Source organism: Cyclopterus lumpus, chromosome 3, assembly GCF_009769545.1.
Source record: "Cyclopterus lumpus isolate fCycLum1 chromosome 3, fCycLum1.pri, whole genome shotgun sequence".
In the NCBI taxonomy this organism is placed as follows: domain Eukaryota; kingdom Metazoa; phylum Chordata; class Actinopteri; order Perciformes; family Cyclopteridae; genus Cyclopterus; species Cyclopterus lumpus.
Genome location: NC_046968.1, coordinates 26,569,136 through 26,641,224, shown reverse-complemented (window position 1 = coordinate 26,641,224; position 72,089 = coordinate 26,569,136). Strand labels below are relative to the sequence as shown.

The window sequence follows — 72,089 nt, the reverse complement described above, 5'->3', positions numbered from 1 at the left end:
GATCCCAGCCGCCGAGGCCGCGATGCTTTATGAGATTCGGGGAGACGGAGGGAACACTGATGAATATTAATCAGTCATAGTGGGATTGTATTACATGTTGTTATGATTGCACGCACACACACACACACACACACACCAACAAAAAAAATCTAATGGGAGCTGAGTGAGAGCCTATAAATATACTCTAAGTAAGTAATTACAGTTTAGGAAACTATGGAGAGGATGCAGCAGAATAAATAATTAGAGGTGAATGAAACTGAACGCAGATGGGTCCGTTGTGGGCATGAGGGGGGGGGGGGGGGGGTCGATCACTGAAGGGGGGGGGGGGGGGGGGTCGGTCACTGAAGGGTTCGATTGGTAAGAAAAGGATCATATAACCAGATATTAACCCAGTTGAGTGACCAATGGGAGATTTTGGAGCGATGTGTTGTCAAGCACCTCCCAACACCTTCGTCATCAAACACCGTACACATCTTTTTCTCGAGGAAAACTATTTTTCCCCCTTTAAAAATGCTCCCGAAAATAGTGAGAAATATATCATCAATATGCCCAAAAAGGTATAAGAAAACCTGAAAATCCAAGGGATCAACAAAGTTCAGAAAGACCACTCAAAATCACAAGTGTCAACCTAACTGGGAACCAGTAGCGGATTAGAATTGACCATTTACTTCTATCCATCCATGATTTTTGTCTCAACTCCCTCATCTACAATACATCCCCCCTTTTTCTTTTCTTTTTTTTTTACGGCTGAAAGCTATAATCCATAATGCATGTATTCACTGGATAATGAATAACTTCTGAGTTTTTGCAGAGTTTCATATACAACCGAGATGAAAAAGTGTGTGTGGGAGGATCAAAAAATAAGGTCCTAAAAGGTATTTCTGACTGAATCAAAGTCAGGCTCTTTACCTCAGAAGTGACGCTCAACCAAAACGTGTCGTTGTGCGTCTGTTGTCGTCGTTAAAGTTCCTTTGTGCACACGCTATACGTGGCAAAAAATATTTAAAAAAAGGGTCATAAACCGGTGGACATGGAGATCTTACGTCCCCTTTTTTTATTCAGCTATCAAACCTGATGTGAAACATTTCAGTGCTTTTTACGCGTCTGTGAAAGTACAAAACTTTCCAACTTTTATGCATAAACCCCCCAAAAAAAACAAAAGCCAATTTCACAAAGATTAAATATAATCCCGTTGTGAGAAACAAAATCTGTGGAAATCGAAAATTCTTTTCATTTCAAAACTTCAGAACAATCTTTTTTTTTCCAACGCTGCACTAATATTAATCAGCAGTATTACATAACTGTAAAGTTTTTTTTTTCTCACAGTCCCCCCCCCCCCACCAAATACTGGAGATACATTTGATGTGTTTTTTTTCTGTTGTCAGCGTTTTTATATTCGCGCTTTGATGAAATGTGAATTTTTTATTCCTCGAGAATCTCCTGAGCGGAATAATTAAAAAGGGGGAGGGGTGCAAAACACAGCCGACGTTGCTGTAAACGAAAGCCTCGGCAGATTTGCACGATCGAATCAATGTCGACCGCACGCTGCTTTCGACACACGTGCTTTTCTCTTTCTCGCAAAAGGACAATATATATATATATATATATAGAAAAAATATGATATTTCTCATGAAGCCCGCACGCCGATGCTCCAATGCCAAAAGATTGTCAGCCCGCAAATGACAAGGGCGGTAAATCAACACGTGGAGTTTGAAGCATTTTTTTTTTTTGACAGCTTTGACAGTTTCTATTACTTGTGTTTTCTATATGAAAAAAAAAAAAAAGGCAAAGTTGGAAAAACGGTTCATTTTTTTTCTCCATAAGTCATAAACAAATCCAAATAAAATATGCTCGCTTGGAAGTTTTTGTTTGATTAACGGAGTCTTGGTGTTTGTTAATAACCTTTTTTTTTAAATTATAGTAATTTTTTTTTTTGAAAGATGGATGGATTGGGATGCCTCTCCGTCGACCAATTTTCTTCCTCTCTTCTAAATGCAAATGCGATCCGGGGTGGATTTTAAGGCGCGTGGTCGTTCTTAACCGACGTAGATTAGCAAGGAAGCGCGCAACGCCCATCACGTTTCGTCGTCTTCGTTAGGACCTCGAGATGTGATGAGATACGAGAGCGAATTTTTAAACATGTAAAAATCGTCTTTTATGCTTCGTTCGGTCTTTTTGGGGAAAAAGGGAGGAAAGGTTTTCCTCTCGCTGAGTTATTTAGACATCCCGTGCTTTAAAGTCTGTCAAACAAATTGAAGGACCCAGATGGGTAAAAGCTATGTAAAAAAAAAAAGTGTTTAACAAATTATTGGCAGAGATGGCTTTGGTTGATTCTTTTCATCCCTCCGTTTTGGTCGGCTGCCATTTTCTATCAAAATAGATTTGGCCTCTATATTTCTTTCTCTTCTGTGAGGCATCTCTTACCCCCCTCCACCATCTTCCTTCTTCCTTATCTCCCTCCATCAGCCTATTGGGATCGTTGGATCGGCTGCTGTTGTAGCGTACGTTCCCCCGACTGCTTTCTGGGACAAACTTCAAGAAGCCGGGCCGTAAAAAAAAAAAAAAAAAAAAAAAAAAAAAAAAAAAGATGGAAGGAAAAATATGGTAGAGAGAGAGAGAGAGGATCCTCTAGCATTACGAAAGCCTCTTCAATTATTCAAATGGCCGCTGTCCCTCTGCACTTGTTCTCTCTGCTTCTCGGTTTGAATATTAAAATGGCGGCCCCCAAAGAGAGACTGATATCCAGAAGATGAAGCCCACGCAGAGAGCAAAGGCTGAGTGCGCTCGACTCCCCGCGGCAGTCGATGAACGGTCGACTATCTACACAACGTGACTTTGACTGGGGGGGGGGGGGAGTATGTCACGTTTGGCCTAAATTCCATCTAAAGACCCGGCTGAAGGGGACGGCGTTACTCGCATCGAGTAGATGGCGCTATACCTGCATCCCGACAGACAGGAAATGCGCCCCAACGATCTCAGGAGTGACGAAGCGACGGTGGGTCGGAGCTTTTATTTTTTGGGGGCGCTCGGCCTGGTCCCCAATGTTTTTTTTTTCAAGATTTTGTGACATTTTTTGGTGAAATTTGACAGACGTGAGAGATTAGGTTCAACACGATGATTGGACGTCACCTGTCTTCAGTGAGTCGTTTGGATTAAAGCAACTTCAAAGTGAAAAAAATGTCCTTTAATGAGAATGAATTAAACCCAAATAATCAGCGGTATTCAGTCATTCATTCATGTTCATTTACTTCTCTTTAAAATGTACTTTGAACTATTTTTGGCGTTTTCACAGCCAGTACAACACAGACACACACACACACACAGACATCCCATAAAATCTTCATGAATACATTTATGCAACAGTGTCAAAGGCAGTTTCTTCAGTGCTGCTGTGGTAGCCATACAACAATGTAAAAACACTCATATTTTATATATAATCACCTGTTTTGGGAGAGAAAAAAAAATCTGAATCTGTGAAGGGTAACCTTTAAAAAGAAACGTAGCGCACTAAAACGTACAATTTGCCACGGAGCTCCGGTGGAACAAAATAATAAAAAGTGACATTCTCAAGTAAAGTACAAGTACCTTAAAGTTGTACGTGGGTAACACGTATTCAGCGATGTTCCACCGGTGAAAGCGATTCGATGCTTCCTGTCAAAGCTGTCACTCAAATACAGTGAACAATGGACAGTAAAATGGATTAAAATGGGACGATGCAACCGAAAAATAATCATACTACCGCCGGGCCGCCAGTTTCGTTGCAGCCTGGCGAAGACTCTCCCGAGTCCGTGGAGCTCTACTGGACGGATGAAGACCATTCGTCAAGACCTCATCTGATGTTTTGACGACGGTGGTTTGGAAGCGCTGTCTACAGCTGGACAGACATGGATTTATCTCTGCCAGATCGGCTGTGGTTTGACATGCGGTCTGACAGGTGGGAGGGTGAATTACCTGATGAATTGCCCGAATGATCCAACGATCTGGATCTCGGACGATCGGTTGGATTTCTGGACGAGTCGGATACCTTTTTGGAGTTGGATGTCTCGGCGGTTTGAGCGGTTCCACGTTTTTTTAATTCCCCACGTGTGGCTGCTGTTGTCCCGATATGCAACGCTAAACGATTAAATAATGTCCATCGTTTGTAGTTATTTGTGCTTTTTGCTTAACCTACTGATCCTGGCGCGTGGGAGTCGATCCGGAGGAAACTGAAGCTATATCGTGATATGTATCGTCACAGCGATATGAACTGACCCAGAGATTTAGGCCACCGATCTACGCCTTCGTATTTGCCTCTCACTTTTTTTTGTTCATAGTAGAATTGCACAAAGTAATTCCAACTTTGTTGAGGACACAGTCGCCCCGTTTTGAATTAATCTATTATCGGTTTTGGGGCTTTTTTGTTCAGTGTGAGCATCGATTGATCCGTACAGTGAAGAAAATATATATATGTATCTCAAGTTCCGGCGGTGCAGAAAGGCAGAGTAGAAACGCGTTGTTGAGTTAACACAACGTACATTAAAAACACCAAAGTGTCTGCTCAGCTTAACACAAATTTCCCACAGGTGTGCCTGTGCAGCCCACAGCATACGATCCACATCCTTTTTCATGCCCATCAGACCGTTCGGCCGTCCCCCCCTCGTCGCCCGTTTTTCGAAGCATTTGCATTTTTCACCTTCCTCCGCTCATTTATCGACGCCACCTGTCTAAGAGAGCGGGAGATAGAAGAAACATCACAGCCTACTGTATAACTTTACATTTGTTAATTTATTCGTGCATGTGGCTTGATTGAAACTCCCCCTCGGGGCCTTTTTTTATTTAGTATTCTTCTTGTATTTCATTTTGTTAGTATTCAGTGATCACAGTGAGCGGCGTAGGAGGGTGAACCTTAATGGACCGTGTTTCCTCTCATTACAGCAGTTCCAGATTACTGAAGTGGCATTTCTGTGTATGCACATTACACTAAAGCACCCCCCCCCCCTCATTGTGGATTAAAAGGAGAAATATAAATAACTCAGCTGGTAAAATGACTGCGGAGGCTATAAACGTCTCCACTCTGAAGTGAAGGGGGCCAGTTTAGGAGGCACCCAGGGGGGCCCAAACAGGAGCACCTCCTTGAAGACAAAAAAAAACCTATCCTGGGAGATGTTTAAAATACGTGCAGCAGGAAAAAAAAAGAAATTGTTTAAAAATCAGTGCATAGTTTGCAGTCTATAGGCGCATTATAACCGTGTCTACTACTCCACTTGTATCTTTTTTCTTTTACGTCTTATGAGGGCTGAACGTTATCTTAAAGCAGTTAAAATTGAACCATCAATTTTTTTATTCTTTGCCATAAATGTGAAACACGGCTTCCATATTAACCTTTTTATCCTTTTGTATCCAAAGCTTCATTATTATTATTTTTTTTTAAAGGCCTTTGTGACTTCAAATTAATTCAGTGCATAAAAGAAATGATCAGCTAAGATAAGTGGAATATATATACATCAGCGTATCGAGACTTAGCGGCTAACGTCTGTTTGTCGATTCCTTTCACGGCGCCTACGTACTTCAAATTAAAGTCATTGTCCGCGAGGAGTAATTCAGAGAGGGGAAATGTTTCCCCCGTAGACATTCATATGTAAATGCAGCAATATCTGCAGAGACAGTCGAGACGTTTAAGTCTTTCTGGTGGCTGCTTAACCAAGAGCCACAGGGCCTGGTATGCAAAAATGTCCGTGACACGGAAAAAAAAAAAAATTTGTGAAAGAAAGCAGAAAACAAATGTTGTGGCCCCTTCTCCGAAGGTTCAGATTATTTTTGGGGTGTGCGGAAGAAAAACAACGGAGAGTTATGCAAAGCTGCCTCCGCTGCCGTGCCAAGCCGACACGGATACCTTGGCACGACGTCGAATACGCTCCCCCCGACCGGTCGTTTCTTTTTCTTTCTTTTTTTTCTACCCAGGGTGCATTATATTTTTTTGGGGGGGGATTAATCGCACCGGGTTTCGCCCCCGTTGAATTTGAACGACCTTCCAAAAGAGGGAGTGTTACCGAGTCCTCGCCGCGTCACAATGAGGCGTATTAGCATAAACATGGAGACGAGAGAGAGGCTCCTAAAATGGGGCTGTAGGGGTGTCGCATCTTTTATTTATTTTAAAAATGTTTGCTTGCTAACTTTCTCGACAGCCTCTACAGAACAGGGCGGGGGGGAGCCCAAATGCATGAGGATGTTGATTAAGGCGAATGCTTTGGGCATTTATGGGGGGGGGGGGGTTGTCCAGAGGGTCCGCAGTTAAGGGGAAATTTAGTGTGGCCTGTCGTAAATGCCGAGGCACGTTACGACAAAGCGAATCAGAGTTATGGTGCTTCCTCGCGGCGGGGGAGGGGGGGGGGGGGGGGGGGGGGGGGGGGGGGGGGGTATGAACCGAATCAGCTCGCATGGCGTCATATGTGACGTGAGCCTGATGCACACTGAAAGACCCCCCCCCCCCTCAAGGGTTAAAAAAAACGACTAGAAACGAAAAAGAAAAGAGGAGAAATGCATTTGAATTTAAAAAAAGTACACGCACATACACATTTTTGGTTTATAGAACGCCAAAGTCATAAGTTTAAGGAGGAGGTTGTTCCCTTTCATTTATCACAGTGAAGACGGACGGACCGGCAGGTTAAGATAGTGGGTGCTGCCGCAGTGGCAGTTCAATGTCTTTCTTAATCAGTATAGACAGTGGGGTGTCACGACGGAGCGACGCGGTGACCTTCCATTTTGTGAGAATTGCCTCTTCCAACGCCCCCGAAGCCAATTCTCCCCGCCACGCTGATGCCTCTCAGGTGCTCCACGCACTGGATATTTGAATCGTACCTTTCAGTCACAATTTTTCTTCTTCTGAATGTACAAAAATCGATTTTTAAAGAAAGCCCCCCAAAAGAAAATTGAATTGTCTTGGACTTGTGGGCTGTCTTTAGTTGATCCGGCGATAAAAAAAACGAAAACAGATTTCACCCCCCAGAACGAGATATGATTACGAGGGGAGGGGGAGGGGGGGTATTAATCCATACACAGAATCCTGATGTTTATGGTCCTTTTGTGCCACGAGCCAACCGGAGCCAAATTTAAACTCACCTGCACACAAATATATACGTGGCAATCAGAGAGACACGAGTCCCCATGGAACCAACTAATGTGACCGCCCCCATTCACCAGCCAAACTAATTTAATTATTAGAGGTTACGTCTCCCGAGTTACTCCATTCCTTCTCAATCAGTATTTCTCTGCGTCGGCAATAGGTGAGGTTTTCTGGAATGACTAAAGACCACCTGGAGGCCTCTTTAAGAATCAATACCAACCTCATGGTCGGCGTTATCTCCTAAGGAGGGGGGGGGGGGGGGGGGGGGGGGGAGAGTGTGTGTGTGTGTGGGGGGGGGGGGGTTGAGATTGATTGTCGTTAAGCACTTTACAGGATGGAAAGAGGATGAGGACGGATCATAAACCGCCCCCACACACCTCCTACCCATCCCTCTCAGCTGCAACCGAGTGCAGCCGATCGATAGGAGCAGGATCAGCGGAAAAAATAAATAAATAGTAAAACGGGAAAAGAATAAATATCTAAATAAACAGAGAAGCAATAGTGAAAAAAAAAAAAAAAAGAGAGAGAGAGAGAGAAAATTAAGAGAAAACGAGGAAAACGTTATTATTCCGAAGCGGTGTGTGAGCAAACAAAACCAGATTTATAATGTTAATCCCTGTAAGATGCGCGTGTGGTGTTTTAATTAGTTGGTGTAATCGGGGGCGGAGTCTGTCACTCCTGGTGGGAAAAAAATGGCCGATCAAATAAAATAACCCTGGACCCCACGAGCTCCAAATTAATAAAAGGCAGCGTGGAAGTGCTCACCGAGGAGGAAGCAAATGGATTGTTGGAAAGCACGCGATGGATTCAGGTATCATACTAGAGGGAGGTGGAGGAGAGGGAGTAAAAGGATAAGCAGTCAGGCTGTTATTACTGAGTAATAACTATGTAACAACTATGTATTGTCATAGCATTTTCGCAGGTATTTGCTAAAATACCCAAAAACCTACACGACATAACGTGACCTAAACCTCCTCTTTTACGTCACAGCACATGACTCATAATTTAAATCTGATACTTATATATATATATATATATATATTGAATAAACGACACGGAAAAAATGCGAAATACTTGACGCCGAATATTCGCCGTCGTGATGTTAATGCTCGACAGGTGGCCCCTTATGAAGCAAGGGATCCTGGGTATTTTTTCCCATCTGAGTTCTATACATAGGAAGTTGAACTATTTTCTGCTTCCTGCACCACGAAGCAGAAAGTATTCATGACCTGAACAGTTTGAAGGGAATATATTAACGTGCTGATTAATCACAAGAAAGAAGAAGAAAAAAAGAACGCCCCCGGTGTGTAAACCCCTTTAGTCGTGGCTGTGTATCAGTAATTAATTTACATACATATTTTATCTCCCCACCACTCATATATATATTCATACACTTAGGCATGAAGTCACATTGAGCCAGTGGTTCCTCTCAACCTTTCTGACCCACACTTAGTGCTCCTTGGCAACCATTTCTACCAAAGAATAAGCTCTCCGTCAGCTTCAGTCAAAAATAGAAACCCTTCCTACGTCTGCGATGGAGAATAAAAAAGATCTGACTTCCAGGGGGGGGGGGGGGTCCTGACTTGGGACGCAGACTAATGTGGTGCATTCGAAAGCGCTGATGAGGTTTGTGCGTTTTTCTTGTTGTTGTTGTTGTTCATGCTCTGTTTCCCTGTAGCGGCGTGGCGCCGCGGATGACACACAGTCTCAGTGCACCGGCGTTTTATCTGCTTCGCGGACGAATAAACCCACAGATTCAACAGCGTTTTTTATTTATTTTATATATATATACATCATCTTGGTGATGATGCCTCTAATGTAGAACTTTGGATTGTTGCCCTTTTTTCTTTTTTTTTTTTTCAGAGTGACCATCAAGCCAAGCGGACAAGTCGGAGCCGGTGATGCACCGAGATTCGACGACTGTCCTCACCAGAAGAAGAAAAAAAAACATGATAGCGTCGGTTTGTTTTGTTCCAACTCCGATAACAATCCATCCAGATACCCCCTTTTTGCCCTTTTCCTGAAAAGCAGTCGTGAGAGTAATGTCCTCTCTCTCTCTCTCTCTCTCTCTCTCTCTCTCTCTCTCTCTCTCTCTCAGGCCCCGAAACCCTCCCGATCCGTGACGGAGCGATTCTTCTGGGTTTTTTGTAGTCACACTCCCAGCTGAGAGGTGAGGTATCAATACGGCTGGCAAAGGAAACAGAGAGTAAATATCAGGAGGAGAAAAAAAAAAAGAAGCTTTTTTTTTTTTTACGATCACCAGGGGGAGTGTAAGAAAATATACATGAGAAATGGACTGTATAACAACAATGCAAATGGTAATGCTGAAATGTAAAGAATGCAAAGAATGGAATGAATAATTAGGAATGTGTGTTTGCGCCGACAGTATAAATAGATGTTCTGTTAATGACGTAATAAACCAGAGTATTGTGCATTGTTGAGTCCGTGTTGCACAGTTGAATGTATAAAAGTATAAAAGGGTGTAGTCGCTCAAATGGGTAAATTTTGTTATTGTTAGGTACAATAAAAAAAAAAAGTAGATATTTGGGCTCCGGGGGCGTTGATTCACGTGTTTTCCATCGAAGGCCTGCTTTGAAAATAAAATTACACGTTATTTTTGGGGGGGGTAATTCAAATGTTGAAATGCTTTCGTCACAAAGTGTTCTTTTCAGTCGGTGCTCGGTGTCTCCACAGGTTGTCCCCCCCCCCCCCCCCCCCCCGTCCCCCCCCCACGGAACGAGGCTGTTCTTGATTGTAGCACAGTTTGTTCCTCAAGAACCTCACCACGGTTCCCCATGCGAACGGGGGGGGGGGGGGGGGGGGGGGGTGAGGGGGGGGGGAGAACGTCTTTCCCAAGACTCCCACGATTAACATGCAATCGTCAAAGTTTGCAAATAGCTGTAAGGAGCGTGTGAAACTACTAAACGGTTGTTTTCTTTATTAGAAACATTAAGTAAAGCACATATTTTATGTAATTGTGTCGTGTTGCGCTCAACTAGTGACTCATCCATATTCATACACGGCACAATCAAACATCGCTCTACATCTTTAATATCTCTCTCTCACAAAGAAGTACCGGTGAAATCTGCTCTTTTTCAGGAAAGATTAGGAGGAACCCAAACATAATAAATATGAAACGGGCTTTGACAGGTGCGTGCACGTCGTCTCCGGAGCGTTAAAATAACGTTGTAATTTTCCCCCTGAAAGATAAAAAGCGAACAAGGTGACTTAGCGTTAAAAAAAAAAAAAAAGTGAAAAGCTTCTGCATCTCATGGCTTCTTAATAGAGGTAAATCATAACAGCTGTCATCTGTAAAAAAAAAAAAAGAATAAAAAAAAAAAGAATATATATAATTAAGCTTGTTGGAAAAGCGGAGAATGATTCATGACATATTTTTTGCATTAAATTCAGTTTGAGTTTGACATTGCTGAAGACATTAAAGTAAAGTAGCTCTAATAACTATAAAGCAGCAAAATGAAGGCTGACTTTTTGCAGATCCAAAACATTTCTGACAGTCTTTGGCCTTAAAACCTGACTGAATTAAAACAGCAGTGCGCTGAGTCGAGGCTATAAAACTCCCAAAGATGATTTTTTATGACAGATTACAGTCAAATAATCGGAACGCAGATCTCTCACTCTGACTCACTATTTGAAACTTTTTTTTCTTTTTTGTAATACCGGCAGCAACATTTGAATATGCCGTCACATGTTTAGTTTTGAGAATGGAGGCGGGACGCGACCCGTCCGGGCCAAGCGCTCGCTGGTAACGTCGTGGGAGTAAATGGAGTCACGCTCTGTGGAAAGAGGACGGCTTGTGTGCCCGCTCCCCTCATCAATCATATTTGTTTGTGTGTGTGTGTGTGTGTGTGTGTGTGTGTGTGTGTGTGTGTGTGTGTGTGTGTGTGTGTGTGTGTCCGTCTATCTATGTGGGCAAGGAGAGACAGAGGCTGCTCTCCAGACCGGGGGCCCAGGAGATGGGGCTGAGGGGAGGGATGGCAGATGACGGATGAGGTGCCGTCATGGCTTCCTAAGAGCTCAGTGAGATCGGTCTTTCTGGCGGCACGTCTAAATTATTACCTCTGCTTCAGCCGCCGCTTGTAGACGCTCAGCCCTTTCTCGTGTTATTCCAGCGAGGCTTTTTTTTTTTTGAGAGCTCGTGAATTTTTGTAATTTTTTTTATTATTATTCGCCCCTCCGTGGGAAGAATCTTCTGCATACATCTCGCTGTTTAAATTAGCAAGTGCCTGCTGGTTTCCAGTGGCGATATTACTCCATCTTGAGCGTGTAATATGTGGTATCTGGTACCAGCCGCAGGAGCTTCTCACAGACCTCCTTTTTCACCCCCCCCCCCCGCCACGTTTCACAAAATCAAGGACCACTTGGCAAGTTTGCAAGGCAATATGGACTTAGTGCGTGAAGAATGAATACGCGAAATGGGAATTAGCTCTCTCTACGTGTGTCTACGTATTCCTGGCGCGGCTCGACTCGATTATACAATCTTCGAAAAAAAGAAGAAAAAAAAACCCTTGTGACGAATCCTGCGGCAAATTCGTTAAATCAAGGGGTTAAAAAAAAAGAAAGAAAAAACGCACTCTAGATCTCGGACCGGCGAGACCCCCCCCCTCACCTCCTCCCTGTCCCGCTGTGGTTCAGACCGTGGCCCGAGAAAGCAGAAAGGTGTCATGGAGGCTCTCACCAGACAACACGTCTGCCAGACACTGTGGGCACCGAGTGCTCCGGCGTGCCAGAAAAAAAAGTAGGGCAAAACAATGCCGTCCAAAATACAACAAAGTGGACATTTTCTTTTGAGCAGGAAATTACACACACACACACACACACACACATATAAAGTGTCTGGAGGATTTGCATATATTTTTGCAAAAACCCAAAACGGCAACAAGGAGCCATTGTCGCAGCAATCTCTCAAGTCCCGTGGCGCATTGTTTTTATTTTTTCATTTTTTTTGTGCAAGCCGCAGACAATCTGGCGTCGCACTGCACAAACTGCAGCTGTAGTCTGTATGCGACGGTGTTTTTGATCGGGCATGTTACCTTTCAGGGTACACGGCACTCAAAGATGGAGAGGATTTGATGTATCGGTAAGAGATGAGGCATATATCTGCCTCGGTTTTCCATTTTTTATTAAAGGTGTGATTCAGAGATGTCCATCACCTCTGCTCCGCCTGCTTGTCTTTTGTCATCTCCATTGTGAAAATGTTACTTTAGCATTTCCATTAATTACCCACATGTAGGTTCAGACAGGCTAATTAAGACGCCGCGCTCGAAACGTCTCGAGCTCACGGAACACTTTTTTCTTTTTTTCTTTTTTATGCAGCGTTTTGTCAGCGAGCATAATTTTCTCTATTCATTATTAAAAGGAAGGCTCCTTCATTGAAGGATCCATAATTACGATTTGATTGAAATCAGTCGTCGTTGTTGTGGTTTGAGGCCTCCACTCCTGTTCTCCTCCGTCGTTATCAAACTCAGGGAGAGGTTGACGTCGCCAGACTATAGTCTATCTTGATTATCACTTCATCATGAAGTGTTGTTACACTCGCAGATGAGAAAAGATCCGTAATGAGGTTGCAGACTGTTTATATTATTGATTAATATAAATATATATATACATAGATGTAGATACACCATCTGTATATATATATATATATACAGATGGTGTATCTACATGTACACGTACTCAAATAATCTCGTTAATTCGAACCAGACGTACCCGTCCGACTTCAAAAGGGGGAAGCGTCGATCACAGAAAACATGATTTTCTAATAGCACAAAGGCAAATAAACTCAAAGGAAGAGCCTCTTTTTTTCTCCGCTGACGAGCAGGAGATGATCATGAACGTATTTGAGGAATTCCAGACCATAATCATGGATCTAACACCGCCACCGCTGCAAAGGGCTAGACAAGAAGCACGGCAACATGTGAGACAAGTTAAATGCGTAACGCTGCGTTCACATGAATATTTACATCGCTTTACTCGCCCGACTATTTGTGGTTCATTCATGCGCTTCATTCACTTCACTGGCGCTGGAGAGGGGGCGTGGCTTATCTCCGTGGAAACAGTTATAACTTCCGCCATCCACCATGGAAGAAATAACCACTATTTCTGCTTTATACTTGTTGTGTAAATCCCACAAACGTCGGAAACATCAAACGCCCTCGTGTTTGGGTTCATAACATTAATATCATATATATATATTTATACATAACATCACCCGTAGGCTCACACAGCTCGGTGACTTTCACCGACTACGTAGGAATAACTGGAAAATCTTCTTTATTCGCATTGCATGAAATCTACTCGCAACGCTTTTTGGTGTGAACGCAGCATAAGTGTTGGGAAAATGCATCGGCTAATTTTAAGTGCCTCATCACCAGAATCAATCCGATTATATTTCATTAAATGTGCCTGCTGGCAGTCGGCGTATTGGCATGCATCATCCAATGAGATCTAAAATAACTATCTCAACTCTTTCAGATCAAGTAGATAATATATATGTGTATGTACACATATGTGGAGATGACCATATAGAACTTTTATTGCATTTACTCGGACATGGCCAGGGAACGTAATGAACACATCCATAAGATTCTTAAGCGCTAAATAAACTTTACGAACAGCTCGGCATACAGCGGCTTAATTTAAAAGGTTAAAATCTTTGGATGTGTTGCTATGGTGATTTTGCCAAACTTGTTTCGTGGAACCGAAAAGCCTGACTTATCCGGAAAATTATCCCGCTAACTACGTTAGCCAGGTAGGAGAAATAGGGCCCTAGTCCGAGGCAGTGCTCAGGATGTAAATACACGTGGTTTATGCTGTTTTAAAGGCATTGCCAAAATTAATTTAATGTTTTTTAAATGGCATAGTTTTACTTAGTTAAGCAAGGTATGTTCTGCACATTTAATATAAAGTTACTTGTTTGTATTGTGTATTAATCCACTGTACAGTTGGTTGCTGACAGTTGCTGCGACACAACCTTTTGAAATATTGCAACACGATACCCACATTCTCATTTATCTTCTATACAGAGCTGGATAGATCCATAAATATATATATATATATTTTTTTTTTTTATATAACTGATTAGTTGGGTTTTGCTGGCCGGCATTTTATTTTCCAAATGTGAAGCACAATCCTATTGATTTCTAAGTTGTTTTCCATGGGTACAATCAGAGACCCGAGCACTACACGATGTTCCTGTGTTGCATGTCGAGATGCATTAGGCCTCGGACAAAAGATTCAAGATAAAGATAAAAGCGTGGACCGGACGAGCCGAGGAGCCGACGAGTAGGAACCTGACAACAGGTGTTTGTTTGTAATCTTTTACTCCTCTTCAGTTGTAGATCAATATCTATCAGTCCCACAATCTATTGAAAACAGAATAAAGGTGTCGCGATCCGGGGCCCGGCACGATGGACGAGACATTAATATTATAGATTAATGCCCAAAGTACATTTTCTAACATTACAATTCTCTAAAACTACTAATATCGTAAACGTGCACATATTCCTTTTTGATCCAACGTACATATTCGGTGTTGTAGTTTTCACAGAAACCACAATGATTGATGATCATTGGAGGCCGACGGGTCAATTTCATTAAGTAACTACTAATTAGCATGATTGGCCTTTCATGTAGCCAATTGTGGATGCACTGTAATTTCCCACCCACTATTGAATAAAGAAACCCTTAAATGTAGTAATTCTTTAAATTTAGGTTGTTATTATTAATGCGCAAACATCGTCTTTGGTTTCATGTGCTTATTTCTTTGTTATTGTACTTTAAAAAAAAAATGTTTTACTCGTATACTACTCTACATTGGTAAACTTGTTTCATAAAGTAACAAATGCTCTAAATTCAAAGAGATTCAACTGAAATGGACTTGTTTTACATATGTATTTTAACACATTTAAACATTTCCGGTTTCCCCTCGATTTAATGGACATTTATTAGCCGTGAAACACTGTCATTTTTTAATATTTGTGACGATAAAACCTGCTTGAACTTTATAGTTTATAACATGTAGTTGTGTTGAAGTGGTTGCTGTAATAAACCCGTCTGGAAACCTTGCTGCCAGCGCTTTGACTATTTCCTCCCCATGTTTTTTTACACCTCGCGGTGTTGCGTTACAGTGTATTTTTCTTTTGACTCGCAGTCGTAGCCGTGATGGGGCTTCCACAAGCATCAATTAGCAACAACAGGGCACCGACATAGAGCGCCAACCATTTGTAGGGCACCGACATAGAGCGCCAACCATTTGTAGGGCACCTCCAACGGCTCCATTAAACAAGAATCCAAAGGAAGCAGCGGGGACAACCAGTAAAATGGAGGAAATAAAAACACTTTTCTTTTTAAAGGCGAAAGCTGTGGAACGGTTCTACGTGTGACGGCTAAGCCGGGCTAACATATTGCTGTCAGAACCGTGGTGGAGCTGTCAGCTCGCTCAAACCTTAAAAGTTCACCAGCTGGGCAGCACTCGCCAGCACTTTCTTTTCACTTCTTTGGCGTAAATGAACGTATCCGGAGGGAATAAGTGCTGCAAAAGTGACGTGAACGTCGGGGTCTCGGACCCTCAGATCGTGTGTCTGGTAGTTTTCTATATGTTTAGTCTCGTATCCTTTACATAAGTGATCGGAGGACTGTGTATAAATGGCAATAAAATGGCAATAAAGTTTTCTTTTGTGCCGCCGATGTAGCGACGTGAAGCAATTGGAACAAAGTCTGTTCAATTTCTGCCGTTCAATGTCAAGAAAGTTCCTCGGTAAGGAAATATTAGAGATAATGACTTTACGTTTATTTTTTATTAATATTTTTTACGGGTTGTTTTTCTTCTTGGCATTGTTGCCTGTTTTTCTTTCAGGGGATTTATTTATTTATTACAGTATTTTTCACTGCTTATCTCCTTTATTGTTTTTGGTAAGTCTCCGCGGTCCTGGAGACAAACGGGGGTCCTAGAGACAAACGGGGATCCTAGAAACAAACGGGGGTCCTGGAGACAAACGGGGGTCCTAGAGACAAACGGGGATCCTAGAAACAAACGGGGGTTCTGGAGACAAACGGGGGTTCTGGAGACAAACGGGGATTCTGGAGACAAACGGGGGTTCTGGAGACAAACGGGGATCCTAGAGACAAACGGGCGTCCTGGAGACAAACGGGGGTCCTGGAGACAAACGGGGATCCTAGAGACAAACGGAGGTCCTGGAGACAAACGGGGATCCTAGAGACAAACGGAGGTCCTGGAGACAAACGGGGGTCCTAGAGACAAACGGGGGTTCTGGAGACAAACGGGGGTTCTGGAGACAAACGGGGATCCTAGAGACAAACGGGCGTCCTGGAGACAAACGGGGGTCCTACAGACAAACGGAGGTCCTGGAGACAAACGGGGGTCCTGGAGACAAACGGGGTCCTAGAGACAAACAGGGGTCCTAGAGACAAACGGAGGTCCTGGAGACAAACGGGGGTCCTGGAGACAAACAGGGTCCTAGAGACAAACAGGGGTCCTAGAGACAAACGGAGGTCCTGGAGACAAACGGGGATCCTAGAGACAAACGGAGGTCCTGGAGACAAACGGGGGTCCTGGAGACAAACGGGGTCCTAGAGACAAACAGGGGTCCTAGAGACAAACGGGGGTCCTGGAGACAAACGGGGGTCCTAGAGACAAACGGAGGTCCTGGAGACAAACGGGGATCCTAGAAACAAACGGGGGTCCTACAGACAAACGGAGGTCCTGGAGACAAACGGGGGTCCTACAGACAAACGGGGGTCCTACAGACAAACGGGGATCCTACAGACAAACGGGGGTCCTACAGACAAACGGAGATCCTGGAGACAAACGGGGGTCCTACAGACAAACGGGGGTCCTGGAGACAAACGGGGGTCCTAGAGACAAACGGGGGTCCAAGAGACAAACGGAGGTCCTGGAGACAAACGGGGGTCCTAGAGACAAACGGAGGTCCTGGAGACAAACGGGGATCCTAGAAACAAACGGGGGTCCTACAGAGAAACGGAGGTCCTGGAGACAAACGAGGATCCTAGAAACAAACGGGGGTCCTACAGAGAAACGGAGGTCCTGGAGACAAACGGGGGTCCTACAGACAAACGGGGGTCCTACAGACAAACGGGGGTCCTGGAGACAAACGGGGGTCCTACAGACAAACGGGGGTCCTGGAGACAAACAGGGTCCCGGAGGGACATCAGATAGCAGCCGTTCCCTCCAATGCAGTCCGCCCTCTGTCCTTGAGACCGGCAGCTGCTCCAGAAGACGAGTCCAACGAGGGGCGGCGGTGTCGTTCGTGGACTTCAGGAGCTCCACAAGACGGGTGTCTGTTGGTGCAGAAGAGGGAACCTCTCGTTAAAATCCTTCTCCGCGAGTGCACGTCGGGGGGTGAACCATTTCACCTCCTGAGGTTTCGGGAGTAAACGGCTAACTTCAATGAAGATCATCTCACACCTGAGGAAACCGACAAGATGTTATTCGGATACAAACAAAAAGTTGCGCCTCGATATTTAAAATGCGTGTAAAACAGTATCATCTCGCATCTCGCTTGGCTCGCGGTTGGTTTAATCCAGATGTGGTGGTAACCAGATTAGAGGCAGTCGTGCCAGATCTCCGCCGGATGCATCCAATCACGTTATGTATGAAAGGCACTGCGGGAATACGGAATGATGCCACTGCGATGGATGGGGCGCGATGCGCGGCGGCTGCATAGGCGCTCGTCTCTCGTGGCTGCTTCTGGGATCGGAGGGGGGGGGGGGAGTGTGCCAAGAAAGGAGACTAAGTCCCTTGCAAATCCATTCACTGGGAATGGTTGTCATCCCTCCAATCCATTTAATTTGATTTGGCAAAAAAAAGAAAAAATTTGTTTGCATGACAGAACCTTGAGCTCCAGTTTGAGGGCAAGGAGGTTGGTGACACACACGACCAGGAGGCTAAATAAAATAATTCACTCGGTTAATAAATCTGTCTTTCTTTCGTTTTTTTAAGTCGCAGTTTATGCAGCTTGTATATATGCAAATGAGGTTGGACAGAAGATCCACGGTGGAGCCTCGAGGTGAGAGGGTGCTGTCATCTTGTATATCCCCCCCCCCCCCCCGGGGGTTTCTAGTTCTAGGTGTGTATAGATATATCATTTATTTCTGATTAATTTATTGTTTGTGGCCTGGGAAAATATCAGAGCGTTCCAGAATGTCAGAATATTCCAGGCCTGAAGCCCTTTAAGTTATATAAAATGAGAACAAGCAGGCCGGTGCAAAGATGTGAGAAGCTGGAACAAGTTTGTCGTTCCTGTTGCTATGAGTTAATTTTAATCATTTTTTTACTTTTTATGTCAAATACATATCTCTCTTTATGACTTTTGTTTGACATACTTTTTCGCGAATGTTTCACAATTACTTTTTAAAACTTATTTTCACCATACTTTGGCTTTTTTATGACATTTGCAGACCTTTTTTTTTTTTTTTTTTTACTTTATGACAAACGTTAGCATTGCTTTTTTTGTATGCCTTTATAACATACTGCACCATTACTTGTTTAGGTCACGCTACACTGTGACTTTTAAAATAAATTCAATGACATACCATTGACTGTTTTTAGACACATGTCGTACTATGACTTTTTTTTAACATACTCTGTATTTTTTATGACTTTTTTTGGACGTGCTATGCCATGAATCACACTATACTATGACATTTGTTGACATAATGTACTTTTTTTCTACAGACTTTCAACTAATTTGTAATGACATATTATACTATATTATGCAATTTTCACGTTTTTTCATGACATACCATGAAGTGTGCGTAACTTTTTTACGTCATCGTGACATTTCTACCATTGTCTTCGTGCAACGCGGGGAAGGTCAACAACGTGTCGTTAAAAAGAAGAAAAAAAATCAGGAAAAACACCGTCCATCAAACACTTTTAAAAAATTTTTTATTTAATAAACATACAATATTCTCATGACACTTTTATTACTTTTTTTTTTACGCCTTTTTATCAATGAGTTCATCACGTTCTCGCAACTTTTTTTGACACACCATGTCACGATTCTTTATGACGCACTATACATACCGTGAATTGTTTTTTGTGGCGTTCAATGCTTTTATTTTATTACTTCTTTACGAGTTACTATATTATATAGTTTGTTTTTTTCTTGACGTTTCAGACGCAGGCGGATGAAACGAGCCGGAGAGCTTGTTATAAACTGCAACAACCGGGACATTAATCTGTGCTCCTGTCGATACACAAACTTTATGGACAAAATGCTGCTTAATAAAGCAACTTGTGACATGAATCATGCATTATGTTTTCCATTAAAGTTACACTACTGTATTATCATTTACAGATATACACAAACTTAAACACATTGTACGCCGTTTGCATTTTTATTGTTTATATGTTATCCTTCACCTACCTTTAATGTTTGTTTTTTTAAAAACACATATAATATATACTTCATACTTCCAGGACTTCCAGGACTTTTTATGCAATTTATGGCAAACTATACTAGGACTTTTAATATCATCGTTTCATGTATAGTAAGCATACATCTCAGTTTAGATATGCCTTATGAAGTTTACATTATTATCTGAAAATAGATGGCTCCCAATTTTACAGCCACAAAACCAAAGAGTTTATTATGAAATTAATTATATAACTCAGAATTGAAATGGACCAAATTCAGGCGAAATAAAAATAATTAAAGATGTGTCACATTTTCAAGTAAAATGTCCGCAGGGCTATTTATTGGTAGAAATATTAGCACGTTCCTGACTGCACTCGAAGGGATGTGAGAAGATGCACATTTCATTCATTTATGTTTGTAATCCATTTGATAGACGTCAGGTTGGACATATTTATGGCTGTGGCCCAACGGTTTTAAGGACAATACCACATTAAAAGCGGGTCGGCCTGTCAGATATTTTAACTCCGGCTAATTTAACCCCGGCTTTAACCGTGAAGTCAACATGAGGTTAATACATTCTTCACCAATGTGCCTCTGGAGAGCAGCGTCTTCCATCGGCGTCATTATTTCATGGCACTTGTTTGTTAGAAATGAGTGTTTGCAGACTTTAAGGAGTCAGAATATAACGTATCGCCTCTTCTGAAGTCTGTGTGATCAACATAATGTATGACTTTGGGTCGTCCGGAGGGGTTGTCGCTTGGAAATTAGGATTTCGAGGAATTAATATCCATCAAAAGATAAGTCTGGTCTTGTAAAACTATGCCAAGTATCTCTCTCTCTCTCTCTCTCTCTCTCTCTCTCTCTCTTGTTTACTTCTCCTGAGTGTTCAGTCTCTTACTCTAAAACAAAAGGAGACATCTTGCATTTAATTTATATAAAAGGCAGATGTGTATATGCACTTAAAAAGGTCATATTAATTCAAGAGTTTTGTTATTGATGATCTTTCATGTCAAAAAAATCCCTCCGTTTGAGGATGGGTTCAGATCCCCTCGGGTAGCTCGAGTCAAAGCGGTGCCCTCAAAGCCAAAGTTATAATGAAGTGTGTTTGAAGTGAGACATGCGGGCGTCTCCTCAAAGAATACTAAATACATAAAATGAATATGAAATACTACTGTATGCATGCAGGCGACTGATGAAGTATTCGTTAACAGGTAACTTTTGGTCACTGATCCCCAGTTTCAATGGAGCTCTTCATGTCACAGTTTCCACTGATGCTGCATTCGTGACACATTCAAAGCCTCCTTAATTCGAGATGGTACGACATGCCAGTAATTATTTCTTTGCATAATTCAGCATTGCAGTCATATATGTTACATAACAAAAGCATTGAGGAATACATGTTGCAGATAAGCAGCAGGGGGGGCAGGTCTCAGCAAAAGGAAACCTGATGCATCAAGTTGATATTTATAATAAACACAATATTATGCATTTGCCCTCTACGTCCTCTAGTCGGAATGAGCAAACTTATGAACGCATCGTTTATAGTGTCATATTGCTTTTCTTAGAATTATGATGCTAAGTTCATAGTGGATGTTAAAAGTATACGTATGTACAATATATTATGTTGAACATTGATGCTCCTGGATGGATCACAGCCAACCCAATTATGGTCAACACAACTCCTTGTCCTTGGTCACGGTGGCCACAGAACACAAGAATAAACTTCATAATTCTCCTGAGCATTTACTTGTACTTTTACTTTTCAATACTTAAGTACATTTAATATCAGATATGTTAAGACTTTTACTCAAGTAGTATTCTCATAGGTGACTTTTACTTTTACAGGAGTCATTTTCTAGTAAGGTATCTTTACTTTTAGTCAAGTATTGCTTTTGGGTACTTTATACACCACTATATATATGAACATACACAGGTATTTTATATATATATATATATATATATATATATATATATATATATATTCACTCTTTTACTTCCTAAAAAAGAGTGTATTTACCTTTTATTTAATATATATACAGTATATATATACAGTATATATATATATATATATAGTTTTTTTGTACTTCCTAAAAAGAGTGTATTTACCTTTTATTTAATATATATTTATATATATATATGCGTATTTCTTTTTTTTTACTTCCTAAAAAAAGAGTGTATTTACCTTTTATTCAATATACAGTATATATATATTTTTTAAAATGTAATATATATTTATATATATATATATATATAAATATATATTAAATAAAAGAAAAATCTTTTTTAGGAAGTAAAAAAAGTAATAATATAATTATAAATATATAAAAGGTAAATACACTCTTTTTTTAGGGACTAAAGAAAAAAAGACACACTAGGCACTTATTTTTGACCGCTGACTTGCATATATTTACAGTCGGGACATAAATAAAAGTTATTTTGTGGTGCAAACAGAGGTTTTCCAGGGGAGGGGCTTGATGTTCCTTACGTCTCTATCAGCAAAGTCAGAGCAGGCAAGAAAACAAAGTGAGGCCCGGGTGAAAGGATTAAGGGAAGAAGAGGGGCCCAAAGCAAAGAGCTGCTGCTGGTCTGATAAGTTTGCTGAGGAGGCTGATTCACACCCGTTGGAGCTTGGCAGACGTGCAGAGGACATAAGCAAAAGCAAGACCATTCGTTTGTGTTAAACTGTAGCTGGAAAACCTGTGGCACGAACCCCTTTTTGTCCGTTCAGGTCCAAGTCACATCCGCCACAGCCACTTAGCTTGATTTATTTGGTTTACTAGAGCTATTTAGCCAGCTATCTGTTAGATCATGAGACATGTGGGCTCAGTAAATTAAACCTGACGGGCGGAGAGACCCGAGCCTCGTGACAACCTGGACCAGCAGCAGCTCTCAAGTCCTCTCTTGGTGTGGAGGCCCACGGAAAGGAATCGGCCCTTTACGTCGTACAAGCAGTAATTCACAAATGTTTCTTCCACACCATCGAAACATTGACATTTATCGAAGACGTATTGCGCTCGTGGATTTATTTGGGGTCGTTGTAACGAATTATGACTCAATATTGCTGCAGCAGCTATACAACTGGGGGTCATGGTGACGGTTCATGAGACGTATCATGAAAATACCTTGTTTTTTTTTCTTTCTTTCAGTGTTTTCAGAAGCACTCCAGACGACCAAATGTGTGTCTGCAAAGATCAGAAAGCATGAGATCCCCACCCCCCCCCCAAAAAAAAGCACTCAGATTTGGCTCCACTTATGTCACACGCAGGCTCATTATACCGCCCGCCGGCTCCAGAACTACATTTACGGTGTGGGGGGGGGGGGTCGAACACGGGTATATTCAGACGGACCGCGCGAGGAAAAATGAAGCGTTTAATTTTTATGAACGTTAAAGCATGTGAACGCTTTCTAGTAGGAACCCCAAAAACCATGCAAGTGTGAACCTGAGAGAGAGAGAGTGAGAGAGGGAGCCCGGTACGCCCCATTTAAAAATGTGAGTGTGTGCAGACACGGTGAGGGGGGGGGGGGGGGGGGAGAAAGACGACGTCGGCGTGACGATAGCTGGAGCGTAATGAAGGGACTGGGAAGACCGGCCAATCAATCAATCCTCCATTGAAATGCAAATGTAACGGTTGCACACACTTTTCTATTTTTAAAAATAATGTTTGACTGAAAGCATAAAGGGAGGCCTGATTGACACGAGTGTTGGTCAATTACACAAATGCGGTTGCTGTCCACTCGCTCCTCACAGCAGGCTTATAGAGAGAAATCTATAGTGCTTTGTGGTCAATGGGCTGTCTGTTAATCACCAGCAAAAGGGTTGCCATGGTCAAGTGCTTCCATAGGGTTATATATAAATATATATATGTTTATATATATATATTTATATATATATATATATGTTTATATATATATATATATTTATATATATATATTTACATATATATAAATATATATATATATGTTTATATATATATATATATATATTTATATATATATTTACATATATATATATATATATATTGATATATATATATAAACATATATATAAATATATATATATGTTTATATATATATATATATATATATTATATATATAATATATATCAAATATATATAAACATATATAAACATATATATAACATATATAATATATATATATAAATATATATTTATATAAATATATATATATAAATATATATTTATATATATATATATAGTTTTCGATATATAATCTTTTTAGGAGGCTAAAGTATATTATACTGAACCCAATCACATCAGAAATAATGTGCCTGACAGTTTACTATATTCAAGAACCAATATAAGACTGTAATGTATCCATGGTGACTCAATAGGGCCAAGGATCATAAAATAACTGCAATGTTCTGCTTTCAAATCCACCACTTTATCACGCCGGCTCCTCTCTTTCCATATTTTCTTGACACACTCTTGTCAGAAATAACTAATGAAGACACAATGACACCCCCCCCCCCCCCCCCCCCCCCCCCCCCCCCCCCCCCCCCCACCCCCCCACAACAAAAATAATAACAGAATGCCAAAACGGAGCGGTATAAGAATGTGCAAATGCAAAAAGTGATTTTTGAAATGTTGACCCTGAGATACATTAGCGAGCCTAAATTGTTGTTTTTTGTTTTTCGGTGGCTGAGCGGCTGACAGACACACACACACACACACACACACATATAAACGCACCGCGCTTGTGTCTGAACATCAATAATATTAATTTATATCACCATTTGGCCTGTCACAAGGCTTTTACTGAAGCTAAAAATCATAAACACATTTACACTTTAATCAATATCGTAAAAAAAAAAATATGGCGCGGCAATGAGCGTTCCCTTTTTTCCTCCTGAGACGTGGGTGCCAAACACGCTAATACGACTTGACCGTAATTTATGGGTTTGAGAGGCGCCGCGACAGCCGGCGAACAGTTACACATCCCTTCAATTGATTGAAAAGGCGAGAAAAAAAATAAACGTTTTTTTTTTTTTTTGGGGGGGGGGGCGAGGGGGTAACGAGACACCGATCATGTGTTTTCGCCAAGAGTCGGCTAATGGGCGCAGTGACGGAGGAGAAGAGGGACGAAAAAACGGGGCGGAAAATCTTCTTCTTGTAGCTTATGTCACGGGGCGCCGACAGGAAGCGAGTGTAGCACTGGGGGTTGTTTGGGTATTTAATTTGGTTATGCGAGAGAGTCACTACATTGGAAGACGCGGCGGCAGGAAGTGTAACTTCTCCGCGAGGTCGGAGGTTAAGTTCAGCCACTGCGTCACTTACGGGGACCGAGAGGTCAAACCACACAAACCACGCCCACTTCCGTGTCACGAAAAGCCTCGACGCGGCGTCCGGAGGAGGAAACTAAAATGTTTCTCAATGGGCACTGTCCTTGGTAAATAAACACATGAATAATTAATTAAATAGAGCTGATGATAGCTAGTTACACATAGATGTAATGATAAGATATTCTTGTGCATACAGACATATATGAACAAAAGAGTAATAATTGTTAAGTGTATAAGAAGTAATGCTGAAACCATATGAAGTAGAATAGCAATAAGAATATGTAAGTAAACTACAAACTAAATAAGAAAACGGATATTTATGTAGCTATAGGAAAATAGCGATGTCATAGCTGGTGGTGGTTATGATGATGATGGTGGTGGTAATGGTGATTGTGATGATGGTGGTAGTGATGATAATGGCGGTGATGGTGATGGTGATGGTGATGGTGATGATGGTGATGGTGATGACGATGGTGGTGATGATGGTGGTGGTAATGATGATGGTGTTGGTGATGATGATGGTGTTGGAGATGGTAGTGATGATAATGGCGGTGATGGTGATGATGGTGATGATGGTGATGGTAATGACGATGGTGGTGATGATGGTGGTGGTAATTGTGATGATGGTGGTGGTGGGGGGGAAGATGGTGGTGGAGATGGTGGTGATGATAATGGTGATGATAATGGTGGTGATGATGGTGGTGGTAATGATAATGATGGTGGTGATGGTGTGGATGATGGTGGTGGTGATTGTGATGATGGTGGTGGTAATGATGATGGTGTTGGTGATGATGATGGTGGTGATGATGGTGATTGTGATGATGGTGGTGGAGATGGTAGTGATGATAATGGTGGTGATGGAGATGATGGGGTTGGAGATGGTGGTGATGATGGTGGTGATGGAGATGGTGGTGATGATGATGGTGGAGATGGTGGTGATGGTGTGGATGATGGTGGTGGTGATTGTGATGGTGGTGGTGGGGGGGGGGAGATGGTGGTGGTGATGATGATGATGGGGTTGGAGATAGTGGTGATGATGGTGGTGGTAATTGTGATGATGGTGGTGGTGGGGGGGGGGGATGGTGGTGGTGATGATGATGGTGGTGGTAATGATGATGGTGGTGGAGATGGTAGTGATGATAATGGCGGTGATGGTGATGATGGTGATGGTAATGACGATGGTGGTGATGATGGTGGTGGTGGGGGGGAAGATGGTGGTGGAGATGGTGGTGATGATAATGGTGGTGATGATGGTGGTGGTAATGATAATGATGGTGGTGATGGTGTGGATGATGGTGGTGGTGATTGTGATGATGGTGGTGGTAATGATGATGGTGTTGGTGATGATGATGGTGGTGATGATGGTGATTGTGATGATGGTGGTGGAGATGGTAGTGATGATAATGGTGGTGATGGAGATGGTGGTGATGATGATGGGGTTGGAGATGGTGGTGATGATGGTGGTGATGGAGATGGTGATGATGATGGTGGAGATGGTGGTGATGGTGTGGATGATGGTGGTGGTGATTGTGATGGTGGTGGTGGGGGGGGGGGAGATGGTGGTGGTGATGATGATGATGGGGTTGGAGATAGTGGTGATGATGGTGGTGGTAATTGTGATGATGGTGGTGGTGGGGGGGGGGATGGTGGTGGTGATGATGATGGTGGTGGTAATGATGATGGTGGTGGAGATGGTAGTGATGATAATGGCGGTGATGGTGATGATGGTGATGGTAATGACGATGGTGGTGATGATGGTGGTGGTAATTGTGATGATGGTGGTGGTGGGGGGGAAGATGGTGGTGGAGATGGTGGTGATGATAATGGTGGTGATGATGGTGGTGGTAATGATAATGATGGTGTGGATGATGGTGGTGGTGATTGTGATGATGGTGGTGGTAATGATGATGGTGTTGGTGATGATGATGGTGGTGATGATGGTGATTGTGATGATGGTGGTGGAGATGGTGGTGATGATAATGGTGGTGATGATGGTGGTGGTAATGATAATGGTGGTGGTGAGGGAGGGGGGAAGATGGTGGTTGAGATGGTGGTGATGATAATGTTGGTGATGATGGTGGTGGTAATGATAATGGTGGTGGTGGGGGGGGATGGTGGTTGAGATGGTGGTGATGATGGTGGTGATGATGGTGGAACAACAGGCAACAGCAACAACAGGCCCGAGGAAAGTTCCCTGCAGCCGACGATCCGGCAGAAGAGACTGAGCTGCTGCAGCACACCCCCCTAAATAGACTGGTCTGGGGAAGCGGACTCTACCATGTTCCCACAGCCAGAGGGGTGTCCTCAACTCTATCTATACCACTAAGGAGAGAGGTCTCATCTCCCCTTCAATTAACTATGGACTCACCAACCTCTTATATATGTGAAGATGGATCGGGAGCGACTCTTGACCCACAGAGCCCTCACCATGTTGTACGTCCTAATTTTTAAAGACTGTTGTGCAATTATACGGAACATATTTATTTATTCTTATTTTGCTATTTGTCCTGATTTTATTCCCCATCTTAAATCCTTGTATATATTACTTCCACCTTTACCTGCTCTCCCAGTTCTGTGTGTACCCTGGTCCCTCACAGTGGTGGTGATGGTGATGATGATGGTGATGATGGTGGTGATGGTGATGATGATGGTGGTGGTGATGATGATGGTGATGATGGTGGTGGTGATGATGTCATGACATTTTGAGCCACTTTTAACCAGAAAAAAAAGCATATTTGTACTAATCTGGTAAGAAATGAACATCAGCATCGGTGAGCGACATCATGGTATTTCATATCTTTGAAAAAGAACACGATTAAGTGTTAACAGTTATACTTTTAAACGTGCCCGCTAGAATGTTCTACAAACAAAAGATGACATTCAGTGCACCAGAACGCATGTGGCGTATCCTCGAGGTCTCATAAACGCATCTCCTTCCTCCCAGAACATTTGCACGGCTTATTTTTGAAACATAAAAAAAACAAAAATCCATACTACAGGTAGAAAAAGCTCCAAGGGGGGAGCCTGCAGTACAATACATCTGCTCCATTTTAATGCCGCATTATACCTCTAATCCTCTACATTTAAAAAAAAGGGAAATACGGTACTTTATTTCACTACGTGCTTCTGGCAGTTTACCAATTAAAATGTAAACATTTTTTGTTTACTGTGTAATTGTATATGAAACATAGTTTACAGTCATCTGGTACAAACATGATGCAACAGTAAAAAAATACCTATTATGCAACATACTTTAGAATAACTTCTTAGTATACTTTCAGTAGTTAATTCAGTAAATGTCATTTTATATGTTTGTTTGATACTTTTATTTTTTATTTGTTTCAATCATCATTTTTAATACATTTTGATAAACCTGAAAACCCATTGTTTTTGTTATTGAGGTATACAAAGTGACCACCTGCACGTTACAGCTCAAGGCTCTCAGGTATTTGTAGTAAAGAGTCGTCCTTGGCTTCATATTCCAGCTCCCAACACGTTCTATATCTGAACTCTGCTAGCCGACAGGTAATATACATATTAATATAACATGCATGACGGAATATATAACACGCATGGCTTCTGGTGCTGGGGAGCAGTCCGACTTTGACAATGTTTAACACTTTTGGAATTTTAGGAGTTTATAATCCGGTATCCAGTAATCCTCATTAATCGAGAAGATTTTTTTAAATTTTTTTTTTTAAAAAGATTCAAATAAGCCTGCAGCATATTTGACAGCACCGTTTTTTTTTTGAGAGCGAGTACAGCAGTGGAGGAGAGGGATGGCGGCAGCAGAGGGAGCTTGTTAACAGAACAACATACTCCGACTTTCATGAGCAGCGAGTATGCGGACGACTCGAGGCGCCGAGCGCTCTCTCCTGGACGACGGCGACGGTCCTTTTACGGACTGTTGCAGCTCAAAGAAACATTAGGTACTCGGAGGAGGAAGAGAAACACGTGTTTGTTTTTTCTTTTTAAATGGCACATTGTTTCCACTCGATTTTTTTTTTTTTTTTAAAGAAGCTGGAAAACAAGAAGGGACACACCTTGCTTTTTAGCCCGCTGACGTAAAAAAAAAGATAGAAAGAAAATAAATAAATAACTTGTGCGATTTACGTTCCATTGTTCTTTTATTGATTGAAGCAAAGAGGCAGTTAATCATCGTTGCACTCGACTGAGATGCACAAGACCTTGAATAGGAAACCATCCCCCCCCCCCCCCCCCCCCACCCTCCCATAGACCTTGATTTGCCAGCTGCTCATTCAAGAACGGTTCCACAGTGGGTTTATTTGGGTTTTTCCTTCTTGAAGCTTACGGATCACAGACATTCAATCTCCTCCGACCCTGGATCGTGCCCTCGACATCAAATTTCATCAAATTCGAATCTTTCCCCCGGCGTGAAAGACAAAATGATTACAGACGCACCGATCGAACGCCACTGACCTTTCTGCAACACGTCTCCGTTTTAAAAAAAAAAAGAAGAAAAAAAAAAAGCACCGGTGAATGTCAAACTATTCCCTTTTCTTCTGTTGGGCGGGCAGAAGGGTCCAGTCCACAGCGCTTCATCTGCACACCGATGTCAAACAGGTAGTCGTAGCATTCACACCTACGGGAGAAAGCACGCGAGGGTTTACGAGGGTTTCTTTTTTGGTAACGCGTGCCCTCGATACGAAATATGCCTTCGTATTCCGAGTCACATGAGCAGAGGTGAAAAGAGGTGCGCTAAGTGCTCACATGGTCTTGGCTTTCTCCCACGACTCCCCCCAGACGTAGACGCCGTGTCGGCGCACGAGGACGGCGCACGAATCGGGGTATTCCTCCATGGCCCGGGCCATCCGGTCCTTCAAGTCCCTCTCCTCCGGCGTGTTCTCCACGATGGGCACGACCAGGTCGTCGTCGTATCTGTGGACACACGCAGTCGGGAGGAGGAAGAGGCGTATATCGATCTCTCGTACGATATGGGACATTTACCGATTCCAGCATCCGAAACGTGACGTTTTTTTTTTTTTTTTTTTTGCTCGGTTGTTTTATCTTTTGGGGTTTTAGACAAAACGAGCGAGTTAAAAAGCTCCCACGTTTCACAAACTGGACGATCGATCAAAACAACAACAACAACATATTGACCGTTGCCGCGGCTGTAATCCAAGAGGCCTCCTTCTAAGCTTGAACCAGAGAAGAAGCACCTAAACCTGATAACATATTCCTCCCGTTTGGTTTTTCTAGCTGCCTGCATGGTTTGTTATTATGTTGCTCCTACTTTGGTTTTTACCAAGTATGGGGAAGAACAAATAGATTGCAGTGACAACGCCTGTGATGTGCGGATAAACAACCTCTGTGGTGTGAATTTACATTTGTTCAGCCTGTGATTGGCATCAGCGTTATTAAGAAGAGTAAGAAGGGCAAGAAGGGGCACATTTCTTTAATAATAAAAAAAGAAAAAGCTCACTGCAGTTTACAATGTCTCTTCCCCAGAAGCCTGAGAGGGACTCTAGTGCTCCGCATGTGACTGATTTGGAGGTGCCATGGCTACGCTCTTCCCCCGATGAAGGCGGCGGTGAATGGCAAAAAGGACTTTGCGTCTACGCGGCGCCTTTCTAGTCAGTGGGAGGCGCCGACCTGTTCATCGGGATGCTCGCTCAGCTGCAGGTCCTTTAATTCCACCGCCGACGGCGTTCAAAATTATAGGCTTTCTTTTTTTTTTTTATGGGATCTCTCCGAATTCAGTAGAGGACGCGTGGGGAGGGACGCGGAGCATCCTAAGCCGTGAATGAATAACTGTTGAAACCTCCCAACGCTCGCTCCGAGGAGCTTATGATATGTAATTGAGAAAACACTTGCCAAGCGTGTATTTCCTAATCATTTTAATTGTGTGCTTTTATGCAAAAATAACCAGCAGGAATTGCAATAACAGAATAAAAAAAGATAACATTTCCAATTTTTTTTTTAGGGTTTTACACCGACTTTGGGACGGTCTCTCTCTCTCTCACCCCTCTCTCTTTCGCTTTAATATCATTCAATTCAAAAAAGGGCGAATTTGGCCCGAAAAAACACCCCGACAAGTTTGCAGCTCGTCTAAAACGCCCCGAGACGATTTACAAGCGTCCACTTTTCAGAAGATGAAAATGCTCAGAAAACCTCTCTGGACTTCCGTGAATCCTGTGAATCTTGATTACATACCGATAGTTGGTGCCTGAGGTGCCTTTACAGATCCCCTTGATCATCTCCTGGTGTGTTATCCTGAACTCTTTGCCAGGAAACAGCAGCGTTGCCATGACAGCAGCCTTGGAGTGGGTGTGTATGACTGCCTGTGCCCCTGTATTTTAGCAAAGGAAAGGCGGTTTTTTGATTTTGGAGTGTTGTGTAACTCTTTCTCAAAATGATAATTGCAACAAGACAAAGCATGCAACCACCCACAGATGGTGAAACAGAAAAGGTGCACTAAGCTTTTGAAATAAATGTACATGATCTGTGAGACGCAAACTGAATAAACTTTCTGTGCCGTTCCAGGATAGATGGAACGTTCTTTTTTTTGGGAAATCAGTATTTCATTCAAAAAGAAATTGACCCTTTAATTAAACAACTGTGCATCTTGCGACTGGAACCACGCACTGCGTCTTTATGCAACGGGATATTCTTTTCAGAATTTGGTCAAAAAGCATTCTTTCCACCTTCACATTAAAAAGACCTTCATCTTTCATCTCATCCGATTGAAAAGAATGTCAGGAACCTCGTCTTTAGAGAAGAAAATGTGTGTGTGTGTGTGTGTGTAACGATCTGTAATTGATTTTACCATTTTTCTTTCCGTGGCATACACAGATAATAAAACGACGCACCGCCTTACTCCATACTCCACAACATTCAGTAACAGGCATCTTATTCACTGTATATACTTAATTACTGTTCCATCTATTTCTTTGTGGTGGACTGAACTCCGACTATGATATTGAACTCATCATGAGGACAACTGGTGGTATATGCGGGTTATTGATTCCCTCGCCGAGCTGTGGACGACTCGCCTCTCATCGTATAGGCGTTCATGAACAGCGGCGTGCACTGGCTCCTCCTTAAGTTCTTCCAGGCGGGTGGACAGCTGACGTCCCTCTCTTCCACGTCGCACACAAACATGTCGTCTGGCTGAGCAACACAAACATCATGAAAACAAAATGTTCAACGCTGCTCAAATCGGATCGTTTTTGCAATGTTTTCCGCACTGCAGTGAAAACAAGCCGCTTACCTGTATTCTCTCTTTCTGGACACCCGATGGTGCAATGTAGATCTGCTCCCTGTGAGTCACAAACAACACGGTATGTATTTGTGTATGTGTATATATATATATATATATATATATATATATATATATATATATATATATATAGAGGGAGAAGGGCAAGGACAATGAAGTCGTTCTTGAAGTGGCGGTAATTTGTCATAACACAATGGAGTATCGTGGCCTTGCGCAGCATACAAATAACAGTACTCTTCTCAGGTTATTGTGACTTTTTACGTCCATAAGAAGAGATACATAAATACATTCCCAGCCGTCCACAACAGCCTTTTTTTTTTTTTCCCCTGCAGGTGTTTCTTCAGTTGTTATCTCAAAATTATACATCTCAGTCCCTATTGTTCCATTTACTTGAAAAGCTTTTTAAAAACAAAAAAGCAGTCGAGTCCTTAACTTCTTCTTCTTCTTCCTGGTGGTAAACACACAGCGTCATTTCAAGTATTTCACATTCATATCTTTGCTTAAATGGTGAGAGTCTTGACCGTTTCCCCCGTAGAAAAAAAAATAAGCTATTGTGCTCTTCTTTTACTGAGCAACAAACACAGCAAATAAAAGTAGTATCTTATTGATTTTTGTTGTGCAAGGTTTGGCCGAGGGCGCCTTGGGCTGCGAGTCTTTTCTGAGTCAAACCCAAAAGCAACTGTAGAAAAAAAGAAGAAAACTTCAAACCCTTAAATTCTGTGAGACCGGCACTCACAGGAAATAAATATACACAGACTTCTGTAAAATGACACCGCTGCTTGTTTAGATTGCGTAACGTATTTTCACTCGTCCACTTTTATCCAGAGTGAGTGCGTGTCCGAGGCTTTTAGTTTTCCGAAGCTGAACAATTAAAGCGTGCACACGGCCACATAATGGATTAATCGGAATAGTACTCATTTAGTACAAAACACAGACGACGGTCGGGCTGCAAATAAGTAAGTATGATACTCTGAGCACGTAACTGCTTATTATCTATGGAAATCTAAAAAAAAGGTATAAATCATTTAACAATAAAATGAAATTCTGAGTAGCAGTCAGTGAATCTAATCTTTACTCCGAGGTTTCGTCAAGTTCCCCCGTTGGCGTAAATAAATGTCTTGCCAATCCCTCCATTTCAAAACAGGGATTTGCTGATGGGCGGCGCTTCCTTTGTAGCTGCCATCCAAAAACAACAGAGTTCAAAGATGTTTGTAATAGCCTGTCAGGGCCTTCAGTTTGAATTTGGTTTCTCTACGGTAGAACTGTGGCCTTCTGTCTGCGCACACTGTCAAAACTGATGGTACTTCACATCAGCCTCGCAGCACATTTAAAAAAAAAAAAGAAAAAAAGATTACTTTTAGATATGCAAACAGAAAATACAATTTTGATGTGAAATTTGTGCTTTTCTTTTATGATCCTTCACAATGTTTGTTTAGAAAATGATTGTGACGAACCCTCGTCTGAGACTGATGCCTCCGCCCGTCCCCGTCACCCAACCCAGCTGGTAGAAGAGTCGGCACAACTCCGGGATGAGGACACGAGGATGCTCCTTCTCCTGTAACGGACACAACACTTGTCGGTTAGGTCAGCTCAGCTCAACAGGGTGAATGGGGCCCTTTGACAGCAAAGGGGTCACCTGGACGCGTTGTTGGGTGCACACGTTTGAGATTAGAGGCTGTGAAGAGAGACTGTAGCGAGTTACAATAGCGGGGACGCGATGATGAGAGAAAGTGTTAGTTTAGCGTTCTGCTGGGAGGCTTCCTGCACCAAGAGGAGAGCATACGAGCGCTGAAGACGGACAAGCTAGCTAGCTAACTAGCCAGCTTCAAAGACGTACGAGCTAGCTCGCCAATTAGCCAGCTTTAGAGACGTACGAGCTAGCTCGCCAATTAGCCAGCTTTAGAGACGTACGAGCTAGCTCGCCAATTAGCCAGCTTTAGAGACGTACGAGCTAGCTCGCCAACTAGCCAGCTTTAGAGACGTACGAGCTAGCTCGCCAACTAGCCAGCTTTAGAGACGTACGAGCTAGCTCGCCAAATAGCAAGCTTTAGATATGTACGTGCTAACTAGCCAAGTAACAAGCTTTAGAGACGTACGAGCTAGCTACCAAACTAGCCAGCTTAGATATGTGCGAGCTAACTAGCCAGCTTTAGAGACGTACGAGCTAGCTCGCCAACTAGCCAGCTTTAGAGACGTACGAGCTAGCTAGCCAACTAGCCAGCTTTAGAGACGTACAAGCTAACTAGCAAGCTTTAGATATGTATGTGCTAACTAGCCAGCTTTAGAGACGTACAAACTAACTAGTCAACTAGCCAGCTTTAGAGACGTACAAACTAACTAGTCAACTAGCCAGCTTTAGAGACGTACAAGCTAACTAGTCAACTAGCCAGCTTTAGAGACGTACAAGCTAACTAGTCAACTAGCCAGCTTTAGAGACGTACGAGCTAGCTCGCCAACTAGCCAGCTTTAGAGACGTACAAACTAACTAGTCAACTAGCCAGCTTTAGAGACGTACAAGCTAACTAACAAGCTTTAGAGACTCACTTGAGCACCATGTGTGTATTAATCCACAGCTGAAAATAGTATTAAACAAATGCACTAGATACTTATAAATGGGCTTGAAGGCTCTGTGCCAGAAACAGGAAGTCAGAAAGTATTTGTGAGACACATAAAATGTGTATATGTGCTGTGCTTTTTGAGACCACCTGTCTCTTTAGACCAGAGAGAGAGCGTTCTCTTACAGGTATGGACCTGAAACTGCTCTGCCTCGGACCAGAGGCTCGTCCAGCGGAAGCGCCGTCTGCGGATGGACGAGCCTCTGGTCCGAGGCGGCATCGCCGGTGACATTTGCCCTTCACCCCTCCGGGGAGACAGCTTCTTCCCACTCAGCTGTTACCTCGGTGAACCCTGCATCGATCACAGCGATACTTTCCTCCTGCCACACTACTGTAGATACACTTACCTGTATTATAGATGCACTCGCATGCCAATGCAGACTTACACTACTGTCCATGCTGTATATTCTATCGTGGACACTCTATTCATTATAATATTCTGTGTATATTCCCTTGGCACTTATCCGCACTTGATATTTTGCCAGCCTACTGGGGTATTCATCTCACACTGAATATATATTAGCATAGGCTGTATATATATATATATATATTTTGGAGCGTATTCCCTACTCCTTATTCTGCATGTATTCTATACATTACTGTTTATTCTGTATATTACCATTGACATTATTTTGCTCTTCTGGTTAGATGCGCATGTGTATTGTGTACAGCAATTGTAATCCCTGCAACGAAAATAAAGTTGAATCTAATCTAATATTATTATTATTCAGTGTATCCAATGCATGCTTATGATTAGATTACTGCTACGTTTCTCACAAGTGTGTGTATAGTCACGCTCACCTGCTTCTCCGCGGCCTCTTGATCCGCGTCCTGACAGCTGTTGCTGGGGCCACACAGGGACGACATCTCCTGCGAGAGAGAAAAATAAAAAATAAAAAAACATTGACCACACGAGGAGACAAATCACAATGTCAAGAGAAGATGCGTAAGAAACGGTTGCGGCAGGCGTCGATTTTAGAGTCACGCGAGACAGAATGACAGCGTTGTACTTCCTTATTTTTTTCGAAGTTAAGCTACTATTCAGATAATGCAGGGGAAGAATAAGAGAGAACTGATTTACAATTCCTCCTTGTCCTCCCACACGTCTGTTGGGGAGAGGCCACGGTTTCCCTTTGATGGAAGGGCAGATAGGGAGCGCTGCTCAAAAAATCTCAGATGCCACTATTGATTTGTATTTCTATAAATACAAAAAGATTACACAATGGAAAACCCTTAAAGCTATAGCATTTTTGGGGGGTTTTGCCTACGATATGTTTTTCCCAATAAAGATGGCAGTAAATACAAGTGTGGACTTGACTGCGAAATAGATCACAACATGTGGAAAACGGCCAAAGTCAACGGTTCATTCTGCCTCGATCAGGGTGTCGGACAGGTAAGAAGAGTAAGATTTAAAGTGAAAATACAATACACATGTGTCTACATATGTATGCAATAACTGGCATAATTAAATGAAAAACATTTTTAAAAAGACATTTATTGAGCTTTTTTTTTCGCCCTCTCAATTAGTGCTTTGTTTTGTTGCAACGTACATTTTTTCATGGCCGAATTTTGGTACATTGTGAACAACAAATCTGTGTTGAAATGGGCCGCAGGAGAGCTAATGAACAGTCCTGCAGATAATTACACTTTATTTACATATTCGTTATATTTTGTTGAGGCATTTCCAAATCTTTCAACCGCACGATTCTGAACATTTTAACCTTTTTTTCCCCGACGACTCGGCAGACGAAACGAGTCACATTTGGCTTTTGGAAATGTGTTTTCACTATTTTCTAAATGCTACTTACATAAGCAGATTCATTAATAATAAAAAGGATTAGTTGCAGTTGCTCAAGAACCAAATTAGGATAAACTGTATGATATTACCTCATTAATTCACTTCTGTTGAGCAAAAGTTTTCATTCCGCCAGGAGTATATTTAATTAAGTGGCTCTCTGGTTCAAGTTGTGTGTATCTGCAGTAGTCTTAAAATAACAAACTTAGGCCAACAAAATAGTCATACTAATATACTACATTCACCTCGATAAACAGCTGCAACTTGATCACTTTTAAAACCGTTGATGTTATCCAATATTTTTGTAGACAAACACCATGTGGGTCATGTGGCATTAACATATACACAAAGAGTGCATAGTTTCAGGTTCAACCCCTAAAAAAATAGGACCCTCATCCTGCTACAATAGAGCCTAACCTGTGGAGCTCTCGTTGAGTAAAGGACCCCACACACACACACACACACACACACACACACACACACACACACACACACACACACACACACACACACACACACACACACACACACACACACACACACACACACACACACACACACACACACGGCAAGCTAACTTAGTGATGTCACATTTCAGGGTCAGTTTCCTGTTAATTCCTCTGGAATTGTGCACACGTCAGCACAGGCTGTGGCACGAAAAACCGAATTGCGCAAATGGGCATTGCAACAAAAGAGGGGGGGGGGGGGGGGGGGGTGGATTTCCAAGTTGTGGGTTTTTATCAGTGAAATCTCCATCTGTGGTCTTGATGCTGGGGCAAGAAAAACAAACAAAAAACGTGCATCTCTTGATTCATTAGTAAACAATCAGCACACATGACGTCAGGTATTCACAGTGAGTGCAATTGATTTAAAAAAAATTATAATTTAAATCTGTATCATGCCTAGTACTTTCATTATATGAATACTGTATGTCATATCCATTCAATGTGTGTAACTCTATGTTGTTCATTCTGGTCACGTGACATCTCCCGAAGGTTTCTTCCCCCTTTTTTTTTTTTTTATACTCCCTGTTAAAAGGTTTTTTGTGGGGGGGGCGGTATGGGGGCTGAGGGTCCTGAACCGGTGGGGGGGCTGAGGGTCCCGGGACGAGAGGATGTCGTACGTGTACAGATCGATAGAAATAAGTTTGTTTTTTGGGGCTCCACAAACTAAAGTGTGCTACCGTCGCCTCGCCCGCAGCAGCTTTAGCTAACATGTACTTTAGCAATAACTCGGACGTAACTTTTATAGGTTTATTTAACTAACGATGAAAACAACCCCAGTAAACACGACACCGTAGAACTTAACTTCTCTCCCGTACTTACGTTCGTGAAGTCAGCCGGCGGTTAAAACGCAACGCTACGACGATACAAAAAAAAATGTTTTAAAAAAAATGTTTAAAAAAAAGAGCTCCAAAAAACAGAAAGCTAATAATCGCCGTCGCGGCTCTTACCGCGTCATCAACGTGCGACGTCCAGTGCAGCATCCGGGGGATGTGAGCGACTTGGCCGTCAAGCCTCATGTCTTTGATGATATTGTTATTATTTTTTAATGAAATGTATTATATGTACTGGCTCTAAACGTCTGCGGCGCAATGATACACTTTAATTGTGCAGCATATTGAGTAGTAAGCCTTTCTCAGGCAGATAACGCCCTACAGGTTAATTAAGGGGATTAAGCTACAAACCTACTTGGTTAAATGAAGGGAAAAGATCACGGTTTAGGTTATTTAAAAGCCCTGTCTGTCAGAAAGCCCCTTAAGAGAAATTAATCCAAAGTGCAAGAAGCAAACCACACTTTATATACATACTGTTGCAAATCAAAGTTTAGTATTTAAAAATGTTTTACTCAACTTCAAGCCTATTAAAAAAGAGGTTGTGGCCTCAATATGCAGAATGGCCTGTGTGTAACTGTGGTGGTTGGAAAGCAGTTTCTCAAACGTTGTCGTTGGCCGAGGTGGAGCTTTAAATAACTTTACATGCGTTTGTGTAGTTGAATCTGTGACAGACATTTTTTTTTTGTATTTAAAACTGAAAAGTAACAATAGCTGTTAGATAAACAAGCCTGGCGGAATGAAAAAAAGTGGGCAACATTGTTTTCTTTTTATACTCGTGTTTTCCTCCCCTGCATTTTAAGTGTATGTGTGTGTTTGTATATAAAATTCCATCATGCTTCACTACCCCGCTGCTTAATTGCTCATTCAGGACATTCATTCATCTTTAAACGTGCACTTTGCTGCTGTTTGCACCATCTGGTTTTGATGCTAAACTGCATTTGTGTTTCACCGGCACTCACTGTGTGCAATGACAACAACATTGAACTCTAATCAGGTCTAATTTTTCATTTTTTAATCTTTAATGACGTATATGGCTACAGGAGAAAAATGGTCAATATGCAAATGACTCATGTAGCTCCCCCCACGTCATTAACCACGACCCGTCGTGGTCGTCTGCCTCTGCACATCGAAAGTGTCTTTTGGACGGCGTCCTCGGTGCTCAACATTTAAGCTCCGTTTCAAGGCTGTGTTATGACCTATTAAGCCTCCGCAGCTCGGTTTGATGGCATGCTGTTTTGGGGCTTTTTTTTTCTCGCATCACCCCCCTGCCAGCTGTTTACTTTGAAATGCCAGTTTAAAAACTGTGATCACAGTAATGCTGTCATGTCGAACATCATTTACAAATTCCCCATCCATTCCAAACAACACCGCATGTGGTATCGACTCACCGCATCCATTTACACCATCGCATCTGACTGACACGCCAACCTATAAACATCACTTACAATAAACTTTGAAGCCAATCATTTTTTATTGGCCCGGTAACTTTTTTGGGTTAAAAAAAAAAAGGACATTTACATTGGTTGTCAGTAGCTCTAAATATACTTATACACTGTGCGGCGTGCACAGTGTATAAGTATAAGTTTCACCTGAAGATAACAGATATTAAATACAAGCTGGATAACAAACATATGTCTTTGATCCTGCTTAGCCAACCCATGAATGCAAATACTATGTGTGTGGTTTTATTCAAATGCAATGATGAATTCCCAAGGACTTCCAGCATGCTTCTAGTCTGAACATGCTATCAGTTGTTTGGTTCACAGTCGCTTCTCACCGTTTGGCTTTGTTTACCCCCGTTGAAAAGGCTCCAAGTCCTGCAGCACATGGGAACGGTGTAACTCTAAGCACTGTTGAAGTTCCCATCTTTTGGCCAATCTTCAGTCTGGCAGACGCCGGTTAGTATCTTCTTCTCATCAGAGTAAGATTGAAGTGTCATTGAGTTCTCCGACAGCACCGGAGGCTGAATAAGGGCAATAGAAAATGAGTCGAAACAGGCCCACGGTGTTACGTACGACTGTCGTATTTTGAATCACCGCGATGAGCCGTGTGTGTGTGTACGCTTATTCGAATGCTTTTCTTTGATGCAGTTTTTTTATTGGTGTTTTGGGTACCCAGAGTGAGTTCAGATCGTCATTCTAAAGTAATGCCGAGGTCTTTGGTGAGCTCTTTGCTCTTCATCCGGAGCCACCGTTGGGTTTTGGTCATTTACATAACAACTCTGAGGTACCGCGAGTGCCATGAAACGTTGGAGACGCATTCATTAGACATATAATTCCTAGAAAAGACACTTTCAAAATGAACAGCGGGCATAAAAAAAAAAAAAAAAAGACAAAGAATGTCACAATAGATTAAAATCAATGGAATAATTCAAGCAAACTAATAATCAAGCGTTTTAGAATGAATAATGAACGCGACGCGGTACCTGATTAATTAGCTTTTTGTCAACCAGGAAATTAAATTTACAACATAATCAACCAGGGAAAGAAAGTTGGAATCACAGTAATCTACATTAAAGATAATATTCAACCCAGAGAAATGATGTACAAACACCGCAATCCACTTTTTTTTTTTTTTTTTACATTAAATGAGATGAAACCATGACTAGATTTTCCAAAGAATGCGATAATCTACATACATGTGGCAAAAAGCGTGTTTATTCGTGAATGGAACGTGTCCTGTATGCAAATGTTTGTATGTTTATTGGGTCCTTTTACAACACTTAAAAGGGCCTTTCCCAGGTATCATAGTTCCTCAAGCCGTAGGCCATAATTAATCTGCAACTTAAAAGGAGTGGCTCCTTTATAAAGTACTGGCTTGTCATGTTTTTGTTTCATGTCCATGGTGATATCATAAACAGTTGTAAATAAATCCAGCCAAAAAAAAAAAAAAAAAATCATTATATTTGGTTGATTTCTTTTCTTCTTTTTTCTTTACTATAGCTAAATGTTTAGTTTTTTTTAATCTGACACTATTATTGTGTGTGTCCTTGCAATTGTGCTGCAGGTCATTGACTCACCTGTGTTCTTCACATGATGTAACGTAACCATTGCGAGAGAGGAGAAACTACAGTCTTGGGAAGCCTCTCTGTTTGTGTCACTGATATGAAATTCTGCACTCTTATGTTACAATTAAATTAAATTTCTGTAAGCCCCTTTTGGCTTTTCTCCTCCCGTGAACATAACTAATAAGCTCGAGGATTGTAAAAAAAAAAAAAATTCAGATTAGGTGACGCATCCAAAACTACCATCAAATGTAATATTTCCGGTTGAAACACTACGTTATCTTCCTCCCTGTTTGAATTCATAAATCCTTTTTTTTTTTTATTCACTTTTTTACTGAAATGGTTCAAAATTGGAAAGTCGGCAAACAATGTGTTTTTTTTTGGGTGGGTGGGGGGGGGGGGGGGGGGTCGACGCAATGACGTCCGCCATTATGTGTTTTTATGAATCCGATGGGAGAAGTGTGTGGAGCTGAAGCGGATATTGGTCCATGGTAGAATAGCGGTGATGAAGGCTCCTCTTGATTATTCATGGTGGTAATAGATGTGAGAGAGCTGCAAAGAGAGAGAGAGAGAGAGAGAGAGAGCTGGGGCTTTGCAGACAGGAACAATGGCTGCTGCCATGAAACACGAGATAACAGCGAGGTGGAGGGAGTGAGGGAGTCTTTTACAATGGCTGCTAATTGGCCTGCACATGCCCAGAGGACCTGCCCTTAAAATACCCTGTTGTGTTCTGTTGCTTTGCAAGTGTTTAGCCATTCAGGCTTTTTTTCCCCCTCGATTGTACACCCCCGAACACAGAGAAAAATCCTGTGTCATGTTTTAGAGTCTGAAGAAATCTGGTAATGCTGAGATGGTGTGTGTGTGTGTGTGTGTGTGTGGAAAGGGGGGGGGGGGGATTTTATCACTTAGGGAAAATATGAACACAAACAATGATCCCCTTTGATTTCCCCCAGGTGTGAGTGTTTAGCCCTTCTACTATGAAGCGAAGCGTCGCTCTCTGTCCGCTCGTCGTTCGGTCCGCGTTACACTTGGCTGGGCGTAGCTTGTTGCCGGGGTACCCGAGGCGGTGCTTCTGTCGGATTTGTTGCAGGCAAAAAAAACAACAAAAAAACACGTTCAATATCAAACTTTTAATAAACAAGCAAACGGCGCTGTGTTCAAGCCACAGGGGCTGCAGGGGGGGCTTCGGGGCTCCAGCGCGTCGTCCTCTCGATGGGAACGTTGGTAATGTCGGTGGTAAATAGAGAAAGTAGGCCGACACGAAACTTTTTGTTTCTGAGGTAAAATTATCAACTCCTAATAGTACACAGTAAAAGTGTGAAAGAGAGTCACTGTGTGTACAATGTACATACATTTTTATTTCCCGGTGCAGCTTTTAATTCTAATACAATGCTGGATTGTTTAATGAATAATAATGCATTGTATTTTAATTTATTAAATCAAATCTGGAACTTCTACGTAGTAACATTTCAAGTGATTGTAGTGCTACAATAATAACACGGTAAGTAGTACACAGTTGATTTGCACATTTCTTAAGTGTTTTTTGGGCCCTTTTTCTTAATAACTTAGATAGCTAACATAATTATTACATAAATATTTTTATTATGTCAACATCATAATAAATGTTTGGGGCCCTTTTAATTGTCCCGTTGTTGGTTTTGATTTAGTTTGTTTCCTGTTTTATTTTGAAATCCCCTGCCTCTTGTGTCCCGTGTTCCCTTCACTTCCTGCCTTTGTGATTGTATGCCCCGCCCCTGATTGAATCCTCCATTGTCCTCCAATCACCTGCACCTGCCCAGTGTATTTAAACCCTGTGTTCCCCTGTCTCTCTGCTGGTCTGGCTACTATTCCTGGTATGTGCCCTAGTATTTGCTTCCTGCTCTGTTACCCAGTATATGCTTCCTGCTTTGTTCCCCAGTATATGCTTCCTGCTTTGTTCCCCAGCATATGCTTCCTGCTTTGTTCCCCAGCATATGCTTCCTGCTTTGTTCCCCAGTATATGCTTCCTGCTTTGTTCCCCAGTATATGCTTCCTGCTTTGTTCCCCAGCATATGCTTCCTGCTTTGTTCCCCAGTATATGCTTCCTGCTTTGTTCCCCAGTATATGCTTCCTGCTTTGTTCCCCAGTATATGCTTCCTGCTTTGTTCCCCAGTATTTGCTTCCTGCTTTGTTCCCCAGTATTTGCTTCCTGCTTTGTTCCCCAGTATGCTTCCTGCTTTGTTCCCCAGTATGCTTCCTGCTTTGTTTCCCAGTATATGCTTCCTGCTTTGTTCCCCAGCATATGCTTCCTGCTTTGTTCCCCAGCATATGCTTCCTGCTTTGTTCCCCAGTATATGCTTCCTGCTTTGTTCCCCAGTATATGCTTCCTGCTTTGTTCCCCAGTATATGCTTCCTGCTTTGTTCCCCAGTATATGCTTCCTGCTTTGTTCCCCAGTATATGCTTCCTGCTTTGTTCCCCAGTATTTGCTTCCTGCTTTGTTCCCCAGTATTTGCTTCCTGCTTTGTTCCCCAGTATGCTTCCTGCTTTGTTCCCCAGTATGCTTCCTGCTTTGTTTCCCAGTATATGCTTCCTGCTTTGTTTCTTAGTATATGCTTCCTGCTTTGTTTCCCAGTATATGCTTCCTGCTTTGTTTCCCAGTATATGCTTCCTGCTTTGTTCCCCAGTATGCTTCCTGCTTTGTTCCCCAGTATGCTTCCTGCTTTGTTTCCCAGTATATGCTTCCTGCTTTGTTTCCCAGTATATGCTTCCTGCTTTGTTCCCCAGTATGCTTCCTGCTTTGTTCCCCAGTATGCTTCCTGCTTTGTTCCCCAGTATGCTTCCTGCTTTGTTCCCCAGTATATGCTTCCTCCTTTCTACTCTTTTGCTCTGTTAGGGTTGTTTGTGTTGGACATTGCTTTAAAAAAAATTCACAGTGTCTCATCCCTCTGTTCACATGTGTCGACGTTTGGGTCTACCCCTGTTGTGTTGTTGCCCCACCGTGACGACAGTAAAGACTGCCCCCAGTATGGGGATTATTTCAATGTTCTCCCTGAACCAGAGTGTTTCTGACCACGGCTCGGGCGTGTGACGACACTGAAGTGAACTTTTTTTGCAGAGTGGTTTTTGAGGATGCAGCAATACCACAGGCTAAGCAACTCGTTCTGGAAAGGCATATTTTTGAACAGGCACTAGTGTTTTTATTTTTTTATTTAAAAATTTAAATGGCAAATGTAATTCTGAGGAAATAAGCCTTCCACCAGGGGCCGAATGCGTGCTTTAAAAAAAAAAAAAAAAAAGGGTCAACCAAAGAGAAATACTGCTCGAAGTCTAAATATCTCAAAAGGTAAAAAGAATATATATTTTTAATGAGAATCCAGTCGTTGTGGAATCCCCCCCCTCCATGTTGGTTGAGAAGCCATTGAAGTTTTGCCGGGTGATGAAACGCAGAGCCAGTTAGCCTTCATACAGCTCAGCCTTTACCCCAAACTACTAGTTATTTCACTGCCCCAAAATCCCGGCTACTTTTACCATTAAAAATAAATAACTCAAACTGCATGCGTTTCGTTATAACTCGAGCATTCAGAGGGCAATCGTCTAAGACACTGACTCTCTGGACCTATATTAAGATCATTTGATAAACTATTACGATACTAAATATATTCACTTTTATCTCATAGGACATATACGTCTTACATAAGGACCTACTTGTTAACTAGACAATAACTATCACTGTGAAAAAGATTCCCATTTTGAATCATGAGCGGTGTCTCGCCAATAAAGGCGTGCAGACTGTTGCACGCTTGTGGAGTCACGCTTTTGCGTCCGGACTGCACGTAGTTATTATTATTATTATTATTATTATTATGCCTCGTTGAAAGTTCATTCTCGAACAGTAACAGAAAACGATCCTCGTCTAGGTGTGGCGTGCAAGACCGGACAGGCGTGTGTGTGTGTGTGTGTGTGCACACCCACACACGCTGAGTAAACCATGACGTCTGAGCACACCAGATCGCCCCCGGGTGCGGGGGGGGGCGGCCTGGAGCGGTGCTGTGACGCACCTACTTCCGTCAAATACCATCACCAGCAACAGTCATCATATTTACAGTACACAGTCCAGTGGGAGGATGCTGAGCGGAGCATGTTGGAGGGGAGAAGAAAAATGGGTCAAGAAATTCATGTGAAAGTTGGTTGTTTTTTTTGACGAACTTGTTGAAACCCATCTGCGAAAACATGGGAAAGCTGGATTAAGGAAAGACGATAAGAGGTGGCCGGTTGCCCAGAACCGCACATACATTCTCACCTGCTGTAATTAAGATCTTTAATTTCTTCCCCCCAATTGTCAGCCATGCCATGTTCTACTTCCCCGAAGCTGTTCACAGGGGGTTTGATTATGTTTTTCCATAATTGAGCCGCCGGCTGAATATATATATATATATATATATATATATATATATATATATATATATATATATATATATATAATATATAAATTTAAAAAAAGAAATCTTTGAGTGAGAAACTTTTGGCCTTTTTTTTCTTAAATTTTTTTATCCCACTTATCTTTTCTCTTTTTAGCGTGTTTTGTTTACGTTCCTTTGTTTATCTTTGTTATGTTTGTATATTTTGTCGTGTGTATTGTTTTATGGCGGTTGCAGTAAATGTAAGACTTGTTCTCATCGATTTTATTTTGTAATTCAGTCATATTTCTTGTGAAATTGATGCAATCTTTCTGTTCCCCCTCTTTATCGAGAAGTGCCTAAAAACGTACTCGACTTCCCGAAGAACTGGATTTCTTTGTTTAGCTTTTTTTGTGTGTGTGTTTGTTTAAGGAAGAGAGGGAGAATAAAGCGTGAGAAAGTGTGCCGTAGGAAGAGGGTGTGTCCACAGGTGTGCCAGCCTTCCTTTCTGTCGTCAGCCATTGTTGTACTGATGTGACTCCTACCTGGTGGTGTGTGTGTGTGTGTGTGTGTGTGTGTGTGTGTGTGTGTGTGTATATAAAAGCGAACACATGATTTATCTGCTTCATTATCAGTTCAGTGAGCCAAATAGTTTCCTCTCTCGCAGACTTCCCTTCCTTCCATGGCTGCGTCAAACGTTTCTGGTATGAAGATGAGGACTCTTCTATTCGGGCTTATTCTTGGACTCCTTGCTGTGGTCCACTCGACACCTGTTAATGGTAAGCCATCGTCTAATATCTTCTGTTTAAAGCCATGAATCTTAAACACTTAAGCCATGTAGCTTCCTCTCTTATGATTAAACTCTAAAAGGAAATATATATATATTTATTTCAATTTTATTTAATCATATATATATATATATATTTTTTCTTTAATTTAATTATATATTCTTTTTTATTTGTGTGTGTGTGTGTGTATATATATATATATATATATATATATATATATATATATATATATATATATATATATATATATATGTATGTGTGTATATTTTCTTTAATTTAATTATATATTCTTTTTTTATTTGTGTGTGTGTATAGATAGATAGATAGATATATTATCCTTGTACTGTGTTCGATTGTTTGTCTGTCAAGCTACAATCTGGTACACTCCATCAAATGTTGACATTTATGTTTTAACTGTACATGGTCCCTTTTTAAATAAAGATATAATAATCCTCCTCATATATGATATTCCCTGGTCATGAATGGGATTATTGGGCTAAATTACTTTATTTTTTTTACACCTGGTGGACTAATGAGGCCGTAGTTCTGGGTTTTCCATCTCTCCAGACCTCTAACATTTCATTAATGCCCTCGGTGTCCTTACACCCCCCCCCCCCCCGTGAGTCAGCGTTCTCCTCCCTCCCCGAGATGCGCGTCGTGTTTCGGGTCCGACTTTTTTTCAGAGTACTTATTTCATCGTGGGTGCACGGGTTTCACCAACCGGATTAGACAACGGAGATCTTTGTGAAATGTCCTGAGCCGCTCCAGGAGGTGCATTTAATACGAGCGTTTTCTGCAGTAAGGTGAAACCACAGATCAGCAAAAAGCCGTCGCACAAGTTTGGGCAAAATGGGTAACTCCATCGGGTTCAACGTGACGGGGCAGAAGTGGAGGGTGTCTGTCTATGTATTCATTCTCATTCCCTTTTTTACTTTAATGCAATGTACAGAAGTATTATCGGCAAAATCAAAAGCACTTCTGCAGAAATAGTCCCTGTGACTAATAACATTATATATTTAGATTGTTAACACTAACAATGAGTAAGTAGCATTTTACTGATGTATCTGATAAAGGTGTCTAGCTACTATTCACTACTTTACATATATAATTAGCTTAGGCAGTGGTTCCAAAGGCTTGAGGGTCACAAGATTAATCTGAGGTGTCATGAAGTGATTAATGAAGCATAAAATACTTTCCTCATCTTTGCTTTTTAAAATGTGGCTCATGTTTCCTCTTCGGGCCCTGAAAAGTAATTACAATCTTATATGTTTTGGAATCTCATAGACTCTTGTAACCACTAGTTTAATTTGTTTTGCAATTTGTATTTGTAATAATTTGTATAATCTTATTCTGAAAAGCAGCTGTAAAACAAGACTAATGCAGTAAGAGCGCAGTATTGCAGTAGAATCAAGTAAATGAGAACCTGAAAACGCACTAAATGTAAGCTCTAAAAAAAATATTTCCTATAAACATTGAATATTTGCATTAATAATACAGACAATTGCCTATTCTTGTTGTTCCACCGCCCTACTGGCACAAACCCCCTGATAAAGACTTCCTTAAACAGAAAATGAGCCATCATATTTACCCTGTTGCACAGGGTGTGTCAAACAAGCGTTTTGCTCTCCAAACTAATGCTTTGATGAGGCCGCCTATCTTTTGTCCGCCCACTTGTATCCGATTAGTCACACGGGTTAATCATTGCTGTTTCCCAACGGCCCTCATGAAAGGTGAACGTGACAAGTTTATACAAGAATTGTCTTTGGGGGCGAAGCTCACCAAAGCCCTGGTAACTTTCCTTTGCTCGTGTCGGGTCAGGTATGCAAACACTCAACGTGACCGGTGGAATTTTTTTCCATTCTTTTTTTTCCTCGTTCTAGATGTGTCCGAGGTCCCCGCCAAAGCCTTGGATGAAGTCCTCAGAGAGGCCGTGACGGACGGCTTCCTCGTCGAGAACCTTGCCCACCCTTCAGGCACGACTGGTTCGCCCGCGACTGGTTCGCCCGCGACTGACTCGCCCATGGAGCAAACGACTGGTTTGCCCGCGACTGACTCGCCCATGGAGCAAACGACTGGTTTGCCCGCGACTGACTCGCCCATGGAGCAAACGACTGGTTTGCCCGCGACTGACTCGCCCATGGAGCAAACGACTGGTTTGCCCGCGACTGACTCGCCCATGGAGCAAACGACTGGTTTGCCCGCGACTGACTCGCCCATGAAGCAAGCGACTGGCTTGCCCGCGACAAACTCAACCATTCAGGCTTCCCAGCGGCCGTTCGCCGACTTCATAGAGGGCGTCGCGATTGAAGGCAGCGGAGGGGAAGCCATCGAGGAGGCCACGACCTCCGTGTCACTCCACTTTGAAACCACGACAGTTTCACATGCTTCGAGCGCCGCCTCCACACTGCCGCCAAGGGACGACTCTAGTTCAGTTTCAGCCGCCACCCAAAGCCCACTGTCCGGCTCGGCCCCGGTGCCGAACGAAACCCAGCCCAGCGCCACCCCGGACCACATCTCGGCCTCGCAAACCACCGACCCCGCTGTCTCCACCTTTGGCTTCCCTAGCACCCAGGGTTCTTTCCCGGGGTCCGGGGATGGAGAGATGTTTGGCCTGTACTCCACCACGTCTACACACTCCAGTATGACCTTCAGCGCAGAAACTAGCACCGCATCTTCAACCTCCGCGACCAAACAAACGGTTCCTGTGCCGATACCAGGAAGTGAAGGCTCTGGATCGGAGGAAGGTTTGGAAGTGATGCCAACAACTACCGCCATAAAAAATGGGCGACAGATGTTTATTGGTAAATATCCAATACCTGACCCAATAGTGATGCTGACAATCACTTTAATAACATCTTTATTGATTGCTTATGGACAATTTGCTTTTTTTTCTTTCTAGAAACAAACAACGGGAAAATATATGAATCTGTACCGGAATCCTCCACAGCAGGAGGTACACCAGGTGAGTCCAGACCAAAAAAAAAAGTTTTTAATAAACTGGATTTTCTGGCCAAAGAGTCCATTTGACTAACTCCTACTCTCCTTTACCTCCAGGGTGGATGATTATCGTTGGTTTTATTGTTGGTCTTGCAGCGCTGGTAATGCTCTTTGTCGCCATCGCCACTAGAGAGAGGTAAGAGTTCAAAATCAGACCGAGACTAACAATATTTTCTAATTGTAACTATTTTGAGAATTGAATTCTCACCGTTCCATTTTTATTTTTGCGCAGGTGGAATGGACCGAGCCGGGCGTCACAGCTGGAGGACAAAACTAACGCCTCGATCCAGCACAGGGAGGTGGAGATGGAGACGTTCCTTCCAAACGACCGTCCCAAGGAGAACGGGCGCAGGGCAGAGTACACGGTCATCCCCCTGGAGGAGCTTCCGGAGAAATACTCGTCTCATTGAGGGCTTCAGACGCGTGACCTTCTGGAGGCTTCAGACTCGTGACCTTCTGGAGGCTTCAGACTCGTCACAGAACCACAAAGACTGTATTTGAAGCACATTTCATCCAAAACCGGTTGGGCCTGTTGACTTTCACAGTGCCGAGCCCAGTCCCCCAAAACTCTAATATCTTTACTTTGAGACGACAATATTGTGGTTAGTGTGTTTTTTATTGTATTAACTGTAGAATACAAAATCTGGGTGGGTAAGTTGCACAAAGGCCCCTTATTTCAAGTTTTTACGTTTTTTTTTTTGTAAATAATGTTTTTAAACTTGCAGGTCTGTTGATGGATGAAAAATTATGTCCAGTATGGTGAAATTAATTTTGTATATTGTCCTTTTTTATTATAAATATTTTAAAGTTTTTTTTTTTTAATAACACAACTTACGACTGTTGTGCATTGTAACTTATATTAAGCTGTTCTCTTTTTCGCCCCGCAATCAATAAAGAAACGTTGCTCATAACTGACTTGCTGGCTTCTCTCGACACGCACACATCGTGTCAATAAAAACACACAACGGCAGCTCATCAATAAACATTTATTTGTTTCCATTAATATTTACACGCAAGTATTAAGACATTTACACACGTTCAGTCCACTTGCTCGACAAATACCGTCTGCGCTCCGTTGAGTTTACGGAGCATCACAACAGACGACCGACACAAGGGAAGGGTTGAATACACCGAACGTGTGCACGGAATCCAAAAAATAAATAAAGATAGAAAATGTTTTATCTAAAAGATTGTAGAATTTCACATGTCCATATGCTACACGAGGCCAGTCCAATAAGAAACCAATTTTTATTTAGACTACAATAAGAAATGCAATAGATAGAGAAAATGTATGTGAATTAATAGATAATGGGATTATGAGTTGGTGTGCTGTTAGTTTCTGAGGAAGGCTGTCGCAGCATGTAGACATACTGTAGCTGCCAACGTCAATGTTCCACATGGAAGAAAAACAATAACCCTAATGTGCTCAGAACTGTTAAATAATAACAAGAATCACAAATTAAAGTAAGAAATTGGGCTTTGTTTTCTCTCCCTGACGAACATTTGGAGCTCAGTGGTTTCTCTTTAAAAACGGATAAATGTAATGCCTTTGTAAGTAATCTAAATTCACAACCTATCGGGGCAACTAGTGGCCCATAAAAGGAAAAATTGACGTACTAACATTGTCGCATACATATATAGTTATGGAAACTTTTTAGCATAGCAAAAAAAACAATCCTGATTAAGATGACATGACATGTCAAATTCTATACATTTTGATTTGTACACTTTATCTAAAGAGAGTATATACACAAAGTGCAAGGAGGCACTTTAAACATGATTATGTAAGCTGTCGCTTACAAAAAGAAAAAGATGGGACAAATAAATGAGCCGGTTTTGAACGGAGTTGCGACACAGAGTTAAACTCAGAAACGTGCACGTTATTCAGCCGACCTCCGATGACCTTTTGTTGGATTCAAACTTTGACCACGGCTAATCCCAGCTCGTTCTTTGCGTTTTAAAATCTGCGGCGTGGAAACTACGTTGTGAGATCTACGTGACGTCCCGACGTGGAGGAACTTTTCTTCTCACTCCCAAAAAACTCTTCTAAAAAAAATAATAATAATAATTTTAAAAAAAAAACAGCCTCAAAATCCATGAGTCCCTGTATTCGATTGAAATGAACAGTTATGACAGAAACGTGTCGGTCTCTGCAGTTGACGTCGTCAAGGCAAGGTTTGTCATGTAGCAAAGAAATAAAACACAGGAGCAATGCACCGGCCCGCTGACAGACGCCATCTTTGTTTCCTCCCATCGAACCTTCCGACCTTTCTTTCCTCCTGTCAATCTTCCTCTCGCTCTCAGAAAATGCGCGTGAATACGCGGCACATTCCAGCACACAGGCATAACTTTTTTTTTTTGTTGGGGACCGCAGACAGAAACTTGAAGTGCATTGCTCACACAGAACATGTATACAAAAAAAGTAATGAATCAATTAAACAGCTGTGAGGGCACCCTTCTACTCTATTTTCTGCTTTAAAGCTCTCCGCAAGACATCCTGTACTGTTTTTGCTGCCACTTTTAGAGGTCAACCCCCCTCTCTGCTCTTATGGTCTTAGCCCTAAGCTTCGCTTCTTAGGCTTGGCCGTGTGTGTGACATCACGGTGTAATCCCATAAGTCAAACAGTCAAAAGGTAACGCAGCGTAACCATCTCCTGCATCACAGTGCCACACAAAGCGCTCTGTTTTCATAAAACCCGGGGTGCATTATTTTTGGAGCACCCACGGGCCCAGAGTTTATGGACGTTTTCCTAAGAAGACAGAGTACCACAAACAATCATCTTGTCTGATTCTGATCTGCCCATCTCTTCCAGTAACAGTTCATTTACGCCAACTTTGACGTTGCATTGAATGAGACACGTATATCGTGCCGCTTGCCCTTTCGAGCTACAAAATGCTTCGACACGAAAGAAAAAACGAGATGTTGCAGGAGGTTTCGAAGAAGTCTTTCGTGGACGGGACAAGAAGCGTTGCGGCGGCACCGAGTGAGAGGCCCTGAGTGGAGTTTTCAACCGCGTGATGATTCGTATACAAAGTGCTCGAAATGCACCATTTCATTACAGTTTGTGTCTAGTGCAAAGATCTAACACAAGTTCGCCGAGCCGTCTGCGGTACGCTCCAGTAGTTCCCCGGATGGCCGACTGTTTCCTTTTTTTCTATGCGATTTCGATTTTGTTTTGGAGGTGTTGGGGGGAGGGGGTGTTTCTTGTGCTCATAACTTTTTTATTTTTTTGTGTGCTTTTTGTCGATTTTTATAGCTGTGTCGGCAGAGAGTTAAAGCTGTCGGAACTCAGGGTAAGGCGCGGCAGCATCTGGATCTGCTTTACTCGCATTTCCACGGTCCCTCCTCAACAAGGGAGAACCCTGCAGGGTTGCCAATTTTGCCATTGGTGACCTGCAAGCAATTATCAAGAACATCTAACTGTGGGTGGGGGGGTTTGTGGGGGTGGGGGGCCAAGGCACCGTCATTTACACACCGTCAGCGGTTGGGACCAGAGAAGCCATTGTACAACCCTTTACATTCAGGCCATTTGGCCTCGGGGCTGAATTATTGTTCGAATCCCCCGGCATTGTCATCTCGCACACTGATGCAATGGCACGGCGATGCTGCTTACATGCCAATGTTCGTTACGTGGAAATATGGATCGTCATAGTTTTGCCCATGTATTGTATGGATTCTCTGCCCAACCGAATTACAATAATCAAGTCATCAAGGTAATCGGCATGCAAAAGTTGCATCATACAGACAAAACGAAATATCAACAAATGAGTGAAATTCTCTAAAAGCTAACTTTCATAAATGAATGCATCACTCTCGATGAAACAATGGGTGAAACAGCAGTCTTTATGTATACCACTGGCTACATAAATAAATAATAAATAAAAAAATGCTCTTTTAAAAAGATGGCCAATTATTGAAAAGTGTAATTTGGTCAGGGCTGCCATAAATACATGTCCAATTAAGTAGACCAAAGAAGAAGAAAATAAAAGAACAGTTTCTTAATAAAATAAAATAAAAACATGCAACATCAAAATACAACTTAAATATGATTGTGTACAAGACAACGCATTGGAAAATGGTTGATGCTTAAAATTTAACACTTACATTTGAGAGTTAAACAGAGTTTTTGAAGATGATAAAAATCTATAATATATAAAAAGAAAAAAAAAAAGAAACGTGCTTTGCCTTTTTGCTGAACCCGGTACCACAAAAACTGCTTTTTCATACAAGTAACAGGTGGATAAATAAATATAGCAAATATTTATTTTCGCGTTTTCATCCCTTTTTCTATTCACACACACACACACACACACGGACAGATACACCGATACAAGAAGTCACGTAGAAACATGGAAAAAAGGAAAAGAAAAGACGAGCACAGCAGACACAGAGCTGGGGGGGGGGGGAGGATTCTCTACATGCACGTCTCTATGTCCGTTAACGTGAAATGTACCTTGCAGTCGTCTATCAAGATTGAGTTGTGGTGAGCGTACACATTCTGGTTGCTGTTATTCTCAAAGAAGGACTGCGTCTTCGCCATCTCAAAGTCCTCCAGCCGGGCCTGTTGGTCGAAGGAGTCCAGCTCGTGCTTGGACAGGTGGTACACGATGCCGGCGCCGTAGGAGTCCCCCACCACGTTGACGGAGGTACGGAAACGATCCCTGTGCCGTTGACGGAAGACAAGTTGCACGCATGGAAAGACACAAAGAGAAGAAGAGAAGTGGGCGAGGAGAAGTGCCGGTTCAAATTTGGGTTTTTAAGTTTTGTTGCTAGTGGGCATGAAGAGAGTAATACTCCACCGGAAAGTTATCAGAGCCCGAGTAAAATGCTAACTTCAAAGTCAAGCGTCTACTTCTTGACCAAAGATTTTGCATCCGTTGTATCGAGCGACCGCCGTTGACAGTTACGTGGTACGAAAGTTACGTGGTACGAAAGTTAAGTAGCAGAAGAACGAGTGGCGAGACAGCCCACGAACAAACTGACGAGAAGTCGTTAATTTTTTTGTGATAAAATGTAGTCAATGAAACAAGAATCCAATATTTAGACTAAAAGGTTGTTTAAATTATGAAATCGATATTTAACGACAACGAGTTTTTGTCTTCAAGCTTTTTTGGGCATCATCTAGTCGTAATAATAATGGTCCAAGAAGGAAGAAAAAGCATCCTGACGATCCTAAAACCTGATTGAATAAGTCAAGACACATGCCTCACCTCTGCTCGCATAACTGCCTGTACTTTAAATAAGTAGCAACACTACGGGTTGATTTCACTTGGCATGTGAAAGGCCTTTTATAGAAGATGGATAGCCCGAGTATATTAATATAAAGAATAAACTGACCACCACTGACATAGTTTAACATGCCGAAATAAATAATATATAAATAGGAATAAGGAGCAAGAGATTGCCAACATGTGAATAAGTGGAGTTCTAGTACTTATTTTTTATTTCCACTTCAAGCCATGGGGTAAAAGACCAAAAAAGACTTTGCCGGAACGTACAAAGCCGCAGAATATTTAAGCGTCCAAAGGATTGTTGGGGGGGGGGGGGGGGGGGGGGGGATTGGATGGTTATGCTTTGAAGCTAACCGTGGATAACTGGTATTTCTTAAAAAACCCGCTGAGCATGGTGTGTTTCTAATTTTTCTCGAATGTCCTAGTTTTGTTGAAATGACATTAAAAAAATGAATTTAGTCTCATTCAGGGTTTTTTTGAAGGGTAAATTGGAAGTGTCTTCATGTGTTTGGTGTTGCTGGTGAACTCACAGCAGCCAGTCGACAGCGACCAGGAGGCTGATGTCCTGGGTGGGCAGCCCCACCGCCGTGAGGATCAGAAGCATGGTCACCAGTCCAGCACTGGGGATACTGGCTGCTCCAACACTGGCCAGGGTGGCTGTCATACTAAAACAGGGAAATTCATATTCTCAGCAGGAGGACAGAAGAAGCTGCCACAAAACTATTTTATTAAGAAACGGTATGACGCCAACTTCAACATTTGAAATGACTCATAATCTGACCATAATCAAGACAGTTGTCTCAACTGAAGTCATTGATATCCACAACGATATGCACAAACTCCCAAATTATGGCTTTTATTCAATTTATGTTAAATAAACAGAAAAACATGAGGTTTACTGTATTTAAAAAACATTTGTACATCTTCACTGCACAAACGCTTCACCAGTATTCATGGAGGAATACCGTAATTCTCACCTGACGGTGATGATCTGACCCCAGTCGAGGTTGATCCCGTTCATCTGAGCGATGAAGATGGCGGCCACCGCCTCGTAAAGCGCCGTGCCGTCCATGTTGATGGTGGCGCCCACCGGGAGGACGAAGCGCGTGACCCTCTTGTCGATGCCCAGGTTCTCCTCCAGGCATCGGAACGTGACGGGCAAGGTGCCGGCGCTGCGGCGAAATGAAAGGGAGGAAGAATTGTGGCCGTGGTCACAAACTGATAATGCAGTTTCGGGGCCTAACCCTGAACCCTGAACCCACACTGGAATTTTATGGCAAGAACAAAGAACTTTACAGCAAATCATAGATTGTCTGTTGACTGCGGTGGTTTTTTAAAATTAATTACACTATTCTTCTTTTCAAACAAACATAAATCCACTCTGAACTTTGGTAAAATATTCATGTTAAGACGTTAAATAAAACAGACGAACGTAGACGAAAGGCTTTCGTGAGTTTCACGTCGCCGAGGGAGCGGAAAGTTTTTCAAGTTCCAGTTCACTTTGAGGCTGAATCTCATCCGAGAACAAAACCCAGCCGTTGTCGTGTATGTTTTATGTCTGATAACCAACGAGTGTTTTCTGGCACGCGCTTTCAACCTCAGGAGGGGGGAAAGAGTGCGCGCACGCCATTGATAAAAACATCTGGTGCAGGCAGGTCATCCAACACGGCGAGAAGCCAACGACTTCAAAGGGACCATTTGAAATAAAGCTTGCATCGGATGTACCATGTAGCCGTGGAGGGGAAAAAGGGGGATTTTTGGCTACGGTCGGAACAAGCCACAAAATTAGAAGCAGGCACAGAAATCCCCTCGTCATACCTGGACGCTGTTCCGAGTGCCGTGACCCACGCTTGGAATATCCCCATGAAGAAGGTGAAGGGGTTTTCTCTTACTATCACAAAATATATCAGCGGAAGGAAGATGCCTCCGTGGATGATCAGGCCCACTATCACAGTGACCATGTACATGCCCAGCTGCCTGGCGACCATCTCCAAGTCCGCGATGGAGATGATCTTTCCGCAGATGAGGCAGGCGATACCGAAGGGGGAGTACCTTCAGAGAGACACACAATGTTTTCGTCATTAGGATTTTGAATACATTGAGGAGGGATGGTTCGGCAATGTCGGTATGCCTGTATCGAGGAAATGCACTTACCACATAATTGCGCCAACAAGCCTCATGACGATCTCATTCAGGACGTTGAAAAACTCCAACATCATTTTGGCCTTTTCCCCCATTTTGCCCATAATTACTCCAAAAGCGACAAAGAATCCGATCAAACCTGTACGGACAAAGTAATGTTGTGTTACGCTTGGATTAAACGTGTGTTATATAAAACAGGATAATACTCTGAAAAAGAACTTCGGCGTCACAGGTGTTTGTTACACCCGCCGCGGAGGTTTTGTTTTTGGTGCGGGTGGGCGTTTATCTTATTGCGTTCTCTAGTTATTGTGGTCTTACAAAAATGAAAAAGATAACTTCTTCTCAGCTGTGAGACGTTTAACCTACCGAGGACATTCATCCCTCCCTTGAACTGGAGCGCCCTTTTCACAGTGAACTGCGGGGGCGCTTTGGTTCTGTTGGTGGGCACCGGCACTTTGGTGATTACCGTTTGGATCTGGACAAAAAAGAGAGCGGAGGAAAAAGAACAAAAAGAGGTTGGAGGAAGTGAATCGGGACGCTCTGGAATCTTTTTTTTCCAGGCGAGACGCCCCCACCCCCACCTGCTGAAAGCACGCCTGCACCAAGTTCTCCGGGAAAAGATTCCGGATGAGATCGAAGAAGGCGTCCACGCTCGAGACGTCGTCGTTCTTCTTCCCCTGCCCGAGGTTGGCCTTCAGCTTGGGGTTGCCGGGATGGATGAGCAGCACCAGGATCACTCCCAGGACGGCCGCGATCACCGTCGTCGACATGTAGTACACCATGGCCCTGGTGCCCAAGCGGCCGCTGGATTTGGCGTCCAAACCCGCCAGTCCTGTCGGCAAGAAAAATAAAGTCGGTGACACCCGATACTGAAAATGTTTCTCTCTTTATTAGATTGCGATTAAGTATGATTATGAAAATTCATCGGAGCATTTTCATGCATCTGACCTCTTCTCTAGGCCCCCCAAAGTAGAAAACCAGAACTTAAAATGATTATACTGGAAATAGCCTGATGCATTTAGTAAATTGTATGCTTCTCAACAACAGACTATATAGGCTAATAGTATATATATATATATATATATATATATATATATATATATATATATTAAAACTCAAAAAATTGCAGAATTTCTTCTGACATTATTTATGTTGTTTTTATTCCCCCATTTGTTCTATTTTTCCTCTCTCAGTTTTTTCCCCTCTTTTTTTCCATTTAAAGTAAATCATGTAAAGAAAAGTAGTTCCCTATTATCTACAAATGCTGATTGTTTAGCACAAATGATTTCAATGAACATATTTGAAACTCCACATCACCATTAAGTTGATCTTGCTGCTTCCAGTCAGACCGGCTTGCAGCACTTGAACTGTGGATCCTCCACACACACGATGCTCACCTCATTTAGATAAGTGTGGATTTTGTGACTGTTCTCGCTGTGAGAACATATTGTGCAAATATATATTGGGAAAGAAAACTCATTCTGCTCTCACAGAAAGAAAGAAGAAAATTCACATGGCTCGTTTCCAAAAAGTGAGATGACTCAGAAACTCTGCTGCGAGAGTACACAAGGAGAACATTTCCACGCTTTAATTTTCACATTCGCACGGACAATAGGACTAATCTATTGAATGTGTTTTTTTTTCCGATGTGACAGCGAGTGATTGAAACACTGCGTCTCGACTTCTGCAACTGCAACAGAATGAATAACCGGAGGTTTTGCGACACATGAATTGTTTCCTGAGGGTAATTGGGTTCGTAGAGAAGTCGTGTGAACTGTCAAAATGCGTCTGCACACTGCGGCCGACTGCAGACGATATTTCTTATTGTCACATGTGCATCATTATTAGGAACGACTAAAAGTTTGTAAAACAAAGTTAAAACGATATTTTACAAGCTATTCGAAGCTTATTGGTCGATCTAGATCTAGCACATGAACAGAGCTGGACGTCATCAATCACAAGAACATACAAACATAATAAACGAAATGTTCAAGTATATAAATACTGTCAGTATTGGAATTATTATATTATATATATATAGAAGTATTATGGTCAACCCAGTCGTATGTGACCATTGTACATTTCTGCAAACACGGGATACGTTGAATATCTACGTTTCTTCACACTTCAAAATAAAAGCACAATGCCATGTGGTTAACGTTGTCAAATGATTTGTTAGGTTCTACTTGGTTCAGGTTCAGAAAAAAAAGATAATTTAGATGGTTTATGTTAAAATAATAATGTAACGTAACAACGTAAACAACCATAATCCAATTTTCTTACGTAACGTTACCAGTGGAACAACAAGCCTTAGAGGGCTTTCTGGCTTGTTACTTGTTATTATAATCACGTAAAATGCTCAAATACATGCACTGAAAAAATTCAAGACATTCAACGTATCCACGGTTTGTCTAAAACATAAAAATACAAAATTTATTTCCTTGCGATTGGATTAATTTGGTCCGAGTCGTTGACGTCTCACTAAATATAGTTTTTAAGTGTCGAACCCCCCCCCCCCCCCCCGAAAAAACCTCTGCATGCCTCTCATCCTCCAAACAGGTCTTGTTCAAACACAATGAGCCAGAAGAAAGAACCCGCCCACTCTCTCATCTCTCCTGTTGCAACGCAACTCTCAGGCAGCAACAAGTTGCGACCGCCGCAACCTCGTTTCAAGGCAAATTGAGCAGAACAACCGCCGCCGCACCCGACTCGCCCACCTGTGACCAGACTGGAGACGACGAGAGGCAGAATCAGCATCTTCAGCATCCTCATTAGGATCTCTCCGGGGAAGGAGATGATCATAACGACGTCGGGGGGGAGAGGCGATACGTGGCGCAGCAGCATTCCAGCGATGGAGCCCAGAAACACACCTGAGAAAACACACAAATCAAATCGCAGAGAGCCGCGAGACGCCCCGGAAGTGTCTGAACGCCATCGTATCGACACGATGAACACCTGTTTCTGCTCGTGAGAGTTTTATAAATTAACAACAAACAAACAAAGTCATCTGAGAGAGTCGCGGTGCCGCGTACGCTACGTGGTTCAACCCCCGTGTAAAATAATGGCACCGAGAGAATATGACTTTAATCCAAATGTTTTCCCAGTCGCTGAACACCCGTCATCGACTGTAGAATAAAAATAGAGTTGAACAAACAGTGAAATAATAACACACGGAGGACGGCAGCTTTTTTCTTTCTTGTTTTTACGTGCAGTTCGTGTGAAATATTAAATCACAGAATAATTTGAATGCCTTTAACAAGAAGCTGTGAACCATGTTTTCATATTCGAATGGTATTTAGTAAAAAGGCTTCACGTAGGGCAAGAGGGCCCTGGATTTGAGACGGTGGGGCCTCCCCTGGGGGAGGTTTTAGGGATGTTTTCCTAATGTGTGTGTGTGTGTGAACAATTGGTGGTAAACAATAGAAATAAAATAGAAACGTAACGGACATTCTCATTCAAAATCAACTATAGCAGGTCGGTCAGAGTGCCGGCCATTTTTTTTTTAAGTGCACCGTTGCCGTAGCGACCGCTGCAGTGGGATAACATTGGTATACAACTAAACTGACTGGAGTTGAAGGGTTTGATGAAAACAAGCAGTGCAACCGAGAGAGCAAATGGGTCAAATTGGACCACTTAATGCTCTTAGAGTAGGAAAGCACACCGCAATGAGGGACTACTTTGTCTGACTTGGTTTCTGTAACCAGTGGAGCATCAAATTACTGGTTACAGAAAATAACCGACGAGCTAACTAGCTAGCCATCTTGGCTTTCTTGTGTGTGTCAACAGCTACTTTTATTGGTGTTTGTCTGTCTGAGTGTGCAGCAATGGCCTGAACGATCTATCTGGACTGTACTGATGCATGCTGGGAAAAGGCGGGAGTCGGAACGCTGACGGATCGCGGATGAAAGCGGCTGGATTGGAAAAACAACTTACCCAAGATTGTGAGAGTGAGAACCATGTTCTTCATGATTTTATCACACATGCTGCTGCATATGTTGTCAGAAGATTCCACGGTGGGCTCAAGGTGGCTCCCGTCCATCTTGACCTCCACTTGCTTCTGCATTTTATTGGCACTGAGAGAGGCAAAGAAGAGCTGCTATCAATTTACCGGCCACATTTTATGCTTCGAGAAGACATAAACAATTCTATCTCTATTATTAACCTCCTTCATATTAAGTTAGAGATATCAGTATGTAACAAATAGAGGGATTTATGCACAGCCAGCTGTTGCTGAGACAACCTTTATAATACAGATATCATTTAGAAAATGCTCGACACTTCCAGCCTGGCTGTGCATTTGGGCACTGTTTCTTAGTGGGAAGCCAGTGAGGGATCAGATGCTTGTCACTGGGAGTTCAACCCCTACTGGTTGGTCAGGATGCCTGCAGAGATACGGTGTAAGTGGGGGGGGGGGGGGTCTAGGGGGATAAGAGTGAATCTCCAACGCATTATACCCTCCTGGTAGTGAGATCATGTGCATAATACCCTCACCAGGCTAACGGTGACTAATCGGCACCACACAGGGTAGTCATGATCGGCAATATTGCTTCTTTCCGAAGTGTTTTGCATTCTAAAGGCATGCAAAAGTTTTTACGCAGATGGCCTTTTAAAATAGGTGACAGGCATTCCCAAACAATTAGCACATAATCAATAAACAGCCTGTGAATAATCTGCATTTTAAACATTAAACAACACATTCCAGTTTTACTCGATTTTAAATAAACAGGAACGCCAGCTGTTCCTCGTCTCCCCATTCCTCTGCTGCTTTATGCATCGTCATTCACGATACATTTCAGATGTAAAAGTCCCCCCCCCCCCCCCCCCCCCCCCCCCCCCCCATCGCAAGCAAATACAATACATGTTGTTTTTTTCTTTTGCATGTGGTCAGTGATTTGGCTCCCAAGTTTCCAGGTTTCTTCGTCTTCTCGGTCGAAGCGACGAGCGTCTCAGGTTTGTTGTGGTCGGCCCCGCAAAGCCTCTTTGACTTAGAGATCAGCTTTCCCCCCCGTGCAGCCGATAAATCCCCCGCAGAGCACAGACGCACGGTTATGTAACGGCCCGAGAGTGCCCGTGTCATTCGGAAACTCTCGACCTTCGTGACTTTAACACCTGGAATATTCACGCTGGCAGCAAAAACGCCCACGGAAGAAGAAGAAGAAGGAAAATGTCTCCCAGCGACGGGGTGGTGGAGCGCGAGCAAAGAGAAAAAGCACTCCGACGACACACACTCACAGAGGGGTCGACAAAAGCTTTAATTATAGGCGCGAAAGAAAACTTAAATGTACTCTTTCTTCCCACATTCATCGACGTTGAATGTCGACGACCCCCGATATTTGGATAACGTTCTGCTGAAGTGAAAGGGAACATACGAGGTCGCACCTTTCTGACACACTGTGCTCCAGCATTAATGAGACTTAAGCCCTTCTAAAGAGGGTAGAATTAGCTCCTCCAGCACACCAGTGATTGGAGTTATGCAACAGAAAAGGGGCTTCCCGAGGAAAAGTCAAGGTGTCACCGCCACTCAGCCTGACCACCGTTAAGCGGGAGATTACCGAGCCCAATAACAAACTTTCGTGTTATTTGTTTGGCTTCCGACAAACAAAAAAAACCCCGTTTGGACAAATCCCGCTGAGGCCGACGACAAGAAAACAAACACGACTGAGCGATGGAAGAGGCGGTTTCCCACCAAAGGAAGAGGAAATGTTTTAAGCTGGCGCGAGTACCATTAACACACACACAAAATACAGCGTATCAGCACCTCTGCTTGTGAGTCTGATGCAAAAGGGTCAAGGGTTATAGGGGGGGGGGGGGGGGGGGGGGGGGGGGTCAATGTGCACAAGATAAATCTGCAAAACGTCATACTTCAACATGTCAATAACAGGATTAGACAGACGTTTTCCATTATGCCGGTTGCACACAAAAGGCCGCGGGGATTGTTGCCTCCATCGTTCGGCTCTCAAGGCGAAGCTGGATGTTATTTTGATGCACACACACACACACACACACACACTTCAGAATTACCACAACACTGTGTGCTACTAACAACGCTTACCGGCCTTTTTTTGTATGTCGCTCTGGACCTGAAAATGGTATTTGTGGAGAGCTACTGCACAGCCAACCGCATCAGTGGGAAAAATAGAGTCATGACTCGTGCATCCGTAAATCCAGTCAGAACCTTCTATAAAAAAAGAATTACAAAAAAAATGATTTTATCCCTTCAGAAGGGGCCTCGTCACTCCTTTTTGAAATATCTGCAGATCACTTCTTTTCTCAGCGTTTTGTCTTATTCCCAAATCACCAAAAACCATTCAGCCTCAGGGTGGTGCGTGTAGGTAAACTGACTCCTGGAGGTCTGACAGGAGTCTCCCAGACCGGGAGGGTGGAGTCAACCCGCTTGAGATTAGCAAGGGGAGGGGGGTGGGGGGGGGGGTGAAAATCCTTGTTGCTGTCTTTCTTTTTCTTTTTTCTTCTTCTTCTTCTCCTTTGCTTTGCTTTTATTTGTTTACTTCTCCTTCCAGCGACAATGTCTCTTCGTTGCTTCGGACGTCCGATGAAATCAAGTCACGAAAGGTCCCGAACGAGTGAAAATAAGTGCAGAGAGTCGAGTTCGGTTCTCGCTTCACTGAAAACACGAATAGCTTTGAGGATATTTTTAAAAAAAAGAAGCTAATTTACTTATTAGGTTTCATGAATTAGAGAAATCAAACTAAACAATGCATATTCAGCAGGGATATTCTTTAAGGGTCCACAAGCTGAACCTGTTCAGATATTTATCAGACGTGGCTTGCAGATGTTTTTAATTTTTTTTTACAGCCCTTTCAGAAAAAAAAGGTTACCAGGAGTGTTTTCCCTCCAACGCTATTATTAATCGTCAAGAGTCAAGTAACGCTCTCTTCACAACAGCCGATCCGAGTGTGTGTGCACTTGTTCATCCGCCATTTGTGGGCAAACAAACACGGCCTGAGCCTCTCGCAAAGCGAGTGATTATTTTTGTAATCTGAGGGAACGGGTTCATGCTTCACTTGATACGCGAGAAGAGAACGACCTGCACGTTTCGTCAAGGTTTCCTCGTTTAAAAGTGTCGAGCGCTCAACGCAACTCAGAGGCTATCGGGCTGACGCCGGAAGAGGCTTTGGGGGGGGGGGGGGGGGGGGTCGTGGGGTTGTGGTTCTGGTGTCGCCGGTTACGGGTCTGATTAGCAACTTGAGACTCGTGTTGGATGTCGTGAAACCAGATTGTCTACTCAAGCATTTTTAAAAACCAAACCAAAAAGTTAAACTCCCCCCGTCAAACGTAATCGTTTTAATTCTCAACGATTACGTCGGCCCAATACGCCGTCAACCCCCGAAACCTGCTCGGCACCTGATTGGTCGATGCGACTCGGGACTGTCGTCTTCCGATACCGAAACTTCGTCCCGTTCAGACTCCGGCATGCGAGCGCAGAAGATTTAAGTTCACTGGAAAACAATGACTTACAAATTAAACCGCGAAAAGAAGCTTAGAGGAGAAATCATTGAGCAGAATAAGAGTTGATTACGAGAGCAAAAACAGGACGCAAACAACCTGATTGCATCTTCTTCTTCAACAAGTTTTCTGGAGTATTAATCAGCACTCCAGTATAGACTCGTGTTTGGCTGCGTTTTTTTCTGTGTGTTTCTGACTGAACGGTTTTTCGACGTGCGTTTGTCTCGACGATTTGGATGAAGGCAACTTTTTTTTTAAAAGGGGTGGGGGGGAAATCCAGCTACATATATTATACTTGTCATGATGTCTATAAATGGCGTGTTTTGCTGTACTAACAGCGTGGCCCTGAATGTTTCGTCCAGCACCGAAGCGAGAATTGATTCTTCTTCGTCTTTCGAGTGGCGGCGGCGACGGCGTGAGCCTCCTCTCCTTTCGGCTCCTTTTAGCTTCAACAGTGTGACGCGTTGCCATGGCAGCACACTTATTCTTAAACGTTATGTCGGCGGGGTCCGTTCGCCGACGAGATGATTGCCCAGGTGCGCGTTTGTCGTCGGAAACAATTCGACAGCTCTCGTGCGGTCGAGCCTCATTATTTAGTCATTAAAACGTCGGCGCCGCCACATTACGTCGTTCCAACGTGGGAATCAAAGGATTGCCGTGCGGGAATTTACGGGAGAATTGATGCCGGCTGCTTTCGGGGAAAAGAGGCATACGTCCCCTGCAGTTTTTTTCGGCATTTTTTTCTTCTTCTTTTTTCCGCCAGGCGAAAGTGTGTTTCGAGCACGTCGCACTTCCTCCCGGTGGAGGCGGTGCTAAGATTCCCATCCCGAGAGCACATGGCCGAGCATTCGTCCACGCGACGGCAACACCTCGCATCGCCTCAGCGCCCGGCCGACCTCATGCCGCAACACCTGACAACGCACGCCACGCTTAGACAGCAGGTGTCTATAATTAACTAATCTGTCCTGAGCCATCCCTAATCCAGCGCACACAGACACACACACACACACACACACACACCACACACACACACTGAGTGGGATCAGACGCGCTCAGGGGAAACAGGTCCGCAAAGTGCGGAGCACATTTCCACAAATTATTTTTAAAAATCTAAAAAAGGTAGCAATCTTTGTGGCAATCAAGGAAATACATTAGTTAAATTAGAAAAACAGAAACAAATCAGGCAGCAATAGGTTGATCTGTGATTCGGTCAATCTTCTCTTCTCATTTTAATTGTTGCACAACATCTGCTCTACAAACGCCACGAAACCTGCACGAGTATCCCAGATACTGGGCCCCGAAACCCACAATAGTGTCCGTTTAAATGGTTTCAAATTGATGGGTAAAAAGAAGCAAAGCTTTTATAATTTGCACAGATAATAAATTAATTACTTTTATTCTGATGACCTTTTCGCTACATCTGATGAGACAGTTAATGTACAGAGGGTCCATGAATTATTTCTGTATTCAGAAAATAATTAGTACATAAGGGAAGGAAGATTATAATGTTGTCATGATGCATTATGATGGTACATTTATTTTTTTGGCAAGAAAAGTTGTATGAAAGAGATGCTTTCGTAGCAATATAAAATAATTAAATCATGATGTTTAACTTTCTAAAACTATAGCGCAAAGTAGGCTATGATGCCTTTATTAAAACTGCTAATGTAAATTTACTAAATGAACATCATGCTGTATTGAAGAGAGATTGAGACCATAAACTTGTGTTTATCGAGAGTCATTTTCTCATAGACTTCTATACAACCAGAGGAATTCGCCCCCTGCTGGCCATTAGAAAGAATGCAGGTTTAAGGCGCTTCGCCAATGTCGTCACATATGACCCATAAGTGTGTGTGTGTGTATCTATATAAACCTCTGCCTTTATTTGGCCTTTTCTTTTTCTTGTTTACACCTGCCGTATTTGACTCACGCAGCCCTTTTTATTTATTGTTTATTGTTTATTTTATCCTTTTCCCTCTAATTTACACAGACCAGGAAGTCAGGGACACATTATCAGCGGTCTATATGAGGAACGTTGCCATCCCAAAACCCCGCGCCGCAGTCAGAGATCCTCTTTTTTTTTAAAAAGGAGAAAATTCCTCCCAGCACATTCAGACAGACGCGGTAGGAAATACTGTACTGAGCCAAAAAAAAAAATCTCTTTTTTTTGCTGCTGGCGGGGATTAATAATGAAAATAATAAAACTCATCGCTACATAAAAAAACATAAACCATCAAAAAATTTCTGCAGTAGCTTCAATGCCAGTATTTATTCATTGCTGTGCGGTTTTAATTAATTAATGTTAACAATAAAATAACAGAACTTTTACCACAGTACTTTGATTTTAAACCTATATATCAAAACCAATCTCAAATAAATGAATAAGTTGGCTTTTAGTGCAATATATATTTACGGTGAAGCTCACAGGTGTTTACAGCTCACACGTACTTTTTTAATACAAAATTAATACAACTCCCAGCATTACATTACCCGTTACATAACATAGACATGTGGTTGCTATGGATGCGGAAAGTCCATTAACGGCAGCGATTCAGCCTAAGGATGTAACCCGTGGGGGGGGGGGGGGGGGGGGGGGGGTGGTCCAGTCAGTCGGTAAAATACCGACAATTCTGCAGAAGCAATGAGGATTAATGGCTTCTGTCTGACGGTTTCCATGTGTCAAACTGTCACGAATGCTTTTAGGGATTTTCACGCTCGGAGATCAAGTTTAAATATTATACGCTTCACTACGTTGTTTATGAATCTCCATATGCTGCGGATTTGGAAAAAACATCTGTCCCCGAATAACTAGATGTACATTATCTCAGGAGAGTGAACGTATAGCCAAAAACTTTTAAAAAGTGAGGACATTTGTAAATAAACAGAATACTGATTAAAAAAATATATATATATATTTTCGTTATTATTAAAGCCAAACTAAGGATTTTTAATGTTTGTTTTTTTTTTTAAGTTTTCAATTTGAAACAGTCATGATTATTTATTCTACACAATGCAACAGAAAATTACAGTTCAAAGGGTCGGGACATTACAAAAACATAACCCGTGTTCATTGAAACATTGCATCTGTTATTCATGCAACAAGTAAGACATCTACAAATTACTTTAAAGAACTAACTGTTCTAGTGGCCAGCAGCTCAGACTGGTTATATGAATATATATATATATATATATATATATATTTATATTCAGTGGTGCACTGTGTTGTCGCTCACCAGCTAATAGAGACCCTGTTTTGCATCATAGAGGCTGATGATCCTGTTTCACTGATGATTTTAATTACATCTGTCTGCTAAGAGCAGGATTTTTAACTTTATTTATTTTATTTTTTTTCCCCCGTTGGATCCGAGCCAGAGCTCAGCACCGGCTCCTGATTATAAGAGTCAACTGCTCTCTTACTTATGCAGGGAATGTACAATTAAAAAAAAAAAGGTTCAGATGGATAAGGAGCTCTTGACTCGTCTCTGCCATCATGCCCTCCACTTGAGAGTGAAGTTGAAAAGGAGACGCCGTTGTTTTCACAAAGCCTTTTTGCTCGTCCTTCGTTTTTTAAGGCAAATTTAAAAAAAAAAAAAAGCAGGATTGACATCAATCTCCATCTCGAAAAACCAAAAAGAAAAGTCTTTTCGGTTCCTGCTGGAAGCGGGATGTGAACCCAGCCGCCGTTGACCCAAAACATGACTCCAACCTCTGTGAAGTGTGCACTTAATTATGTAATGTAATATGTCCTGCTGTTTTATTTTATTGTATTTTCTTTAATTTTTTTAAAAATGTGTTGCTGCTGCGTCAGGAAATGTAATATAATTATTATTTTTAAAAGGGAAAAATTCATGAAAATGTTATGCTCCTGAAAATAATAATGAATAATCACTGGAGTGATGTGGTGCTTTTTCCTCAGCACGGACTTTACTGCAATGAGGAAAAAGTTTTTGAGGTTTCTTTGGCACGCAGACCAAAGCAATCGATCTCAGTATCTTAGTCTTTTGACCACATCACAGATATTAACATAACAGATTATGACATTACCTTAAACAACCACTAAATCCTGTACACTGTGTACATATAAATAAGAACTTCACATCCCGCGGAACTGAAAAGTGTCCTCTTAGTCTGGATTTAAGGATTTAATAGTTTTTTTCCGGGTGCGTCCCCCTCCCTCTTCAATGTTGTATTTTTGATCCTCGTGGTAATCATAATACCTTTCAGGGACAACATGTCATTTTACTGAAGGACCATCGATGATTTCTTCCTCTTCAAGCCCTCGAGTCAGCGCAGCCGAAGAATAAGAAGGGCCCTTTTCCTTCAAAAAACCTTTTAGGGTGGGTCGTGTACTTTAGAAAGATTTTTTTATATTTATTTAATTTTTGCTATAGTTGTTGAAATGCTCTCAGAATGCCGATGTTTAATATTCATAATGATGGTTTTTGGGCCTGGAGGGACACGCCGTCAGTGTCGGAGAATTGGCAACTGTCCTCGTTAGACTTTTAGAATTAGTGCTGCCAATATTATCATTATCAGCCGTGTGTGTGTGTGTGTGGGGGGTGGGGGTGTGTGTGTGTGTGTGTGTGTGGGGGGGGGGAACCTCTCAAGAAACCTCTCAACCTAAACGGTGTTTTTATTATAGCTGATCACAGATGAGAAATATATATTTATGTAAATTAAATATATACCAATATATATATATATATATATACACACAAATATATATATTTAAATATATTAATGTAAATTAAATCTATATATATATATATACACACAAATATATATATACACATATATATAAATATATATTTATATAAATACATATATATATATAAATATGTGTGAGGGGTCGGTGTTAAATGAAAGCAAACCAGTCTGATGCAACAGGTGTCCACTATATGTTTGCAATTAGTAGTTTAACCTCTCTGCGCGCGTGCACTCGTATGATACTGTGCAGCAGCAAATAGAAAATGCGCAAAACACATTGTTTTATTTATACTATGTGGTTTGCGGTTATGTTAATAAGTCAAGAGTCCCTAACAACGAGCATAAAAAGAAGAAGAAACTGTCTGTTGTGCAACCCGTCTACTCGTGAACCCCCCCCCCCCCCCCCCCCCCCCGCGGGCTCTTCTTTTGAACTTCATCTCCTTCGCAGCCTTGTCTCGAGCCGGGGAGTGTGGTGGGAGTGGATCTAAAAAAAAAAACGTATCTCTAATGATGCACGCGTGGCCCAAGGCCAGCAGTTTTTTTTTTTGTTGCATCGCTTTAAGAAACTGTCACTTCCATTGAGAACGCATCGGTTCTGACTCGCTCCTGTCCCCAGATGTGAAGCCATTAATCTTTCAAATTCACCAACAGTCTGTGTGTGTGTGTGTTTCCCGGTGGATGAGGACCAAACCCTGGCTTTTTTTTTTTTTTTTTTTTGTGCACTGATGGTTTTCACTCAAGGCATTTTTTTTTTGTTGCCAGTATCCCGAGTCGACCTACAATGAGCTATTCGCTCCGGAGAAGGAGTACGAACACGACCACGGCACGTTCAGGTATTCTTAGAATTGGGTCACAGCGGTGGAAACGCTGTGACTCCTCCTTCGTTTTGCCACAAATAAAAAAATAACGTCTATAACCGAGCAACCGTCTTAAGTACGAGGAGTGTCATTCAGCATCAACACGCATCGCACTACGGAGGATGAAGCTCGGGTCACCTTGAGGGGGAAATTACAGGCCCAATTGCTCTACTTTACTTTATTTTGGGTGGCGAGGGAGGGGATTACCTGTTTTCCAGTCGGATATACGGCGAATAGTATAATAATCCGCCTCTGGTGTATTTTAAAATGAAAGGTTCCTCACCTGCTGAAGTCCTCGTCTTCTTTGAAAGAAAATACAAAGGTGTGGGCTTCCCCGATTGAAGAGAACGTCGATTTCCTTCAAGTGTGCGTGGAGTCAAAGCCGCGTCGAGAGAAGTCATACAGGTGTTGCAGCATATTCACCCCCCCCCCCCCCCAGTCCTCCTCTAAAAGGCAGAGCAATCCTTCCACCTTCACCCCCTCCGCCACCTAAACAAACAGCCTCTGCACATGCACGTCGCAGACGGGCAGACGGGCGGGGATTTGAGATGAGAGGTCAGCGCATCCGCTCTGGGCTGAGGGGTGGAGTGATAGATTAGTAGACTCCCCCCCCCCAACTTTTTTTCATAAGACGTCGACCTCCTGCGAGGCCCGAGCCCCATAATCTCAACTCGGATGCGACTACTTGTCATTCCGATCATTCTGCGTCTGCTCATGTGAACCCCCCCCCGGCCCCCCCCCCCCCCCCCCCCCCTTATGGTTTTTTTTGATGCAAAGTGGAGTCAGTAATGTGTGTTTTAAAGAATGCATTGGTACAGTCTCGCACTTCGGAGGGTTAGTTCTGGTCATTTATAGTTCACACGGTAGAGATACGATCTTCTCGAGCAGCAGACTCTCCTGAGCTACACTCATTGTTTAATTGGCCGGGCTTAGAAAGGTGTCCTGGGGTAGGGGGTGGGGGGGGGGGGGGGGGGAGCGCAGCGGTGCGTCTGCGTCTCACGAGTAAGAGCTAAGTTTAGCAAATCCTCTCAGTGTGTTTCTCAATGACAGCACATGTTGTACAGTCTGGGGGGGGGGGGTGACTCACGGACGCGTCGGCTCACAATCCGCCAGAGACACTCAGGTGCCGTGCGTGCAGTAATGTACCGTGACGGGCGAACATGTCGTCCCGTACGCGGCTTGTAAAAAGGAGTGCAAACAAGTGGAATGATCCGCCGCCCACACACTCCATATACGTTTGACCCCCCCCCCCCCCGAACCCCCTCCCACACCCAGTGTGAATGTTGGCGCTCTCTTTTAAAAGACGAGACAAATGCACGTGAAATACATGTTTAAATGTTTGATATTGAAACTGTGCATGCAAAATGAATAAATAATACATTGAGTGTGTGCACGCACACACGTGCCCCCCCCCCCCCCTTCAGATAGTCGGAGGAGGTCAAAAGGGCCCCGGCTCGCCCAAGGGCACTCCGGCAGAACGGAGGGTTGGAACCTGTAGGATGGAGGCCGAAAATTGCTTTTTTTAATTGTAATACTTTTTTTTTCCTTTTTCGTATGTTGAATAATATTCTTTTTTTTATTTTGTATATTAAATTATATTCTTTTTTTTCTTATATAACCTGTTCGTGATAGCAATAATAGGAACAAAATCAGGCCATGAGCAATGGAATAAAGCCAAATACACCAGAAAATAAAAGACAAAATAAAAACAATACAACGGCTGATGACTGCTGGTCAACCCTCTTTTTTGGGGGTCTTAAGCCCGGCTCTACACGAGTGGCTGAAAGACAAACTTCAGACGTCGTGACGTCAGCGACTTGATGTTCAACGTGGCATCCGGTGGATTTCTTTACATTATAAAATAAAGGGCAGCCCTTTATTTATTTTTTTTATCAAAATTGGAGTTGTGCAACCACACGGCAACATTCGTGTGCCGGTACGCCGAGTTGTTTGAAGTGGAGGTGGCCCAAATACAGAACAATCACATGTACACACACATGTACACACACACACACACACACACACACACACACACGAGAGGTACGGGAAGAGAGCCAGGAGAACAGCTCTCACCTGACAGGATGTTGACACAGATAAGCAGGAACAACACGATCTCAATCTCGTGTTTCCAACCGTACACGCTCCATTTCCGCCATCTTCACCAACTGTGAGGTTTACAACACTGCAATGAAATATTTAGGATTTTAGGTCGCCGGCAATTGGCTCAAAATGAGACTGACTACTTTGTGTTTTTCACTATCCAGTCTCGAAAGTTGGCTATTCGTGTGTGGACTGTGTAACGCCGCTGGTGGCAGTCCTCCTCCTCCTCCTCCTTGTAGCTGAAGCTCTCCAAACCGAGAAGCTGCCAGCCGGTGCCGGCGGCCCCCCCGGTCTCCTCGCGCCCCGACAGGACGTCGCTCGCCGGCGAAGACAACGGTCGTGATGCCCGGAACGAAACCGGAAACAAGGGCCTCCGGGGCCGGGCGGCTTCCCGAAGACACACAGCGCGTCGTCGCCGAGCGTTCCCCCCCGGGCGAGTTCGCGTTCGCACCGGGTGACGTCGACCAACGCCGCGAGCGACGTCCGGCTGGTGGGGTCGCGGCTGCGGTTCGGCAGAGTCCACCTGGAGGCGTAGGCCTCCCGCGCCGTCACCTCTCCGCCCGGCGCCGCGGGCAGACACACGGGCCGCACGCGCTCGTCGATCCTGGCCTTGT

At 42.8% G+C, this 72,089-nt stretch overlaps 4 protein-coding genes across 4 annotated transcripts in view; 1 reads left to right on the top strand and 3 right to left on the bottom strand.

Annotated features, from left to right (window-relative positions):
• Positions 1–28,938: 28,938 nt before the first annotated feature.
• On the bottom strand, positions 28,939–37,950 carry apip (APAF1 interacting protein). Its single transcript, XM_034526918.1, has 8 exons — positions 37,797–37,950; positions 35,478–35,546; positions 33,516–33,616; positions 32,053–32,101; positions 31,835–31,952; positions 30,996–31,131; positions 29,553–29,720; positions 28,939–29,424 (listed from the first exon to the last, which is right to left on the bottom strand). The coding sequence occupies exons 2-8, from the start codon at positions 35,541–35,543 to the stop codon at positions 29,325–29,327; spliced, it is 738 nt and encodes a 245-aa protein (XP_034382809.1). The 5' UTR covers positions 35,544–35,546; positions 37,797–37,950; the 3' UTR covers positions 28,939–29,324.
• Positions 37,306–49,878, top strand: LOC117726860 (polycystic kidney disease protein 1-like 3). Its single transcript, XM_034526917.1, has 6 exons — positions 37,306–37,324; positions 45,856–45,967; positions 47,857–48,777; positions 48,876–48,938; positions 49,031–49,109; positions 49,206–49,878. Exons 2-6 carry the CDS (start codon positions 45,871–45,873, stop codon positions 49,381–49,383), a joined length of 1,338 nt encoding a protein of 445 aa, XP_034382808.1. The 5' UTR covers positions 37,306–37,324; positions 45,856–45,870; the 3' UTR covers positions 49,384–49,878.
• A 2,417-nt stretch (positions 49,879–52,295) lies between these two features.
• Positions 52,296–60,413, bottom strand: slc1a2a (solute carrier family 1 member 2a). The gene is made up of 10 exons (XM_034525734.1): positions 60,281–60,413; positions 59,065–59,217; positions 56,929–57,179; positions 56,714–56,822; positions 56,360–56,486; positions 56,024–56,257; positions 55,183–55,377; positions 54,736–54,870; positions 53,428–53,635; positions 52,296–52,367 (listed from the first exon to the last, which is right to left on the bottom strand). The coding sequence occupies exons 1-10, from the start codon at positions 60,408–60,410 to the stop codon at positions 52,296–52,298; spliced, it is 1,614 nt and encodes a 537-aa protein (XP_034381625.1). The 5' UTR covers positions 60,411–60,413.
• Positions 60,414–71,614: 11,201 nt separating this feature from the next.
• si:ch211-102l7.3 (inactive serine protease PAMR1) overlaps positions 71,615–72,089 on the bottom strand; it is an 8,129-nt gene continuing 7,654 nt past the window's right edge. The window contains 3 exon segments of the mRNA XM_034529271.1: positions 71,615–71,798; positions 71,800–71,837; positions 71,839–72,089. The exon segment at positions 71,839–72,089 is cut by the window's right edge and continues 73 nt beyond it. Of these exon segments, the coding sequence (XP_034385162.1) occupies positions 71,615–71,798; positions 71,800–71,837; positions 71,839–72,089 (473 nt within the window).

Coding starts and splice junctions, on each gene's coding strand:
- apip (XM_034526918.1), bottom strand. CDS start 35,543: ATGTCGTCCCTGTGTGGCCCCAGCAACAGCTGTCAGGACGCGGATCAA. Junction 29,721..30,995: donor ACCTCAGGCACCAACTATCG/GTATGTAATCAA, acceptor GTGTGTCCACAG/ATACGACGACGACCTGGTCG. Junction 29,425..29,552: donor TGGGAGAAAGCCAAGACCAT/GTGAGCACTTAG, acceptor TTTCTCCCGTAG/GTGTGAATGCTACGACTACC.
- LOC117726860 (XM_034526917.1), top strand. CDS start 45,871: ATGGCTGCGTCAAACGTTTCTGGTATGAAGATGAGGACTCTTCTATTC. Junction 48,778..48,875: donor TGGGCGACAGATGTTTATTG/GTAAATATCCAA, acceptor TTTTCTTTCTAG/AAACAAACAACGGGAAAATA. Junction 48,939..49,030: donor CACAGCAGGAGGTACACCAG/GTGAGTCCAGAC, acceptor CTTTACCTCCAG/GGTGGATGATTATCGTTGGT.
- slc1a2a (XM_034525734.1), bottom strand. CDS start 60,410: ATGCAGAAGCAAGTGGAGGTCAAGATGGACGGGAGCCACCTTGAGCCC. Junction 56,258..56,359: donor CTTGTTGGCGCAATTATGTG/GTAAGTGCATTT, acceptor GTCTCTCTGAAG/GTACTCCCCCTTCGGTATCG. Junction 52,368..53,427: donor TCTTGATAGACGACTGCAAG/GTACATTTCACG, acceptor AATTGCTTGCAG/GTCACCAATGGCAAAATTGG.